The sequence below is a fragment of the Neovison vison genome, chromosome 4, assembly GCF_020171115.1.
Source record: "Neovison vison isolate M4711 chromosome 4, ASM_NN_V1, whole genome shotgun sequence".
In the NCBI taxonomy this organism is placed as follows: Eukaryota; Metazoa; Chordata; class Mammalia; order Carnivora; family Mustelidae; genus Neogale; species Neogale vison.
The window spans coordinates 56,693,851-56,765,939 of record NC_058094.1 but is presented as its reverse complement, the minus strand read 5'-3'; the positions used below and the strand labels follow the sequence as shown (position 1 = coordinate 56,765,939).

The 72,089-nt window shown below is 34.2% G+C and overlaps 1 pseudogene; it reads right to left on the bottom strand.

The window, feature by feature from the left end:
• Positions 1 to 34,615: 34,615 nt before the first annotated feature.
• Positions 34,616 to 57,186, bottom strand: LOC122905329 (annotated as a pseudogene).
• Between the last annotated feature and the right edge of the window lie 14,903 nt (positions 57,187 to 72,089).

Sequence of the window (72,089 nt, the reverse complement as noted above, 5' to 3'; positions counted from 1 at the left end):
TGAAATGCTTTAAATGAGGAAATATTCATGAATTGAAACCTAACAATCTAATTTCTGAAATTTTTATTTCAGAGAAACACTAAAAAAAACAAATATTCTACTCAAAAATGTATTGCAACATTATTTTTCTACTGGTACAAATTTGAAACCAACCAAGATGATGCATGCATATAAACAAAAACTGGAGAAAACCATAAAAAAATTTTTTTTAAAGGTGATCTTACTGTGTGGTTAGATTATAGTTGTTTCTTTGTTCTCTGTTGTGTGTGATATTTTCCAAATTCCTTTCTAAACTTGTATAGCTATATGAGAGAGAAGGAGGGAGAGAGAGCAAACGCATGGGTGCATGCTCCGCATCATTTTTCCTGGAAACCATACTCATTTCCCAAATAAATTCAAGAATGCCATTATTTATACATGTGGTAACTAAAATTCAGTTCTAAAAATAAGACCTGATATTTAAATGTTTATCTTTGTGAAGTTTTATTTTAAAATACCAGGCATCTCTGAAAATAGTGAAGGTTAGAACTGACCAAAATGATTAAGCAAGTTTAAATTTATTCCCATGATAGAATTCAGCAAATATATCCTCAAAGTCATGGAATACACTTGACTCTTTTAAGACTGATTGCATCTTTGTCATGTAGCTCTACAATATAAACATAGAGACCATAATGATATAAAATGTCCAAGCATTCCACAACAAAGTCAATGTTATATAACATTTTTATAAAATCTTAAACTGTCATCACAATATGAATACATATGAAAGTTGAATAGAAAGGTAAAAATTGCTAATAAAATGCAGTTGTGTCCTTTTACCAGCAGATCATTACCATCCATGATAGTAAGCTAATAGTAGCAACTTTCATAAAAATAATAAATTTTATTATCTTTGACTGCTCTTTCAAAATAAACCTTATTAAAATCCTCTGCAATTATTGTTCATGCCACATTGGACCATAGGCTTTTTGGAAACAATTGACAAACTGAGTAATTGAACACAAGATTTTGCATTTTTACTACTTAGTTGAATAATTTTTATCATTCTTTAAATTTAATTGGATATAAACAAATCCAACTCCATATTTCTACTATTGAGGTTTTTATGGAATAATATCATCAGAGTAAAATTAAAAGAAAAATACACAATCTTGTGCTTACTGGGTATTTGCTGTTTATGAATTTAAATGAGACATTGTCTGCAACATTAATTATTTTAATACTGAGAGCTTCTTTATAAAATATATTTTTGTAATATAACATCACTAATGAGTCTCACTGTTTTTCCATCTGTCCAAGTGCAAAGCGGAATTTGCACAGAGACCCTTTCTACACAAAGTGCAAAATTCCCCTTTAGTTTCAGAAGATACACATTGAGGTGAAATTATATCTGGCTTAGTATTAAGAATGAATGACAGAAATCCATAAATTCACAACATTCACACTACTTTCAAAAGATTTTGAAGCACGGTTTGACAATTAGTGCAAAATTAGAAAGGAAAATTGCTCTCAGTTAAGCCTATTTATGACGTCTTTTACACACTCTCAGAACCAACATTTTGAAAATTATTCTAAGACGTCTCTTTTTCTTATCAACTTAATGGATAAATCAGTACATGACCTAAATTATTCAGAACTTGGATATTTACTGATCGCTTTATATACATTATCTTGGTTAGCCTTCTCAACAATCATGTAGATGGTGACTAAGAGCCCAGTTGACACATTAGGAAACTGAGGCTTCGAGGCAATGTATAACATACTGAAGACCACTCTGTTAATAAACGATGTACCAGGACTGGATTCCGGTTATACCTGACTCCAGAACCAAAGCTTTATGCGTCTTTTGCTATGTAGCAGAAGAATATTATGTAGGAGTCTGGACATGGAAAATATCCTAACAAGAGAACAATTCAAAAATTGTATATCAATATTTAAAAGACATGTCATTGTAACCTATGAATAACGAATGGCCTCTCATGAAGGCATGGCATGCATGATGCAAATCAGACCATGAGGTTGAAGGAGTACAAGCCACGAGATGAGACGGTGAAGGACTGAGCTAGACTGCAAGTGGTAGATTATAATGCAACTATTGGTGGCAACTTGGTGTTGTAACAATTTCAATTTATTTTTTTTTAAGATTTTATTTATGTATCCGTCAGAGAGATAGAGTGAGTACAGGCAGGCAGAGAGGCAGGCAGAGGCAGAGGGAGAAGCAGGCTCTCTGCGCAGCAAGAAGCCCGATGCAGAACTCGATCCCAGGATGCCGGGACCATGAATCGAGCCGAAGGCAGCCGCCCAACCAACTGACCCACCCAGGCGCCCCAACAGTTTCAAATTTAATGAAAGGAATTAATGGCATGAAGGACATTAACTACTGGACAAAAAAAGTACTGTAGATTTGCAAACTGAGGGGACAACTTGCAAAGGAAAACCATCACAAGGCACTCAGATGGTTCCAATGGCTATGTTCAGAAACTTGGTATCTGTATTTTCTCATAAGTCACTTTAATATGCTATCTGCTGCTTAAAAAGATTTCCCATACATCAAAAATGACTGATTTTTTTAGTCATTAAATCTTTCTTTCTTTGACATTTTTAAAGAAATGAGAACAAATTGCAAACTTATTTTCTACAAAAGAATCCATAAGTAAAATGCATTTAAATTTAAATAACTAATGTGTTAATTTTTTTTCTATTTCCTATTTTGATTGATACAATATGTTTACCGAAGTGTTCAATTATCTTATAAAACATTTAAGATGTTTTAAAATATTTTATACATTATACATTATATCAATTTACATTTATAAATATGTATATTTCATTTAAATTAAACTTGTTTATTAGCATATCTCAAGTTCCAGTATGCTAAAATTCCTTTCTTTTTTTGGTATTATGATATCCAAACATAAATAGTATGAATCCAGAACAAGTCAGTGCCTAGCTGTTTCAGAGAAATGGCCTTCTCTTATACCTCCTTCTGCCATCAGTTGGTTATCTGTGTATGAGTATAAGGATCAGTTTTCTCACAGCTTTTGCCTACATGGAACAAAGTATGCAGCAGAGGGCGGCACAGAGAAAGTCTGTGCCAGGCTCGATGGACCAAGGTTTGATTCATTTACCTTCCCTACTGACTAGCTTTACACTAAGAAGACCACTTACTCTGTAAGACTCAGTAAGACCACCCTCCCAGAAGGCTATCTCATGGTGGTAGTCATCATCAATGACTCATCAATGACATCAAAGATGATCATCTCATCATTGGAAGAGAAGAAGCAAGAGATTAAAATAAGTGTTGTTTTGAGGTGCCTGGGTGGCTCAGTTGGTTAAGTGCCTGCCTTTGGCTCAGTCATGATTTCGGGATTCTGGGGATCCTGGAATTGAGCCCTGCCTGGGCTCCCTGATCAACGGGAAGTCTGCTTCTCCCTTGCCCTCCCCCTATTTGTGCGCTCTCTCTCCCTGTCTCAAATAAATAAATAAACTCTTAAAAAAAAAGAAAGAAAGAAAAGTGTTGTATTAGGGTGAGGATTACTGGTAGCATATTTTTCTTTTCATCATATTTTCTTTAATGTTATTATTACATTTATTATATTTATGTGTGTGTAATTGAAATGCAATACACACCCACCCCCTACTCCATCACCCTGCTAGACCCCTATGAGCTCCCAGCATCATTTTATTCTGAATGTGTTGTTAACTCTGATACACAGGATCTCTGCAAGCAGGATACCTTATGCTGACGACCAGTTATGCTGTATCGCTCATATTCAAAGAATACCAGCAAGACTTGACTGACTATGAATATCTTTTCTGGCCATTTCAAATTTCTGGCCATTTCAAATTCAAATTCCATGGGAAAATGACACATCAATCAACATATATTTATTACGTTCTCTAAGCAAGACCTAAATAAATCTTGTAGCTCATTAATAGTATCACAGAGAAAAAAAAAAAAAAACAGAAAAAAAACCCCAGAAAAAAATAAAATAAAATAAAATAAAAATAAAAAATAAAATAAAAAAAAATAGTATCACAGGCCATAAAACTAGGTAGCCAACATGAGATAGGGCAAGGCTATGAGGTAATGGGACATAGGATGTTAAGCTTTCATAGGACTCTAAGAATCAGGAATATGAACCCTACCTGAATAAGACAGGCCAGGTGGTCCACTACCAAGTGGAGTCCTGGTTAATGTTGATAACTGTTAGACATTGCTGAGGAAAACAAAGAAAAATAAAATGTTTATGACACTATGTTGGCAATAATAATACATGCTTTACATGGAATTTTGGCTCTAAGCTAAATATACTTCTGCTGGGTACATTATTTTATAAACATTATTTTTATTTTTTGTGACTCTCTGAAGTGGATACTTATCTTCATATTAAAATGAGAACATCAACATGAAGACTTTAACACATTCAAAGCCACACAGCTAATAAATGCTTTTGTCATGTCTTCTCAGAGTCCCACCTACTCCTCTGTACTTATTATTCATTTGCTCAAGACCATACGTTGAAATTTTCATGGTGATTTTCTTTAGGTAATTTTTTTTTTATTCCTTTAGGCAATGTTTAGGCAAGCTTCTCTCTCTACTGGCCCTGGTGCTGTGTATTTCATTACTGACCCCTTACGCTTCCTCATTATTTTTCTGGTATATTTAAGAAGAAACCTCAACTAAGACACATGATCTAGAGTTATATTTAAGTGCACAAAATATCTGGAAAAATTAATACCCCAAAGCAATGTACATGTGGTAGAAACACAGTTGGGTTCCATGATGCACTGTTTTCACATTATGATTCATTCCATAATAACTCACTGTGAATATCTTCATTTATTTATAACAGTTAAGCGTTTTATCCTTCTGATTTAGTTTTGTGTTCTTCCTATCAGAAGCAAAGTGATACTTTTATTCAATATGTGTTTGTGTTTGACATCCTTTAGTTTTCTTGGGTAGAGAACATAGAGATTTTCTGTCATAAAATGAAAATATCCAAAGGATTTCATCATCCATATGACAGCTAGACTTAATAAATCCAACTTACTGAAACTCCATGCACTAAATATATACATTTATTCTTTTATTGCCAGGTTGAGATAATTTATTTTCTAATTCCATTCTTTCCATGTCCCATTTCTCATATCCATGGATTTCTTATGATATTCTTTTTTTCTTTTCTCTTATCTCAAACTAATGGCCTTATTGGGAAAATCCCAACACATATCTTCCCTTTTTGTTTTTCATTTGATCATGTTCCTTTTTTCAAAAATCCCATATAATCTAAAATACTACATTCTTTTCCCATTTGGCTCTCCAGAAGTTTACAAGCCTGAAGGCCTAAGAGGTCCCAGGTAAGATCATGGGAAAAATATTTGCATGTAGAAATTTATGTGATTTACAAATCAGTACAAGATATGACTTCAGTAGTAAGAATTAGCTTACTAATACAGATATCTGGGGAATAGAGTTCCTGTAGTTACTGCCTAGCTGCTTCCCTATGGATTTTATGTAGAGTAAGAATTCTCCGTTGGCCTGTCAAATCAAATCACCTACACAGACTTTTTGGCAGTGAAGGATAGGTGGGCATGGCAATATTAATAACTGGAAGAAAAACATTCTTGGTTCTCATTCAAGATCATAAAGATATGCCGTTAAGCACACTGCCTTCCCTCTCTGTCTCAGCAACACTGTAAAGCAGAGTATGGTTACATAAGAAAAGTATCAGAAAAATTAAAAACCCCAGATTTTTGTAGCATTTAGGACTGAATGATTATTCAAAATATCAAAAATTTCGGTATTTCGCAAACAAGGACACACACCAAATTAAATCTATTTGGTAAAATTGTCTTCTGAGGTAGATATAATCCCTTTGTGATTATTAAAACCATAGCAATGGTAGTGTTTTTCAGAACACAGAATGGAATGAAATAAACACATAATCAGTTGCTTTAAATGGTAATGTTTTCAATTATTAAGCAATTAACAATCATTCATTTACAAAACGGTACCTTTAAGAACCATTTTTTAAGCATCTCCCTTTTTCCTTTTTCTTTGTTTTGAGAAAGAGATGTGCTTTGATAAACTATATAAACATATTATGCATTATTAAACCTTAAAATTATATGCTTGACAGATAGCATATAGTTCTCTCTGGGGCTTTATTGTAGTCTGTGGAACTTATTAGTTATGATTTCATTGCCAGTGGCAAAACACAGAATGTTCTATAAATTAAAACATTTGGCTATGGCTATGGGAAATTCTTCATGATGAACAGGGGTTGAAGGTGGGGGTGGAAACAAACCTAACTGTTTTAATTCAAAAAAGAAAAAAAAAAATTTAGTTTGTACTGAATTTGTGCTACAGGTTTGTTTATTGCAAGGATTGAACATTCTAAACAATGTGGGAATTGCAGTAATTTTAGAACCAGTGTGGATAAATTTACAAGTTAAATCACAATGTTTACCAAAAAATGTATAAAGCAGTACACCTTACTTATACCAGATGCTAGTAATCTAGATAGTGGGCTGTCAGTTAAAAGGAGCAATGACTTGGCTGTTCTCCGTGTTGACTCCACTTTGCCAAATCCTATTATTTATTGATTGATTGATTGATTGATTGATTTATTATTTTTTTAATAGCAGGGGGGCCTGCTCTTCCCTGTCATCCTCAATGTTCACAATCCCCTCATTTCCATTTGATGTTTAATTCATTTATTTCATTGGAATTGACAAATATGCATTCCACCGTTGACCCATATAGATGAAGCCCACGTGATTTTCTGAAGTAAACGAGCTTTGCCCACTATGGTATAGATAGTCGATTTCACGCTCATTTGTGTTATATTGATATACAGTTCGGTTTAGGCACACATTCCTATGACTTTAAATGTGTATACTATTAATGGACCTCACGGCTTTATGCAGGATAAAAATGATCAAGATTAGGTAATTGGATATAAATTATTATCAATGTGTAAATAACAAGGACACGTTCGAATGAACTACTGATACCTAATTAGTTAAACTTGTCTAATAATTATAGAATAATCATGGCTCTCATCAGCAACTGTTATAAACTGTTGAAATTTGATGCAGTAGAGCTTGTATAAATTTGCACTTGGTTAAAATAGCTGCGAACTGCAGCAAACAGTTTTTGGCACTTCTCTGGTCACTGTAATTGCATGCCTTTTGTCCTTCACAAACTGCAACTTTCCCCTTTTTGTGTTTCCCCTCCCTTCCCCTCACCTTCTCCTCTTTTTGTAGTTTGCTCTCCTCCTTCTCTCTTTATTAGAATTTCAAACACCGTATGTATCCATGTTGCTCTGCCACTAAATTCTGAATCTAAAGCACCTGTATCTTTGAACGTGGTTTTCATAAGCTTAGAAATATATATGCACCTACGTTGTTTTTCAAATTCTATATTAAACACACAGAGTGTGTGTTTTAAATTAAATACTTGACAATAGGTTGGCATCAATTAGATTATTCATTTTTTTTTCAGGCCATAAAAAATTGTAAGTACTTGCTGGTCTCTTCCTTTACCATAGAGTTACTTTTCATACAGTTCATATCCTCTGAGATCTCTTTCTGAACCTCAGCCGTAAATATCCCTTCCCTAGCCTGAATTCACCTGCCAGAAACTATTTTAAAATAATCGCTTCTTACCTGTGGGGAAATGTGCACACCTACACATCCACTCCATGTATTCTTAGTCTTTTTATAAATACAGGAGTGGTGAAAATTAAGACAAAAGACATTAATTGGATTTAGTTGGTATGTGGAGCTGCATTGTCTGAAACGTGGGAGTGGGCATGATAAAAATTTTCAATGTGTCATAGCTTGCCGTTTCTAAAGGGCTTGAAAATGTATTTATCTCACTAAACTGGAAAAACGTAGCAGAAGTTGTATCAACTTCTTTCACCAATGCACTGACAGCTTCAAGTAATATTCTTTGCACAAAGCTCTCAGAACATACGTCAATTGTACAAATGGATCATGGATACGGAATCATTTTGTTTACTTTGTCAAAAGTATTTTGGTACTTTTTAAGCATCACTAGATTCCTGAGAAATCTATATTAATAAAAATATTGAAATAATAGAATGGGAAATGAGGAAAAAAGAGTAATTATGTGTGTGGCGGAAGCACAATGTGGATAGACAATAGTTTTATGGTTTCTCCCGATTGATACTTTGAACATTAAATAGTACAGCTCAGAAAACTAAACCTCAGAGACGGTATATGATGTTTTCATTTAACTATTTTTCTATTACCTACCTAGTTATTAAGCTAGTTGCGAATGCCATGCCAAGAAGGATTTCTTGCAAACCATTTAAGCAGTCTTTCATATTGCTAGCAACCTGAGTAGAGATAGGAGGACGGTAGTAGAATGGAATGAATAATTAATTAAAATTGAAGAACTTAGAAAAATACTATCTTTATCATTTACTAACAAGCAGCTCAGTTCTGCTCAGCTTCAGTTTTCTCAGGGACAAAACTAGAATTATTCTATCTATCCCGGAACGTTAGAACTGATAGAGTCACCAAGTGACATACTCTCTATGAGAGGGAACTGAACTCTAGAAAATACTTTTTAATTGGAAATACATTTGAGTCTATGCCAAAAAATAAATTCCCAAACCAAATCCAATTATTTAATCATCATTTTCTACTTGGACATTTCTCTTATTTAGCATGTGGTCATTCATAGGCAAATACTGGACCCAAACTATATACCAAACACAGTAGTCAATACAGGAAATGTAAGTTGAAAAAAAATACAAGTTGGTCTTGTTCATAGTGTATTTTACTTAGCTAGATTGTGCTAAATCCCACTGCTTTAGCTAACTTTTCATAGTCATAGATAATACTTATAGGATCATCAATGCCTTATAATTGGATGAAGAAGTTATAGAATGAGCAGATATTTGAGGTGGAATTCAAACTTGATTCCTGCTTTTTGCTTAAGCCTCACAGGTAATCCTTGACCAAGTTCTACTGGTCTAAGCTCTGAATAAATCAGTCTCCTTTTCCTCCCAAACTCTACCACCTAATCAAGATACTATACAATAACCTCCAAAGTACAATGGTCTATGCTTCATCTTCTGGCCCCTTACACACCATTCAGCACAAAGAAGTCAGAGTAATCTTCCTAACAAACAGATAAGTCAGATTACTGACAGTGACTTCTGGCCCTTCTTCAGTGTCCTGTAGGGCCACAGGTGATCTAGCTGCTACCTTATTTTCCAAATTTATATTATACCATCTGAATTCAGCTTCACCGGCTTCCCTTCTATTGCTTGAACAGATCCCCTTATTTTCTATTTTGACACCTATATACTTGCACTTATCTCTGCATGAGTGTTGTTTTACTAACTCTCTGCATGGCTGACTTCATATCTGAAGTTCTGTACTTAAATTTTTCTGTACTTAAATTTAAATTTAAATTTTCTGTACTTAAATTTTGTCTCCTCAGAAGACCCTTTATTTAGTACATTGCATGTGGTCATTCTTCATTTTTCAGCAAGTATTAATCTAGTGCCTGCCATGGGCTGAAGATTTGTCTTTCCCCCAAATTCATATATTGAAACCCTAATGTGATGATATGTAGAAGTGGGATCTTCGAGAGGGAATTAGGTCATGACAGGGTTATGACCTAATGATGGGGTTAATGGCCTTATAAGTAAAGGAAGAGAGCTAGTTCTTTCTCTCTCTCTCTCTCTTTCTCTCTCTCTCTCTCTCATCTTTCTCTCCTTCTCAGCCATATGAGCATACAGTGAGAAGGTGGCTCTGTCCAAGCTAGGAAGCAGGATGTACTGTCACTATCATCTAATACTTCCCAACCTCCAGAACTGTGAGAAATAACCTTTGTTGTTTAAACTACTCAGTCTATGATATTTTTGTTACAGCCTGAAGTGACCAATACAGTGCCTACGAACCTAGTCCTGGCCAGTTACTCTATATCACATCACTAAGCTCTTTCTTATATAATCTTACATAATTATTACTTGTCTTATTTACATATTTGTTTACTTATTTATCCTGTCAGTTTGCAAAGTTTTAGTCTTCATGAGGGAAGAATTTTATTGGTCTCATTCATAGAAATATCCCTGGGGCTAAACCTCATATCTGGCACATTATAAACACTCAGCATGTACATTGAATGAATGAATGATTTCATAATATTTTTTGATAAATGTTTTGTGTCAGTCATTGATGGTTGCTGAGCACACACTTTTTTTTGCCATCGAGATTAGAAAGAAACAACTATGTGAGATGTATTCACTCAACAAATACTTTTAAAGGCCAAATACATGTAAGGTATTGTCTTATGCTAGATACCAGGATTATAGTTGTGAATAAAACATAACTCAAGCCATAAGGAATTGACATAAAGAAGAAAATAATGTAAAATTATGTAAGTATACACTTAAAATGGATAAGATGTTCAATTTTATGTTGTATGGGTTTTGAACCCCAATTAAAAATAATATATTAAAAATAAATATAGAATCAATTAATTCTACTTGAGATATGTTGTGAAGGAGAAGCTCAGGAGCCCATAAAAATGCACAATAGGAGGAGAGGTTGAGGAGAGTCTAGCTTCTACCTTATTCGTTCATATTGAGAACTAAATGTTGTAAGGGTTGCCTAATTGAAGAGAAGCATGAAAGTTTGAAGCACACGTCAGAACTTGTGTTGTGAAAATGGAAGCTGAGCAAGGCCAGGGTAGTGGTAGCAGAGATGGAAAGGTGAAGAGAAGCCCAAGATGAGTCCAAAGGAGTCATTAGTGATAAGATCCTATGGTGCTGCCATGGAGGTAACCCTAGGTCTTCCTGTGGTTATGCAAAGGCAGAGAATTCATTTATAGCACCAGGAAGATTTTCTGAAGGAAGATTTATCGATGGTGAGCTGGAAAGGGTAAGCAGAGTTGAGCAGTATGAGTAGGACAGTAGGGGAGGAGAGACATGTAAGGCTCTTTGAACTTCTTCAATGCCTAGAGATAATTCTATTACTAATAATGGATCCCTCTGGGGAGTCTAATGTGGACCCCCTGTCTCCCCCTTTCATCATATACTGTTGCATACAGTCTAAATAGTTTTCTTCATTTCACACTCTAATAACACAATTACCTCACAAAGTTTTTTTTAAAAGTGTATTTTGTTTCTTCTTTATTGTCTTTAATCTTTTTTTTTTTCCTCTGAGGGAGCAGAAAGAATGCTGTGTGTTGGTAGTATGTTTTTTGAAGTCAAGGCGTTACTAGAAAGACTTGCATAAAGACATTAAAAAGCTGGAGAACTTCTCTCAACACCACCCCTGTCAATCCTCTGCTCTTCCATATTATTTGTAGAAAAACAAAAATGCCTTTCTTGAAAAACATTTTTGAAGGATGAATAGGAGTTAAATTAGAGGAAAGAATAGGGAAAGGAATGATTGGCAGAAAGAATCACATGAACAAATACTAGGCTTGTTCAGAAAATTACTAGTAGAGATTTTCTTTTTATAGTTGAATGAAAGCTGCAATGAAAGACATGATGGACAGGAAATCATCAAATACGAGTATGTGTATTAATTTTCTAGAACTACTACAACAAAGAACACAGACTAGGTGGCTTAAACAACAGAAATGTATTATCTCACAGTTCTGGAGGCTACAGGTCAAGTCCAAACTCAAAGTACTGCCCAAGCTGGTTTCTTCTGAGGGCTGTGAAGGAAGGTATGTTCTAGGCCTCTTTCCTTGTATTATAGAAGACCACCATTTTCCTGCGGCTCTTCATATTCTTTTCTCTCTGTCGATATTTTTTGTGCCCAAATTTTCCATTTTTATAAGGACACCAGTCATATTAAATTGGACCCAACTTAATTATCTCACTTTATCTTGATTACTTTTGTAAAGAACTCTAGATCCAAATAAGGTTACATTCAGAGGAACTGATGGTTAGTACTTCAGCATACAAATTTGTGGGGAGGGGACACAATTCAATCTGTAATAGTGAGTCAAAGTGCTTTTGTGAAGTGTAGAGAATTGAAAATAAATCAAGCATTAACATTATTAAATATTTCACTGGATGATTGCAGGGACCAAGAGGGATTATACAGGAATACATGATTTCTGGAAGTTATATTCTTAAACACTCATATGACAATTTTTTCAGAGGTACAGAGTGGTGTTGTTCAGAAGATGCCTAATAAGCCATCAGGTAGAAAGGAAACTTTGGAGTTCACATCTAAATTTCAAGCAAAAATAAAAAGAATCATATTAATAAAGGACAGTAGAAAAGGAAAATTCACATGTGAATAGTATGTGAGAGGAGACCAGGATCAGAAGGTTAAAAGATGTGAAGGTATAGGTCTAATGTGGACATTCTTGTAGTAGATTTTAATATGCATCAAAATGATTTATACTGTGCCACTTTTAGACAGAGCCAAATAATGCTCAAAATCACATTTTAATTTTTTTCATGATGGCTGAATTATGGAGTGATAAGTGAAGGTGCAAAATAGCTGAAAAGTCCTATAATGATGTTCAATATTATAGGATAAAAAGTGAAGGCCCTAATCATTGCCATGGAGATATGCTCAAAAATCAAAATATTTGCTAATTTCTCTTGAAAGTATCTTCATACAATGTTAGATCAACAAAGAATTATCATTGATATCTTTTGTGTTACCATATTTTCCCATATAAAATATACATTTCAATATACAGTAAAATGTGGTCAAGTCGTTTATAACTGCCAATTAAAACTCTGTTTCACATTTTTGTTTTGAAGACACATATTGTGTCATCTCACTTCCTTGAGTCTAGGTCATTGCTTCAAATTTCTTCAGCTCTACATCCCTTTCTTTCTATTTTCTGAAACCTACCACAGACTACTACTGTTGTCTACTACAACTCTTGCACATTCCTTAGTTTTCACTCTGCCTCTGCTCTGTTCTAAAACAATTCATCTCACTATTAATTTTTATTATGAGACACTATGTCCATTTTTTTGGTATGCTTATAAAAGTAATTTGTGTTGTTTTTAGAAAGTATGGCATGACCCAAAATTTAAAAAAAAAAAAAAAAAGACTCTTCACTGTGCAGAAAAAAATACAAATTGTAAGCCTTCGTTCATTCAACAAATGTGTGCCCCTTCCCTAGAGGCAACCACTTTTAACTGTTAATCTATTAATATTTCTACATTAAGTTTATATAGAGCTATTTTTAAATTAACAACTTCAGATTTTAACTAATCGGTCTCCTGGTAAGGTAAAGATTTAGCTTATTTTCACCAATGCCTCTTTCTCCTCCCACTCCTTCTGAAACAATTTTTGTACTTTTTCATCTCTCATTTGGGAAACACTGGAATTTAAATAATACACATCTACATAGTCTTTTCACTCTTCAGCCACCAACATTACCCTTCAAGTCTCAACTTTGGAGTGTGAAGATGATAATTTCTCTCTCTCTCTGCTAAAGCAACTACATTTAACTATATTTGCATTTACTTTTACATTTTCAATTATCTGTTTTGTTATGTACTTGCTTAGTCTGTAGGTACATTGGAAGAGCTGAAAATCAATGTCTGCATTATTATAGCTGTTTAACATTTCAAAGCCAAGTAATGCAATTCATCTCCTTTGTTGTAGCATGTTTGTTTATTTTATTCATTTCGTTTTCATTTACTAATCACCTGCTAGTTTTGCATTCTCTCATGATTTCTGACATATTTTAAGGACCTTTCTTTTATCATTCTCTGAGAAATATGGATTGCAAATTTAAGTTGGGTTAACACTGGAAACAAGACCAGGTAGGGCGTTGCTGCCCTGCAACAGCTGAAATATAAAGGGAGCTTAAATGACAATAGTAGCAGTAGGATCATGCTGAAATCCATCATTATTACGAGTAAAATAGCTGGAAGCACATGCTCGCTTACAGTGTATCAGTAGCATCGTTTTGCATAGGAAGTATTGCACAATATCATTGTATTTTTTAATCATGCAAGTCCTAAGATGAGAGATCATAAAACCACTCCAGGTCATAGAGATTTCCCAGGTGACAACACAAATACACACAGGTAAACACACAAATACACACACACACACACACACAAATGCAGTAGTCATTAGTAGTGGTATATCACACTTTTATATTATTTTTAATAGCTGCATTACAATTTTTATTAGTTTTTGGATTAAGTTATAGGGATAAAAAAATCCCTGAATTATAATGAAGTATGTGGTTTTCATAGTATGTATCCTTAATAAACAATATTAATTGGGATATATATGTGTTGGGGGGTTAGTGGTTAGTGGTTAGTGCTTGTAAAGGATGACCTTGACATGGTTTGTGAGGCCTCCAAAGCAATTACTCTAGAAACCGAGATGGGAAAACAATGGCAAAAAACAGATAGAACTGCTTGAATTAGTCCAAATCACAGACATTGCTCAGCAGCATTAGATGACAGTTAACTTTTAATGAGGGATGACATGAGGTAATTAAATCTTGACATACAATTATGAAAGAAAATATCAGGTAACAATTTTGCTATGCAATACAAAGGGAGAAAAGACATTTTCTGAAAACTTGCCTGATGCTCTGTCATCTGAAACTATTCTTTATGAGTGCAGGGTGAAGGTCAAGGAGGTATCTCAACTCCATCAATCCTTTGGACAGTTACAAATGACCTTTCGCTTTCCATAAGACATTCAATATTCTGAATTGGAGGGATACATTTTTCTGTGTTTAGAAAATGGCAAAATTGAAACCTTTCCTATTGCAGGAGGCACACTTTTGTTGACTCTCTTGGACAGCCTGTTCATTCCCAAAGCTTGTTCAGGCTATGGTCTCATTTGCATTAACTATCTAATCTAGAGAAAAGTGTCAATTTTATATTGTGTATCTGAAATTGTTTCACTTGCTGAATAATTTTTGCTCAACCTTTGAAAAAACCCAACGTTGGCCTAATAGAGAATGATAATACCTCTTTTAAAATACTTGAGTGAGTTTTAACTTTGGAGAAGTAGTCCATGAATTTTGCATTTACATTAGAAAGCTAGTAAAGGAGACAGAAACAAGATTTTATTCTTGAATTTTTTTCCTATGGGATGTTCTTAGAAGAAATTATTTTTGAGTAACAATTAAAATACATTAAAAAATTTCAGTTCAGAACCAAGACTCCTCTTGCTCTAATGAATTCAGAATTTTTTAAATACTTACTTTTTCTTAGTTTTCCATATAAAAGGTCACAGTAATCAAGCTGTCATCAACTTAGAAATATATAACTGTATAACTACTGGCTAAAGTTACATTTATAGGTACCTTAAGATAACACAAGACTTATACTATACTTATGAATAAGTTCATTGTGACACATAATTGCAGTTATGAGCATTAAAAATGCATGTGACATCAGTTCAAAGAGAAGGCATTTTATTTTTCACTTATTTACTTAATTGTTCCTTTAATATAGAGGTACTGGTTCTCTTGTATCTGTTAGAGAGTGCTCTAGGCACTGGAAGTTACAGTTAGAGAATGAGGAAAAAGTACCCGGTTCTTGCTATTGTGGAGAGATGAAGAAACATTTGTACTGGCTTCTGCCAATACGTAAATAATATCGTTCCAAATACTGTTAAGTTTTTTGGAGAAAGTAAAGCAGAATAATGGACAGTTAAAATGAAATTAAAGCAGAGGATCACATTTTACACAGTGTGGTCAGAGAATCTTTGAATAAGGTGTATACTCTTGCCCTTGAGGCTATTAGAATTGAGAAATAAATATATGTCACTTAATGAGTAATTGATTGAGGTTTTGGTTACCGATTGCATTCTTCTCAAAGTCATTTCTCCAGCTGAACCATTCAGACTGAATTTTACCTATTCTTATTTATTCTAAAAAAGAAAGGTAGTTTTGATCACTGACTAATCTTAAAGAAGATTATAGAATATATATAACTTGTTACCTTTTTTTTGCAATACAACTGTAAAAAATTAATATTTTTCATGGGATAATTCTCTGAGTTTAATTATGGAAGAGGTTAACATAACAGATGGATATTTCCATTTTCTTAATGCTGTATTTATGTTTTTTGTAAATTGCAAAATTAAGGATTATTTCTGAAAGGCAGGGACAATTTTTGTTAGCCAATAAACAGATACAGAGAACTAAAGACAACCCAAAGAGAATTGACAAAGCAAAAATAAAAATTTTAAAAAGTGATTGATGATGGTTGATATCACAAAAGGTTAAAAATAGTTCTGAAAATAAGTTTACTGTAGGATAAGTTCTGATTAGTTCCACTTAAAGTATGGCTGTTTTCATTTTATTTGACTAAAAGATTTTATAGAAAAAAGGATGCAGTACTGTTAACCCGTCTCGTCTAATAGGAAACACTTAAGATTTCAATGGAAAATTAAATCTAGTTAAGGAAAATAATAAATTTATTTTTAGTAATTTATTTTTGTTTGATAAAATTTTAATAAGCATTATATTCATTATAAATTAATAATATTTTAATAAATGAACTTTATTTTTAATAGATAAAAATAACTAAATTAAACTTTAGTTATAGATGGGGGGCCTGGGTGGCTCAGTTGGTTAAGTTTCTGACTCTTGATTTTGGTTCAGGTTATGATCTCAGGTTTGTGAGACCTGTCTCCCCTTTGGTCTTGGTGCCCCGTGTTGGGCTCCATGCTTCATGCAGAGTCTGCTTGGAATTCCCTCACTCTGCCTCTACCCCTGAGTCTGTCTCTCTCTCTCCCTCCACACCCCATATCTCTCTCTCTAAAAAATAAAAATTTTTAGGAAAAAATAGTTTATCTTTTTTACTTCAGAATTCCGTTTACATAATTGATTTCCTTTCTACAAATAATGGTGTTGATTTTTGCACATTATAAAGCGAGATATAAAATATTCTATTGCCCAGTCAGACTCATGTGAATCATAGATCTTAACAAGTATCAACCTTTTCTGGATAAGTTCAAGGAGAAAATCACAAGGCACAAGAAAAACAGAAGTGGTCTGGAATATCCAGTGCTTCTTCCGAGGTTCTATTCTGCAGCATTAGAATGCACTCCGACCGATATGAACCTGTGATATCTTTAATAATGCATACAGCCACATCATTTACTCAGACAGAGGCATCTTGGTCATGAAATCTCTCCATTTTATACTTAGTTTTACATAGTTTATGTGACATTCTTTAGGGACCCATGCAAATTTATGCCACATGGATTTGTAGATTTCAGATTTGCTTACCATCAACATTCCCAGCCAAACAGGTATGTCCTGGTTTATAGACAAGGATTCACAGATCGGGTCCTCCTCTTAGCAAATTCCAAATTTTCTTTTACCAGGAGATCTTTTACCAAGAGATCATTTGTCTCTTTAGAAGATTTGACTGGGTCAAATTCTTTCTATCCTCAGGGCATCATCTTTACTTCCCCTTCAGTCAGGAAGAAAATATAAAACAGAGCTTCTATTTAACCATTTATTTCCCATAAGCAGACTGCTATACTCATTTCAAATTATTCATTTCAAGTTCATATACTTTGGTAGAGGAACCACATTTAATGGGATAATGAGGAGTATTTCCATGAGCAAGCACCAATGAAAAGGTGACAGAAGCTTTGTTTCTTCCTCTTTCTCATCAAGAGAAAACCCCAGTTTCATCTCCAAGTCATAAGGATCATTGCCAATAAATAATTGTAATGAATTCATTGATATAATTCATAGAAACTATGATTTCATTACTATTCCTATATATCCAGCATGAAATTAATGAAAAGTGATATGAAGAAAATAATTTCATCCAGTTGTTAACATTTCTGTGTAGTTGAATAGCAGCTAAGAGAAAGACTGTGTATTGGTTAAGGATCTATCTCTGCAGTCATACTGTCTGGATTAAATCTAGTTTTGCCCCTTAAACAATGTGATTTTGGAATAGTTATTCAATATCTACTTGCCTTCATTCCTCCAGCTACAAAATGAGGATTATAATTATACTTAGTCATAATATCACTGTAAGAATTTAATAATATACGTAAGGCCTTTAGAAGCAGCTATTGTCAGAAATAGCACAGTAGAGTAGGTAGTTTTCTGAGTCGTGATTGTGCTATAAGACTTGCATTATTCAGGGGTGCCTGGGTGTCTCAGTCAGTTAAGCATCTGACTCTTGGTGTCTGCTCAGGCCAGATCTCATGGTCATAGAATGGAGCCTGGTGTTGGGCTCCTTGCTTGGTGGGGATTCTGCTTGGGATTCTCTCTCCTTCTTCCTCCACCCTTTCTCCTGCTCACATGGGCTCTCTCTCTCTCTCTCTCTCACTAAAATAAATAAATAAATCTTCTGCATTATTCAGTTTCTTTATTTTAACAGACAATTATGGAGATGCAATTATACTCAGTTGACTATTATCACATCATTTGCATGCTGTTGTTTATGCTTCTTAAATTTTTTTTATGTGGCTATTATGCTAAAGTATAGTTCTCATTAACAATAATGGGTTAATGACTCTAATATCATTAATTGAAACATAACACTAATGAAAATACGAATATAAACATCAAACAGTATTGTGAGCTTAAACAAGAGCTGACTCCAATAAAACTATGGATTGTGAATTTTTTTTTAAAGATTTTAATTATTTATTTGATAGAGATCACAAGTAGGCAGAGAGGCAGGCAGAGAGAGGAAGAAGCAGGCTCCCCCCTGAGCAGACAGCCCGATGCAGGGCTCTATCCCAGGGTCCTGGGATCATGACCGGAGCAGTAGGCAGAGGCTTTAACCCACTGAGCCACCCAGGTGCCCCTGGATTGTGAATTTTTGTAATGATTTTACAATAAACATTTAGACTATAATTATTTTTCATAAGCAGTTGAAAGAGCCTGTACAAATAACAAATACAGAATTAGTATCAAAATGCTGCGTTTTAACAAACTAATAATTTGTTTACTCCAGGGTTGAACCCTGGAGTAAACAAATTATTAGTTTGTTAAAACGCAGCATTTTGATACTAATTCTGTATTTGTTATTTGTACAGGCTCTTCACTTATGAAAAATAATTATAGTCTAACATGTTATTGTAAAAATCATTACAAAAATTCACAATCCAGGGGCGCCTGGGTGGCTCAGTTGGTTAAAGCCTCTGCCTTGGGCTCAGGTCATGATCCCAGGGTCCTGGGAAGGAGCCCTGCTTCACATCAGACTCTCTGCTCAGCGGGGAGCTTGCTTCCCCTCTTTTCACGCTGCCTGCCTCTCTGCCTACTTGTGATCTCTGTCTGTCAAATAAATAAATAAAAATCTTTAAAAAAAAGAAGAAGAAGAAGAAGACGAGAACAAAACAATAAAAACATAATTCAAAGTTACATTCTTGGAGCAAAAGAGGATATATAGTAATTCTGAGAAGCTCATACAGCTAGTGTCAAGTGAATGGGAAATATGCCCAGAGAATAAGGTGTACTGGTTACTGGCAAAATCCCTTCGCCAAGTAACATTGCTGTACAGTGTATAACATCAGTGGCACAGAGAGCAGAAGAGAATTGCCTGTGGAGTGGAAGGAGTGGCAGATCCACACAAGGGGTATAACTCCACTGTTATAAAGAGTATGATCCTTTCCCTTAGCAATTTGCCAAAATTTATGGGAGAAAAATGTAAGAAAATGACATTTTGTTCCTTTCCAACTGAAAAGTCCTGGTCTAAGAAGAAGTTGTTGTTGTTTGTTGTTGATGTTTGTGTGTGTGTGTTTAATTTCGGTGTGTTTAGTTTAGGTACTTCTGTTTAACTTTGGAGTCATGATGCTGACCAGGAAAGGCACTTGAATCAGTTCAGTGGAGTGGCAACCACTGAAAACATCTGCCCAATGAAATCTTTAAATTGCCCTCCACACAGAATATTTGGAAGGTACCAAAAAGCTTTTTAGTATGGTTTTAAGGATTAAAGAAATAGCAAAATTATTGTACTAGAAATGGAACAAATTCCAGTCACAACTAAGAAGAGAATATTTTTTTAGCTTCCAGAGAGTTCCAGAGTTTGCTTTTCCATTCTGAAGTACGCATCTTGTGAAAAAATCCTCATGCTAGTTAGTAAAATGGATAAAATACCAACATTTCTTTCTGACACCGATATTATCAGGAAATTCCATTTCTGTATTATATCCAAGTGGCACAGCCCAGTAATAAATAATAAATACAGCATCTATCACTCCAGGGTCAATATATTATATCTTTAATGTTCACAGTTACATTAGCATTTTATTTTTTAAGTTTTATTACATTTTAGCATTTTAAGGAGATAAGCAAGTAACTTGATCAACTCTTCCAAAAAGTTAATTCCATTTTTCAATCTCTGGAGGAAAAAAAATGAACATATAGTGCATATATATATGGTTAATTGCTACTAGCAAATTGCTACACACCAAACCCCTGTAACACACACTTCTATCTCAGTTTCTGTGAGTCTAGAATCCAGGTAAATCTTAGCTGCGTTCTCTTTAAGTTCTCAAAAGGCTACCATCAAAGGGTTAGCCAGGCTGTATTTCCTGTCTGGAGGCTTGACAGGGGAAGAATTTGTTTCTTTTAAGTTTCAATTATTCAGGTTGTTGATGGAATTTATTTTCTTGTATCTGGATGATTGAAGTTCTGGCTAAGTATAACATGAACCAAGATGACTGCTTACAGTCTTTAAAAATAATCTATATTTTTAGAACAGTTTTACGTTTACAGAAAAATTGAGAGGATGATACAGAGATTTCCATCATACCCGTTGCCTCCACACAGGAAGATCCTTCCCCATTATCAACATTCCCCACCAGAGCGGTGCATTTGGAATAATTGATGAACCTACAGTGACACATTATAATCACCCAAAGTCAACAGTTTACATTAGGAGTTCACTTGGTGTAAGTTCCCTGGGTTTGGACAAATGTATAATGACAGGTATCAATCGTTATGTTATACAGAGTATTTTCACTGCTCTGAAAATTCTCTGAGCTCTTTCTGTTCATCTTTCCCCTTTTTGCTCCCAACACCTAACAACCACTGATTTTTTTTTTTTTTTTTTACTGTCTTTATAGTTTTGCCTTTTCCAGAATATCATTAGTTGGAATTATATAATATGCTGCCTTTTTGGATTGACTTCTTTCACTTAGTGATAGGCTCCTTCATGTCTTTTTGCGACTTGATGGCTCGTTTCATTTTAGTGCTAAGATAATATCCCATGTCTGAAATTACCAGTTTATTTAGCCATTCACCTCCTGAAGGATACCTTGGTTGCTTTAAGTTGCGACACTTACAAATAAAGCTGTTATAAACATCTGTGTGTCGGTTTCGTGTGGATGTTAAGTTTTTAACTAGCTTGGGCAAATAACAAGTAGAATGATTGCTGGAGTATATAGTAAGAGTATGTTAAGTTTTGTAAGAAACTGACAAACTGTCTTCCAAAGAAGCTGTATCATTTTGCATTCCCACCAACAATGAATGAGAATTACTGTTGCTCCACATCCTTGGAAACATTTGGTATTGTCGGTGTTCCAGATATTAGCCATTTCAATAGATATAGTGGTATCTGATTGCTTTAATTTGCATTTCCCTGATGATATAGGATATAGAGTATTTTTTCACATGGTAATTTGTGATCCGCATATCTTCTTTGGGGAAGTGCCTGTTAAGGTTTTGCCCATTTACTAATAGGATTGTTTGTTTTCTTACTGTTGAGTTTTTGTGTGTGTGTTTTGGATAACAGTTTTTTATTAACTGTGTCTTGTGAATATTTTTCCCAATCTGTGGCTTCTCTTCTCATTCTCTTGACATTGTTTTTCATAGAACAAAAGTTTTTAATTTTATGATTTATTTTATGTTTTCTAGAAGTTTTTTAATTTTGATGAGGTCGAGCTTATCCATCATTTCCTTCATGAATTATGCATTTGGTATTTGCCGTAGACACAATGATTTTTAGTATTGTATTTAAAAAGACATCACCTTTCCTGAGATCATGTAGGCTCTCTCCTATGTTATCCTCTAGGGGTTTTATAGTTTTGCGTTTTGCATTAGGTTTTTGACCCATTTTAAGTAAATTTTTGTGAAGGGTGTAATATCTGTGCCTATATCCATATTTTTGCATATGGATTTCCAGTTGTTTCAGCACCATTTGTTTAAAAGACTATCTTTACTCCATTGTATTGCCTTTGCTCCTTTGTCAAAGATCAGTTTTCTCTATTTAGGGGATCTATATCTTGGCTCTGTTTTCTGTTCCCTTGAACCATTTGTCTATGTTTTATCAATACCAGGCTGTCTTTATTACTATAGCTTTATAGTAAGTCTTAAAGTCAGGTAGTGTCTGCCCTCCATTCCATCCCCCTCCAATATTTTGCTAGCTATTCTGGATCTTTTGCCTCTCAACATAAACTGTAGAATCTAATCATTGATGTCTACAAAATAACTTGCTGGGATTTTGGTTGAGATTGCACTGAATCTATAGATTAAGTTTGAAAGAACTGGTCTCTTGAAAATATTGAATCTTCCTATCCAAGAACATGGAAAATCTCTCTTTTTTTTAGTTCTTTGATTTCTTTCTCCATAGTTTTATACTTTTCCTCATATAGATCTTTTACATTTTTGGGGGGTTTATATCTAAGTATTTCATTTGGAGGGGTACAAATAAAAAAAGTATTATGTTTTTAATTTCAAATTCCACGTGTTCATCACTTGTTTTTAGGGAAGTTTTAACTTTTGTAATTTTTAAAATTATTTTTTAACATTTTTTATTTAAGTTCAATTAATTAGCATGAAAGGTATTACTGGTTTCAGAGGTACAGGCCTATGATTCATCAGTCTTATGTAATACCCAGTGCTCATTACATCACATACCCTCCTTAATGTCCATCACTCAGTTTCCCCATTCCTCCACCTCCCCAGTTCCAGCAGCCCTCAGTTTGTTTTCCATGTTAAGAGTCTCTTGTGGTTTGTCTCTCTCTCTGGTTTCATCTTGTTTATTTTTTCTTCCCTTCCCCTATGATTTTCTGTTTTGTTTCTTAAATCCCACATATCTGTGAGATCATATGGTAATTGTCTTTCTCTAATTGACTTATTTCACTTAGCATAATTCCTACTAGTTCCATCCATGTTATTTCAAATGGCAAGATTTCCTTTTTTGATAGCTATGTAATATTCCATGGTGTGTGCGTGTTTGTGTGTGCATACCCCATGTCTTCTTTATCCATTAGCCTGTTGATGGATATTTGGGCTCTTTCCATAGTTTGGCTATTGTAGACATTGCTGCTATAAACATTGGGCTGCACATGCCCCTTTGGATCACTACATTTGTATCTTTGGGATAAATACCCAGTAGTGCAATTCCTGGGTCGTAGGGTAACTCTTTTTTCAACTTTTTGAGGACTCACCATATAGTTTTCCAGAGTGGCTGCACCAGTTTGCATTCCCACCAACAGTGTAGGAGGGTTCCCCTTTCTCCAAATCCTCACCAACATCTGTCGTTTGCTGACTTTTTAATTTTAGCCATTCTGACTGGTGTGAGGTTGTGCCTCATTGTGGTTTTGGTATGTATTTCCCTGATGCTGAATGATGTTGAGCATTTAGTACTTATTTTAAAACTCAAAATCACATGTCCTGTCACTCTCGTTCTGAAGAATGTCAACAAATGTCAATATCTTGAGTAGAATGTTTAAAATTTGTAGCATGACATATATGTTACTTTATGACTTATGTTATTCTACCTCTTCAGACTTTATTATTTTTGTGTTCCTCACCCAGTAAGTGATAATGCTTAGCTTTCTTCTTTCTTCCCTTTTTCGCCTTTCTGAGCAGTCAAATGCATTGCTATGGATATGGGATCTACTGTTCTTCTTTGTGCCTTTGTATGTAGTATCCCGAATCCACTGAAATGTTGGTATATTACAAAGCTTCTGGGACAGAATTTCTTAAATAAGTTACTTACATTAGAATACAAATGATATACTCTTCAAAGTATATTATCTTCCCAAGCTATCTCAGCCATCATTGATATGAGGTCTCTGGGTATGTTTAGTTTTTATTCAGGGTGATGCTTACTACCCACAATGTTCTAACCTAAAATTTCAGCACTTTATTCTTTACACAATGTATAGAGTGACTGATGTACATAAGGCTAGATTCAGTAGTAATAATAAAGTATACTAAGCATTTTTTCACTCACTTGCAGAGAATATTTAAGTGCATTTACAAAATATTTGTAATACATGGAAAACAAAAAATTTATATGTTGTCTAATATGTTTAATAATTATAAAAATTAGTGCCATCCTCTTTGTACATTTCATTTGATTCATATGTCACTGAAAAGAATCAGGTCTTACAAAGATGTATAAATTCTGGAAGAATTAAAAACTATTTTGCCAATGGATCTCTAGCTATACCTCATATTACCAAAAATTGTATACTTTTTTATTTTTTATACATTCACCTTTGTATATCAATGCCTGAGAGAATGCCTATTGCATAGTAGGCAATATATAAATGTGAATAACATTCATAAATAAATGAATAATGAATAAGTCAAGTTTTGAAAAACATAATGTCTCAAGCCTCCTTTTGAGGCTTTTATTCTCCACATCATCAAAGTGAATCCAGCTTTTAGTGATATTCAGCAAATCATGTTCTGATTAAATCTTCAGTGATTTAGCTGCTGTTGATTGTAGTCTTTACATTTGAATTAATGCATTCAAATAAACTTGGCCTATTTTTTATAAAGAGGTTTTATATTAGAAGTTGTCAATCGAGTCTTGATGAATAAACTATGGATATCATTCCCTCTATTTGAAGTTTCTTCTGGAATAAATATTTATATCAGACTTGGTTAGATTCAGAGACACCATTAGTGAATAAGTGGGAGTCGTTTTTGTTTAAAACATATCACTGTGTTTTTCGTATATGTCAGATAATGTGCTAATTATTTTGCCTATATTACTTCTTTAAATTCGTACAACATCTGCAAGAAGAAGAAAAAAACCTCTCATGACTGTGGAAAATGAGGCTTGGAGTTGTTAAATAAATAATATGTATATTATTTATATACATGTTAATTATAATATTAATATGATGGATAGCAGACAGGATTTGAACCCAGGGAATCTCTTTTTAGAAGTTATGCTTTAAAGTATTACACTTTGTTTCCTACCTCAGAGACAATACTTTATATTATTTTCCAAAGTAAATATAGACCCTATCATAGTATCTGACACAGATAAGGTGTTCACATAATTTGTTGGAACAAGATGTGCTTTTGGGTAAATTGGAAGGGGTGGTGAACCATGAGAGACTATGGACTCTGAAAAACAATCTGAGGGGTTTGAAGTGGCGGAGGGGTGGGAGGTTGGGGTACCAGGTGGTGGGTATTATAGAGGGCACGGCTTGCATGGAGCACTGGGTGTGGTGAAAAAATAATGAATACTGTTTTTCTGAAAATAAATAAATTGGAAAAAAATATATATATATATAAAAAAAAAGATGCTTAATCTAAGGTGAAGTCTGTTATAATAGCAAATACCAAGAATACAAACTCATTTTTCACGGTAGAAATGATATAGAAATTCTGTACTGAAAGACTTCAGATATTCTTTATAGCAGCTTATAGATGTACAAATTCATTTAATTGAAAGGAAAAATGGAATTGGGTTACTATTATGAAATTTTTAAGTCTAATGCCACCTAGATGGTTTCTGAGATATTCAAATTTAAATATATGAGAAGTATTTTTTAAAATATATACTGACATTATTTGGGAAAGTAATACAGATCTTTCACCCTCTAAGTGGATTTCAAAGGTTGTATGTGTGTGTGTGTGTGTGTGTGTGCGCGTGTGTGTGTCCTCTAAGGTGAGAAATTCTGCTACCAAATGTCAATTTTTCTAGCTTGCTCTTTATCTTTTTCATTAAAAATACTATTGATGTAATTAACATATAATGCTATTAGTTTCAGGTACGCAACATAATGATTCAGCGATTCTTTATTCAGTGCACATCTGGATAAATGTATTTGTAATCCCCTTTGCTATTTCATTCACTCTCATACCCATCTCCCTCTGGCAACCACCAGTTTGTTCTCTGTATTTAATAGTTTGTTTTTTGTTTGTCTCTTTTTTCTTTGTTTGTATGTTAATTTTTCTTAAATTCCAAATATTAGTAAAATCATTATAGTATTTCTTTTTCTCTGACTTATTTCAATTAATATTAGACCCTCTAGCATGTTGTTGCAAATGGCAAGATCTCATTCTTTTTTATGGCTGAACAATATACTATTGTCTATCTATACCACATATTGATCCATTCTTCTATGGATGAACAGGGGTTGCTTCAATATGTTGGCTATTGTAAATAATGTTGCAATAAACATACAGGTGCATATTTTTTGAATTGGTATTTAAAATTTATTTTTAGTGTTAAAATATTTATCATTGCGGGGCACCTGCATGGCTCAGTGGGTTAAAGCCTCTGCCTTCAGCTCAGGTCATGATCCCAGAATCCTGGGATCGAGCCCCATATCAGGCTCTCTGCTCAGCAGGGGGCCTGCTTCCTCCTCTCTCTCTCTCTGCCTGACTGCCTGCCTCTCTGCCTGCCAGCTTGTGATCTCTGTCAAATAAATAAATAAAATCTTTAAAAAAAAAATTTATCATTGCACATTTTACATAATCTACGCCAAATTCATATGATTCAAATTCTACATATCATCTGTAAAATTTGTATCAGTCATTGACCTCATTTAAAGAAAACAAAAGCTCTTAAAGGTAATCTAAACATTTTAATGTTTGTTTTTACTTACTTTATTTAACAAATTCAATATACACATTATAACAATCTGAAATTACACACCTTTTTCTGTCTAAAAATTATCTCTTCTTTTCAATGAAGTCTTCATCTTTATATTCTATCTGTAATGGTCCTAGCATTTTTCCCACAAATATGTGAAGCTCTTACATTCTCTGTTTTTACCTTTTTTCCACAGGTCATTTCAAACTCAGTTATTAAAATTACAGACTTCATTTTGAATGTACTAATTCCCATTTGAAATATGCCTACAAAGGTGTTTGAACTAACATAGACAATTACTTACTCTTCCCCCAATTTTTTCCAGGACGTGGGATGCCAATCTTTAGTCATCATAGACCTTCAAGTACAGCATTCATAAAATTTATTTTTGAATATATAAATATTTATACATTTATAGAATAAGTATATCCTCCTCGTGGTATGCAAGTTTGCTCCAGTTTTGTACATATTTCAAATATTTATCCAGGTAACACCATATATCTTTTTAGATCACACAGTTATTTTATATAAGGGGCTAAAGACACTCAACTTTTATTTATCTATTTATTTATTTTTTTTTTAAAAAGCTTTTATTTATTTATTTGACAGAGAGAGATCACAAGTAGGCAGAGAGGCCGGCAGAGAGAGAGAGGAGGAAGCAGGCTCCCTGCCGAGCAGAGAGCTCAATGTGGGGCTCAATCCCAGGACCTTGGGATCATGACCTGAGCTAAAGTCAGAGGATTTAACCCACTGAGCCACCCAGGTGTCCCTGAAGACACTCAGCTTTTAAATAAAGAGGAAGATATCGGACCTTGCTAATGAAGATATAAATAATTATCTGTCCATAAAAGATAATTCTGCTTAAACACAGTCAGTGTCTATAATTAACCTCAGAAGGCATTCATAAAAATAATTATTTAAAATGAAACTTAAAGCAAGCAGCTACTACTCCCAACTACCTGCATTATAACTTTTTTGGATTTGGATTTAAATTTTCCTTTCTTTGTCCTCATCATGATAGCTTCTACATGAATTTTTTAAAGTTAAGAAATAACTTTTATCTGTCTTAGGTCAACAGTTCCATCAAAAAGTAGCCCAAGAGGTAAAAATTAAACATATCTCTCTGTGTAGAGATATGTGTGTTATTGTAGAGATACGTATAAAAATAATACACGTATCTCTACAATAACACACATATATAGATATTTTTATTAGAAACAAAATACTTAAATCATGTAAAAAGCATAGGAACAAATAAAAAAGAATAAAGTACTGATACATGTTAACATGTGTGAAACTATTAAATGTCATGCTGAAAGAAGTCAGACATGAAAAAACACATATTGTATAAATTCCATTTGTGTGAAATGTCTAGGAAAGTCAAATCCATAAAGAAAGTACAGATTATTGTCTTCCCAATGTTGAGGGTGGTAACGAGATGTGGCTGTAAATGAGCACAAAGTTTCTTTTTAGGGTGACATATATGTTTCTGCAATTAGATTGTGGTATAGTTGTACAATTCTACAAATACATTAAAATTCAGTGAACTGTACATTTCAAGTGGATCAGTTGTGATATATTAATTATATCTCAGTAAAAGGCATAACATCCCCCCCAACAAAAATCAAACAAACAAACAAAAAAAAAAACCTGTAGAACAAAGGCAGTAGCCAAAAAAGACTAGAACTTGAGTATCATTTTCTTTAGCCATAGGCCTTCTCCTTGATTCATGCTTGATCATATTCTCAGCTGGAGATGGTGACATTGAAATTATAGGTGAACACCTTGAAGCTATTGAGTAAAGAAATTGAATCTCAAACGTTTTAAGGTGAAACCCAGTATTTAATACAAAAATTAACTATCTGATATCCGTAGAAAGTACAATTTTTAAATTATTGCACTTTTCTCTTTTTTTAGTGATGAAAAAAGCTTTAAAAATTTCATTGTCTTCAGCATCAATACGATAGTTGTGCTTTCTTATCTGTTGCCTGCAGAAAGCTCAGGATATAAGAGTAAATAGAGGGGCCGATAGTGCGTGATACTGTACAAAGATCGCATTCTACTTCTTAGCTTGTGAAATTCATATCCTAGTTTGTGCAGGGAGGTAAGGTTAGTGTAAACTTAGTGATTTGGTGAACCAATGATGGAATGGACTAGTGAGTGGTCAATGAGGCCTATGAAGTTGTGAAGGTAGTTAAGAGAATGTTTCTGAAACAGACTTCATTTCTCAAACCAGCTGTCCCGTGAATATAGAGAACTGGATCTGATTGTACAATAATTCAATTCTGCAGTGAGAAAATTGTTCACCAAAGTGAGGTGAATTATCTCTTTCTGAAATGCAAAAAGTTTCCAGTGCACTAATGTACTGGAAGTGATTATTTACCAAAACTCATCTGATCCTTTGAAGTTAATCCAATTCACATGGTTAAAATGTGTATAACTAGTGACTGTTTACATTGGGTAATACCATCTTTTCATGTTAAATTTATATTTAAAATATTTGTGTTAGAAGATTTTGGTAGCTGCTGTTTTACAACCACTGAATGTATGCATAGTAAAAAATGAAAAATGTTAATAATTAGGTAAGCTTTATCTCTTAATACTTTCGAAATGAAATTTTACACCAGACTTTAAAAGTTAATAATTGCTTTTCTGGCAGAAATAAAAGAAACAGAAAAGCATAAAAATGAAAAATATCTTCCATGGAAAATATCTGGTTACTTGTTCCTCTATAAAATTTGCTAGTTGGGAGTGTTGATTGTGTTAATGGAGAGAGCAATTTTAAGCTGTAATCAGGATTAAGCCTCCATAAGACTCTTCATTTTTCTTTTCCATTTGATGACAATTTTCTGTAATTAATATCAGTCCTTTTTTACATACACCAATTGCCTTGATATTACAAATAGAACATTGTGTCGTAGCTTTAGGTAAGAAGTAAATTAAGAACAGATGAATTCTTAATAATAGTCTTCTCTCACAAAACGTTCATGATTATAAAATAATATGAGTAAATAATTGTTGAGGATGTGAAAATATACAGGAAAAAAACTCATCTTAAAATGTTTGAGTTTTCTGAAATTCCATTAATTTAAGTTCATCTGGGCCTGTGCATTTGCATGGAAATGCCCAAAAATCTAAAAAATGCATTGCAGTATGGAAGAATTAAGCACTTGTCCATTTACAGATGAATATATATATATGTTTATGTATCCTTAATATTGGAAATAAGATTAAAATAAACACTCAAAATCAATTGAATTTTAATTTTTAAATGGGTTGTTAGTCATGAACATGTAGAATTATCTCTAGTTTATACAAGGACAATGAACTACACAATAGGACATTTTGTGGTTTTTGGGTGTTTTTTTTTTTTTTTTGTTACAGGAAACAAAAAAAATGAAACATATATCAAAATATTGTTAATGGTTTTGTCCTATCAGAATATTTTTTAAATTTTATTTATTTATTTGAGAGAGAGAGTGTGAGAGTGGAGAGGTCAGAGGAAGAGTAGACTCCCTGCCAAACAGGGAGCCTGACGTGGGACTCGATCCCAGGATTCCAGGATCATGACCTGAGCCGAAGGCAGTTGCTCAACCAACTGAGCCACCCAGGCGCCCCCTATCAGAACATATTTAAAAATGTATATTATTCATACTGATTTATTTTTCTGTTACTTATTAAAATTCTCTATTTCTGTGTGTGTGTATATATATATATATATATATATATTCAAAATAAAACTTTGGGGATCTTTCATATTTTGAGAATTTACTTTGACAATTTTTATAGGCACAAAAGAATAGAAATACAAGGAGCACCTGGGTGGCTCAGTGGGTTAAAGCCTCTGCCTTCGGCTCAGGTCATGATCCCAGGTCCTGGGATTGAGCCCCGCATCAGGCTCTCTGCTTAGCAGGGAGTCTGCTTCCTCCTCTCTCTCTCTCTCTGCCTGCCTCTATGCCTACTTGTGATCTCTGTCAAATAAATAAATAAAAATAAAATCTTTAAAAAAATAAAAAGAGAATAGAAATACAAGTTTTAAATTAAACAACCATTTTTTATCTCAAATCAAATAATTAATGATTCTAAAGTCTTTGAATAGGTCTAAATGGTTTTTCATACTGGAAAACATAAATCTAGCCTTTAGTGAATAAATGGAATTAAAGTTATTAACAAATTAACTATAACTAAAATAAAACAAAATAATACAAACAAAAGGATGCATGACATTAATATGAAAACATTATATAATTCTAATTAATATCCAGAATATAAATATTTTGTTTCTCAATTTTCTTTCAGTAAAAGGGGGGTATTAATCTTGATTATTGATCCAGTCAACATCATATTCATTATTAAAAAAATTATAAATTAGGGTAATAACCTTGCAATTCAAACAAGTACCTCTTGGAACTACAGAATGAAGTGATAAAATTCCTAATGGGGGTGGTGGTCTTCCAGAAAATTTAACTTTTCCTATTGTATGTTAATATGAAATAAAGCTATTTCTTTCAGAAGAGAAAAAAAAATCACTTTTAAAAATGAAGGCTTCATTTAAAAACAGAATCTTTCCTCCATACACACAGCAACTTCATTGTTTTCACACTTAAAATTTAATGATCCCTAAACATGGCTTATTATTATGTTCATTAAATAAGAATGATCACCATAGGAACAAAAGTGTGACCAGGTTACTTCATCATGCTCCTAAATAAATGTTACCTTGTATAATAACAAATCTTTAGAAGATGAACATTCAGAAGAAAACAAGTAAATATTTTATTAACCGAAGTTATACAATCCTTTGGATGTGACAATAATGTTTCATTAGTCAAATTTCTTTTTTTTTTAATTTATTTTATGCTGTGACCTGGTCTTGAGCAAAACTTGCTAAGACTATAGTTTAAAATTTTGTTTTACCCACATTGTGAAAACCCTGCCAAGCTTTTTGTTTAAAGTAAAAAGTGATTGTAAGTTTTCGTTTTTTGAATTCCTGAGGGACTACAAAAGGAAAAAAAAAAAAAAAACTAAACCTTTTAAGCTTATAAAGAGTTGAAAGTTATGTAGGATTTATATTTAGAGGACACTCAGTTGAACAGTTTCAGGTTACTGCATGAGCTTAGTAGAATAACAAAATATTGCTACTGCAGAAATAAGTTACTCTGTCACTTGGGACCACCAGGAGAATCTACTTACATTTGAAAGAATATCAAAGAAACAAAACCCAGAGTTGAAGCACAAACTGAACAAAAAATATAAATTGCTTCATGAAAAAGAAATAAATAGATGAGAGGAAATAATTTAACTACCATGTTTTTATAATAAATACATACATGAAATGGAATATTTGTATAAAGTTCACAAAATGTTTTTGTTTTTTCAGTTCAAATAAAGCCTATTTTAAGCAGAGAAACACATAGTATGGAATAAGCTAAATACCGGGGTTGAATTCCAACACCTTTAAAAAAAATTAGGTGGTATTTAGTAAGCTTTTAAAAGCATCAAGTGTACTCATTATTAGATGCAAAGCTTTGTTGAATAAATGTTAAACCTGCTGTATAAATCAAGTATGAATAAAATGTTGTACATTCAGTTATACATTACCCTTTAAAAATAATTTCAAAGCACAACATTTAAATTTTAAGGCTTTACATTTGAAGTTCTGAAGTAGAACCAAAGATCATAAAGGTCACATGTCCAACTTATTAATTTCTCAGTTCTTTTAAAAATCAAAGTGCACTTCCAGTGACCATGGGCTTTATTACTGAGTAAATGCTGTTTCAGTTTTGTGTACTGATACACTCATGTTTCATGAAAGAAATATTTACATTTCCATGTTTATGTATTTATGGAGGAAGATTTCTGAATTGAGACAAACATTTCAAAGGCAATTGGAGTTAATAAAGGTGTTTGAGTGATCATTCATATGAAGCCATGCGTATTTTATCTTAACATTATCACTTCTCTTTTGAGATAACATTTTGACCCTTGCATTCTGTTCTGTAACTACAGTTTCAATAATCATTTTAGAGATTATTTCCAAGTTTAACCAGTTTCCGTATCCCCAATTAGTCCTTTTCCATTCATTAGTTCTTTATTTTCTTATTATGACAATTGAATAAGTGTATTAGTTTGCTAGGAATACTTTAACAAAATACCACAAACTGGGAGTCTAACGGAACGTAAATTATTGCTTTAGAGTTCCAGAGGCAAGGAGTTTGAGATGGAGGTGCTGACCAGGCTGGTTCTTCCTGAGAGCTGTAACACACTGGTTTTGTGTCTCTCTTCCCAACTTCTGGTTATCTGCTGGCGCTCGTATTCTTTGGTTTCTGAATATTCCTCCAATCTCTGCCTTCATCTTCACATGGTATTCTCCTACATGTGTGTTTTACGTCCGAATTTCCCCTTTTCATAAGGACACCAGTCGTATCAGATTAGGGGTCTGCACTAGCTCACTATGACCTCGTCTTAATTAACTATATCTGCGATTTTTCCATTTCCAAATAAGATAATATTCTCAGGTACTGGAGGTTAGGACTTCAACGTATAAATTTCGAGGGTGATGTAATTCATATTCACATCTGATAAGTATACTTTTAATTAAAAAAACTATTGGTGAGGTAGTATGGGTAATACGTCCTTTCTAGTCTTTTCCCAGCTGAGAATGATTTTTAGTTCTTTCATATACAGAAAGCAATTATTCTGGTTATAAAATTTTTGAAACATTCTTTGGACATGAAAACATCAGGAAGATATTCCCATAATGATCTGGTTTTGAAGGCATACTGGTGGTATGCACTTTATGGACATTTTTTTCTTTTCTTGCCCACTATTTGTGGACTTTTTTTTTTTTTATCATAGACATTATTTTTTAAATAAATTACCTGTCAAAGAGTAAACAAATTTAATTTCCAAAACCTGATGGCATTAGTTAGGGTGTTGGTCTTGCTATTAAAACAAATAACCATAAACATTATAAAAGTTTACTGCTCATTTATATTATTTTATTTTATTCATGTAGAAGTTCCCTTGTTAATAAGGCTTTTCTCCATGAAGTCACTGGGGGCCAAGACTTAATTTACCTTGTTGCTAATCACCCTCAATATATAACTTCCATCTTCTGGTCTGAAATGCTTATTCCAGTTTTTGCCATTTTATCCCTATTCCAACAATAGAAAATAGAAATAGAAAGACATGGTTATTGGTGTTAAGGGCAGTGACTAGTAACTTCTGTTCCATAGAATATGGGCATATGTTCTATATTCTATGGAACAGAAGTTAGACACATAGCCACACTTAGCTGCAAGTAATCTTGAGAAATACAGTCTCTATGAGGAGCCATGTGCTCAACTAACATTTTTTTTCTATTAATATAGAAGAAAAAGCATAGATATTAGGAAGAAATAGTAGGCTCTGCTACAGTCTACACTTTACTTCTCTTAAATATCCATTTGCAAACTCTTTTATGCACTGAAAACACTTGCGGCTCCCGCAGGGAGTCAACATTAATGTCCTATCCAGTTACTGTGTCTTACTCGAAGTCTAGAATCTCTGGAAATCTCTGGGAAATATGCATTCCAACCTGTTAGGTCTGAATTTGCTTTATCATGGGCCAGGAACCTCTAAACTAAAAGAAAAATTATCTGTCTCCCTCTCCTGCTTCCCTACCCACCTCCAACACACAAACCCAATATATAATAGAATAAGAGCATTCCAAGAAGAAAAGTTTCAGAGCTATAGCAAAAAGATGCCTAAGAGGCCTCAGATGCTCCATGCATGTGGGGAGGCTGCCCTCGTGCAAAGTGCAATTTCTCTGTTGGGAAGGTGGTGGGTCAATGACAAAGAGTAATGGTTTCCATGTTAACAAAGCAGATATGCATCTTGTTTCTGATGTCTATCCCTGCGAGATCTTCAGGAGGTTATTGAGGGTAACTCTTACCTTTGATCCTGCTCCATCTGCCCCATGCAGATGCTGGCCACCTCCGTCATGTTCCTGTCTGCAATGCAATGGGCAGAATCCTTCTCCTTATGGTAATTTCTCAAGACCTCTTTGACCACATTTTCATATTTTTCCAGGGTGATGTGGACATTGCATACATGTAAAACAGAAATCTCATCTCTTCTTTCTAGCATAGCTATACCTGCTCTTTTTCCTTGGTCGTGTGGATGGGTCAGAAGGATGACATGGTGGGTCAGGAAGTGCTCAGAGTTGATCTTGTAAGCCAGGCAGATAGACCCTTTGCCAAGGTTCCTGTTGCTAAATAAGGCATGGTGGATTCGGAATCCCATATGATTGAGTTCCAGGTCAGGGACTTTGTTAAGGTCCTCCTTAGGAATAGTGGGCTGGTCTCCACTTAGCTGCTTAAACCTCCACTTGAGCCACTGGATCTGGTCTACTGAGAAGTCCTATTGCCCACAAGCTCACTCACCCCCTTAGACTCAGAGCAGACTCAGACTCAACATAGGCAACAACCATGGTGCCCTATGGAAGGGACCATAAGGAATGCATTGCTTGTAGGGCCTGGGATGGCACTGGCTCTGCAGAAGCTGGTCAGACTTGGAGTCCAACATGGTGTGGACACTAGGGCCAGATCTGAGCTCAGGTCAAGTGTTTAGGCAAGAAGAATAAATACGTTATCCAAATCAGAAAGAAAAAATTTAAATTGTCACCATTTGTAGATGGAATGATATTTCATATATGAAGCCCTAATAATTCCACCATAAAACTTATTAACTTTATTATTTTTATTATTTTATTTAATTTGTTTTATTAAACTAATTAAATTATTAAACTAATTAAACTCATTTTATTAAACTGTTAGAACTAATAAATTTAGTAAAGTTGTAGGATGTAAAATCAATACAAAAATATTTTGTGCTTCTGCAGTACTAATAATGAACTATCAGAAAGATAAATTAAAAAAAAAAGTTTGTTTACAACTATATCAAAAAGTGTAAAAGACCTAGGAACAAACTTAACCAAGGAATCAAAAGACCTGTGCACTGAAAATTCTGAGACACTGATGGAAGACATCGAAGAAGATAAAAATCAATGGAAAGATATTCTATGCTTATGGGTTAGAGGAATTAACATTATTAAATTAGTATTAAAATATCTATATGACCCAAAGTGATCTACAGATTCAATGCAACCTGTCTCAAAATTCTAAAGGCACATCTTTTATAGAAATAGAGCAAACAATCTTAAAAATTGTATGGAACCACAAAAAAACCTGTAAAGTCAAAGCAATCTTGAAAAAGAACAAAGCTGAAGGCATCACACTTCCTAATTTCAAACTATAATAAAATGCTATAGTGATCAAAACAGTATGGTACTGGAGTAAAAACAGACATGGAGATCAATGGAAAAGAATAGAAAGCCAAGAGATGAACCCACTTATGCATGGCCAATTAATTTAGAGTAAAGGAGCCAAGAACACACAATGAGGAAAGGAAAGTCTCTTCAACAATTAGTGTTGGGAAAACTGGACAGCCATATGCAAAGCAATGAAATGGAATTGCCATCTTATGCCATAAAAAAATTACCTGTTGATGGATTAAAGACTTGAACATGAGGCCTGAAATCATAAAACTTCTACAAGAAAACATAGATGGTAAGCTCCTTGAAATCATCTTGGCAATGATTTTTTGGTTTTGTTACAAAAGCAAGACAACAAAAGCAAAAATAAACAAGTGAGACTACACCAAACTGAAAAGCCTCTGCATAGCAAAGGAAATCAACAAAATAGAAGGCAATCTAAAGAATGGGAAAATATTTACAAATCATCTATCTGATAAGGGATTAATGTTTAAAATCTATAATGAACCCATATGACTCAATAGCAAAAAATAAAAACCCCAAATAATCTGATTAAAAAGTGGACAGAGATTCTGAATACACAGTTTTCCAAAGAAGACATACAGATGGCTAACAGATACAGGAAAAAGGTTTCCAACTCACTAATTATCAGGGAGATGTAAATCAAAAGCACAATGAGATGCCATCTCACACTTGTTAGGATGGCTATTATCAAAAGGGCAAGAAATAACAAGTGTTAGTGAGAATGTGGAAAATAGGGAACTCTTGTGCATTGTTGGTCAGAATGTAAATTGGTGTAGCCACTTATGGAAAACATGGAGATCCCTCAAAAAATTAGAACTGTCATATGACTCAGCAATTCTGCTGCTGTTTTTTTATCCAAAAGGAATGAAAACGTAATTCAAAAAGATATATGTACCCCATGTTCATTTCAGCATCATTTACAATAACCAAGGTATGGAAGCAACCTAAATGTCTTACTGATGGATGAATGGATAAAAAGAATATGAGATGTGTGTGTGTGTGTGTGTGTGTCTATATATAAATATATAATTAATATTATTCAGTCATAAAAAGAAGGAAATCTTGTCATTTGGGACAACATAGATGACACTTAAGGGCATTATGCTAAGTGAAATAACTAAGACAGAGAAAGACAAATACCATGTGTTTCCCATATATATGTAACCTAAAACAAACAAATTAGAAAAAAATTATAAATATAAAGAATAGATTCGTGATTGCCAGAGGCAGGAGGGGAAGGTGGGCAAAATGAGAGAAGGTGGTCAAAAGGTACAGCTTTCCAGTTATAAAATCAGTAAGTCCTGTGAATGTAATGTACAATATGGTGACTGTAGTTAATAATACTGTACTGTATATTTGAAAGTTACTAAGAGAAATAGATCTTAAAATTTCTCAACATAAGAAAAAAAAAACTTCAATTTCATGTGATGGTGAATTTTAACAAGACTCATTGGGTGATTGTTTCACAATATGTACAAATACCAAATCATTGTGTTGTATATCTGAAACTAATAGGTTTATGTCAAGTATGTTTCAATAAAAAATATTTGGGACTGTGAAATGGGGCAATAAACAAACCCTGAAAACCTCAAGTAGTTTAGTATTTACATACATTTTTTTTTTCTTTCTTAGAAAGTCCAATTTAGGTGGCCTAGGACTTTCCTCTAAACAAACACACAGACTTGTAGATCCAGGTCCATTTAGTCTCATGGGGCTGCCATCTTCAACACAAGGTTTTCGAGGTCACTGTGGAACAAAAATAACAACAGCCCAAAAAACTTTGCATTCATAATACTGAAGAATGGGAACATGTCAGTCTCCTTTTTTACATTGTGGTAAGTCATTATTTCTGCAATGTATTTCAGAAATTAGAGATAAATTATGTGAAAGTAAAGATCCAGATATATGATCACTGTTCAACATAGTTAAATTCCCTATTTCCCTCAGAATATAGAACCTGAATGATCTGACCTAGTGACCCAGTCTCAAAGATAACCCCATGTGTCAGGTTGACTGCATTCATTGACAGTTGTCAGTTGGTAAACTAAGTCAAGATCCCAAATTTATATGACAGGAACTAGATAATACATTTTATGAAGGTGAAGAGATAAACAGCTTATTATCACAAATACCAGATAGAAAATTGTTTGATAATTTTGTATAAGTGATAATACATTTTGAGTAAATATACAAAATAGATTACAAATGGAGTAGAAAAGTATTCCTATCTTGAAACTTAGAAATAATTCATCCTTAAAAGGAAGATCTAAAAAGCACTATTTTGAAATTAGATTTTCACAAATTTTTATTTATAGATACTGTTCTCCCTAAGAATGGAGACCTCTACAGCCTTTTGTTTACAAATCATTTTGTTTCTACCATCCCTTTAATATTTTATGACTGTGTGGTTAAGCTTCATCTCCTGAGAGAAGCAAAACAGTATAAACCCTTAGAGTACTAACTTTGACTGACATGGTCTGTTTCACATCTAGGCTCTATCATGTCCTATCCTGGCAGATTTAGACATGTTCATTAGTCTCTCCATGGATCAGAATGGATTAACTATCCTGCCCCATGAAGTCCATGATCAACTGTTCTCAGACCAGGTGATTGGTACTGAACTACTTCTAGAAGGGTAAGCTGGACATAGGAGATGTTTCTTTTCTTTGTGTGCATGAAAGAATGGATAACCTTATGAAAGGTTCAAGCAAACCCACAGCAATCATAGTCCAGAGGTTGACTTTAGGGGACGCTAGTTTGAAAAATTACAAAAGGGTATTTCTCATATTCCCAATTACAAAAAGAGAATATTACAAGAGGGAATTCCCCATATTCCCAACTGTCTTGGGACCAGGAGAAGTAGGGGACACTCTGCCAGCTTCCTGAGTTCTTCTGAAGATGGCCACCTAGCACTGGCTGGGGACAAGGACTGAACTGTTGGCCACAAGCTATACCTAGGACCTGGGGCCCCAAAGTCAGGAAACTTTCAGGAAGGGATCTGATATCAGATGCTGAGTTTTTAGTTTTAATAAATTTTGCTTTTCATTTTTTTCCCATTTAAGTGACTTTTTCTTCATGATGCTGTATGTGGGGTGGGGGTGGGGACACTCTGGATGAATAGAAAAATGCAGATGGCAAATCAGCAAATTGGGAAGTCTGTTTTTTTTAAATTGTTTTGCCCCAAAGTGAGACCAACCCTACAACTAATTTCTCTTCCTTCTAAATTGATACCGTGTTGATCTTCATGGTGTTACAATAGATCAGCAGCAGTTTATGAAAAGATAATAGAACTTCTCTTTCAGAATATTCATGTACCTTATTTTTAAGATTTTATTTATTTATTTATTTGACAGACAGAGATCACAAGCAGGCAGAGAGGCAGGCAGAGAAAGAGGAGGAAGCAGGCTCCCCGCGGAGCAGAGAACCCCATGCAGGGCTTGACCCCAGGACCTTGGGATCATGACCTGAGCCAAAGGCAGAAGCTTCAACCCACTGAACCACGCAGGAGCCTCTATTCATGTCCTTTTATTTACTAATTGTACATACCATTCTTCTTTCATTACTTTATTAGATGAACTTTAATCTGCTAGGTAATGAATAGCATTCCCTTCCATGAAATTCTGATCAGATACATTGGGAAGAAGATTGACTCTCTCACTGCATATGGATTGGCAATTAGTCACAGTCATTTGAATATTTAAAAAGTGTAAAATAAGTAGGGATTGGATTAACTCTTCTTTATTCATTTGTTTAAAAATCATAGATTTATTGAGCACTTATGCCAAGAACCAGCCTGGACTGAACGACCTGAGTTAGGCGGTGAGAATGAGAAAGAAAGAGACACAAAGAATGGGATCAGGAGGGTTGCAGCTAATGCTAAGGCTACATTTATTTGTTTACAGCAGTTTTACACGATTCAAGCACAATACAATCCGGTGGGAGTCACCTTGATCATTGCTAGATAATTCAATAGAACAATCAATGGGACAACCTACCAGTGAATATCAGTTTCCTCATTTGCATAGTTACACTACATTGCATCAGATCAGAACTTTCTGCAACTAGCTTAAGGGCAAATCTATTTATCTAGGTCTACTCCATGCTCTGTGCTTTTCCTGCTTCAGCAAGTTGTAGTTAAGGCAGTGCTTTAGGGCCGAACTGTGATGGGTAGGGCGGGTCTCTGACCTCACCCTAAGCACCAAAGGACACTGTCAGCTTGCTGTCTGGCACTGACTCGGTGCCTGGCATTTTGGTAGATGATGAACAGAAGTATTTGTTCTCTCAAAGAGTTTGCATTTTATTAGAAAAACCATGATTAAAAAGTTTCAGAATAACGAAGTCAGCATTAAAACAGAAATACTGCACTATAGGGATGGATACGTAAATTCGAGAACACTTCTGACCCGGATAAGTAGAGCTCAGAAAAATAGTACAGGGAGGACACGATACAGTATAAAATTTAAAATGTCAACTTAAAAGTTAGTTTAATTATGTGGGTTTATACTCTCGAATAGGAGAAGTAGAAATAAAATAGGTTTATAAACCAAAAAGATTAAAATATCTCAAAGGGGATAAAAATAGTTTAAAAATTGCTGTTGTGAGAATGCCTGAATCATGGTCCTAAATTTAATTAAACAAGAAAATGTGTTTCATTTGAAGGGCCAATTTGTCCAAATTTATGGCTGACATTTTAGACACTATAGAAAGCTGGTTCATAGTGAAGAAAATGGGCAAACACATTTTTGATGTTGTTCTACAGCTTTTTGGTCTTTTATCAATTTTGTTAAGATATCAGCATTTAGTCTTATTTTTCTCTTTTAATTTTCTTCCTTTTAGTTGTTTTTATTATTTTCTATTTGATTTATTTATAGAATGTTGAATTTGTTAAAAGTTAATATGGTGTTACTGATCTTGTTTTAATATTATAGAGATTCTTGATTATATACATTGACATCATAAATAGTATTGAAAATTTTTTGACATTATTTATTTCCATAAAATTTCTGTCTGTGGCATCTGGGTGGCTCAGTGGGTTAAAGCCTCTGCCTTCGGCTCGGGTCATGATCCCAGGGTCCTGGGATCGAGCCCCGCATCGGGCTCTCTGCTCAGCGGGGAGCTTGCTTCCTCCTCTCTCTCTGCCTGCCTCACTGCCTCCTTGTGATTTCTGTCTGTCAAATAAATAAATAAATCTTAAAAAAATTTCTGTCTTTTATCTCTTTTCATTCCAAGATTCCTAATACATGCATGTTAGACAGTTTCACAATACTAAGCCATATATTAATTGGGGGGGAGGTTGCCTATTTTCCATTTATTTTGCTTCTCTGTGCTTCTGTCCATTATTTTCTAGTCCATTAATATTTTCTTCAACTGTGTCTGATATGTTTTAAAGGCTATCTATAGAATTGACTGTGATGCTCCTTTCAACATCTAAAAATTTGTTGAAATCTCTGTTCACTGACAAAATAGATCCTCTTCTCTTTATGTAAATTTTACTTCAATAAAAAGTCATATTAAAACTTAAGCCCTGTGATATCTCATTTCCTTATGAAAAAAATTTCATTCATCACTGAAATAAATGGCAGTATAAGGCTTTGAAATTCTTTTTTTTTTTTTTAAGATTTTATTTATTTTATTTGACAGAGAGAAATCACAAGTAGATGGAGAGGCAGGCAGTGAGAGAGAGAGAGGGAAGCAGGCTCCCTGCTGAGCAGAGAGCCCAACCGGGACTCAATCCCAGGACCCTGAGATCATGACCTGAGCCAAAGGCAGCAGCTTAACCCACTGAGCCACCCAGGCACCCCAAGGCTTTGAAATTCTATTTTCATAGGTGATTTGGTGAATTTTGTTGTAATAATATAGACAGCTTTTCTGCAATTCATTAGCATGTCTAAACTTTCCATTGTCACTATTTCAATAGTCAGAATTTTTATTTTTAACCTACAAAGTTACATTGGACATTGTTGAATAAAATTTCACATCCTTTGGATTCTGTTTTGGATGTTTGGTACCTGATATGTTAAATGTTCTTAGTAAAGTTTAATGTTATCTGACAGCATAATATTGAAAAGTACTATTTTGTGTATTAAATTGGGAAGTTTAATAATGTAGGCAAGCAACATTTCATATTTTTAAATAATAATTTGAATGGATATGTTTCATTTACTTTTAGGATCTGTACATATACATATATATGTGCATATGCATGCATATATAATGATATCTACATAATGAAGTTATATAATATTAATAGCTAGTGGGATCGATGGGATAACTTTTTTCTTTCTATTTTCTTAGTAAGGAGAATTTGCTATCATGTGACTTATGCAGTATTGCTCTGATCCAATCTAATACTTTCTACCATTTTATTGTAAGTATTTATTTTAACAAGTTTTTAATTTGAATAGTATGTTTGAAAAGCCAAAATATGAAGAAGAGAAAGTTTAGCAAGCATTGATTTAAAACAAAATGTGTTATTTTATATTCCAATTCCCATTCCAATTCTATATAGTGATTGTAAGATAAAATCTAATTAAATTTGAAATCGTATTCTCCTTCATTTATCATATTTGTGTAATTGTTGCAATTATTAGTCTGATGTATTTAGTCTGTATTGCTCCAAAACTTTAGGAATTCCCTCTGAAAGGAGATTCAAAACTGAACATGTTGTTAATTAAAAAATAAATAAATAAAATAAAACAATTCTAAAAATAATTTTTTTGTGCCTCTCTATTTCTTAGATGCTATAGAAAAATAAGTTGCTTCTCTTCCCACTGCAAAGAGCTTACAATATGATTATGGAAATAAGACGGAGAGTGACAATAAAGTCAAAAAACTAATTCCAATAGGATTAGAATCTAATCAGTTTCATTGTGTTTTAATTGTACTTCTATATTGGAAGAGCAAAATAGTAATACCAAGTCATATATTATAAGTATTAAATATGTCTGTGACGAAGTTGTGGGATTTAAACTTAGACCTTGCATTTCAAAAGACAGTGAGGAATTTATAATCTCTGACTATGTAGAAATCATATAAATCATAAAGATAAGACTGGAAGGGGACAGAAAGTGGGAGATAAAATAAATAGTCTAGTTTTCTTATAGTTTATATCAGTACTCATTTTATGATCAAGTATCAAAGTGATGAAAGTATACATACGAGAATGATTTAAAGATTTAAAGATAGACACTAAATAAAAAAAAATAGAGTTGAAATCACCAAGTAGGTATTTTGCTTACTTCTTCTTGATACTTACAAAAAAACCTCTCTTTCCGCAGACCAAGTTTATTGCCAAAGGGATGTCAACAGAAATGACTGCTGTCACTTCCGGGCTGACATACTGAATTCCTGAGGCACGCTCTTCCACGCTCTCATTTCCTGCAGAATGAACCAGGGAGCATTGTGTTGAGAGGTAGGTGCCATGAGACCGAAGCAGCCTGGGATTCTGAGCTGCCTATAGTGAACAGCTGCTTTGGAGAGATGCCCAAACCGTAGGGCACTTTGAACAAGAAATGAACTTTGTTGTGATGAGTCACTGCAAGGTTGTATTCTTTTATACTGCAGTATAATCTAATCTCTTCTGACTGACACAAAATAAGCAACGGTGAGGGCCTAAGTAGATGAAGAGCTCTATTGAGCCTGTCTGAAGATTTAGATAGTTAAGTATATAGAAGGAAGAGTCATAAAGAAAACCACTAGAATATGTATTAACATTCCATATATTCAGGAAAACAACACAAACTTCCATAAAAGTAAACAAGTATTGCTTCTATAGTGAAAGATTAAAAAGAAGCAGTGGGAAAAAATAAAAGACATATTTAACCAAACATATATATCATTTAAATAAATGTATATGGGCTTACTCAAACATTAAAAATAAAAGACCCTCTATTAGAAGAAAAAAAAATCTAATAATGTATTGTATAGAAAATATACACATTACAAAATAACTCAGAAAAGCCAAATATAAAAAAGATATAGTCATTCCAGGAATATGTAAATGAACAAAAACCAAACGATCAGGTTAGTTTTAAATCACAAGGGCTTAAATCTAGGGCAAAAATAATTAAATGAAAAAATAACAAATAATATAATTTATAATGAAGATTATGATGAAGATTAAAGAGAATGTTCATGCACAAAATGATATAGCCATAGAGCCATAGCGTCATCAGAAAACCCAAGAAGAAATATAAACACATTTGTAACAAGATAGTTAAAGTTTTCCTTTTCTTTTATATTTAATTTATAAAACAAAAATAAATATATAAATAATCTAAATAATATTAAAAATAAATAGTATATTTTCAAGTTTTTGTACACTGAAAAATGCCAAGATTTGGCCACATATAATATTATAAAATACTTAAATCAACTTCAAAAAGTCAAACTAATGAAGCCTACATCCTTTGATTCAACTTAAGAAAACACAAATTACATAGGAAGATATGAAAAGTAATAATGTGTAAACTAAAAAGCTATATATATATAGTGTATATATATTTAGCAATTTTATTGAGATGTAAAATCATAGAATTAAACCATTTCAAGCATACAGTTTCAATGCTTTTTAGTAACTTGATTGACTGATGTAATAATCACTATAAATTAGTTTCATAATATTTTTATATCTCCCCCAAAAAGAGTTATGCCCACTTATACTCCATCCTCATTTCCACCCCCATGACCATCTCTAGCTCCAGTACCCACTAATCTACTTTTTATCTCTATAAAATTATCTTTGTTGGACATTTTATATAAATAGGACCATACAATATGTAGTCCTTTGTGTCTAATTTCTTAGACTTAGAATAATGTTTTCTGAAGTTAATCCATAATATAGTAGGGCTTAGAGTTCCTTCCTTTTTATTGCTGATGGTATTCTGTTAATACGGATATACCACATTTTGTCTGTTTATCAATTGATGGGCATTTAGGTTGTTTTCACTTTTTGGCTGTTAGGAATAGCGCTGCTGTGAACACAAGTCTTTGTGTGGACTTATGTTTTCATGTGTCCTAGAGTGCCAGGTCCTATGGTTATTTATTTAACTTTTTGAGAAACTGCCAAACTATTTCCAAAGTGGCCATATTATCTTACATTCTCCCAGAAATGTATGAAATGTTTTCTCTCTCCACATTGTCACCAGTGTTTGCTATTATTAGTCCTAATTCGGAAATCTCATCTAGTTGGTATGAAATGGTATCTTGTAGTTTCATTTACATTTCTTTGCTTAACATCTTGTCATGTACTTATTAGTTCTGATGTGTGTTTTTGTTCAACAGGACCAAGACTTTCATCCTGACATTATCTACCTGGAGATAGCATCAGATGCCACAGGTTAAGGGCTCAGTCCTGTAAATCTTCCCCCTACCCCCACTTCAGAGGTCAAATGCAAGGTCAGGTTGTTACCTGTGCTTCTGACAAACCAGCTGTAGATAGGATGTTCCCAGGATTCCCTCCTCTGGTTCTAATTTGCTAGAGCAGCTCTCAGAACTCAGAGAAACATTTTACTTACTATATTACTGGTTTGTAAAGAGATATAATTTAGGAACATCTAGATGAAAAAGATGCATAGGGCAAATTACAGTAAAAGGGTTGAAAGAGGACTTCTGTTGCTTCCATTTTGATGTCCAACTTTCTAGTTGCGTTCTTCTTTTCAGTTAATCTCTTGGCTTAGGCAGAAGTCCCTGAGGGCAAAGCATACCCGGATGGGAACCAAAACTACCCCCTCAAGCAATAAGGACTGCCCCGAACCAGCAAGTTTTACCCCTAACTGACTCCATGACAGTGATCAAGCTGACCTTTCCTGTCTATCTGCACAGACACATCCATCTGTTCCCCACATTTTCCTTATATAAAACTTGAAGTATAGTCAGCATTTGGAGACAGTCTTTGAGATGGCAGTCTGCTGTTTTCCCAGTGTTGACCTCACTGAAATAAATTCCTTTCTTGTTTCAACACCACTCATTTCTCTACCATTGTATTTCATCAGTGTGAGGACCCAAATCTTGTCTTTTTAGTACACCTGGAACCAGGTGCCATTGCAACCCTGCACCCTGGCAGGGTTCTCTGGGTGCCCCACTTTCTCATATTTCTATGTGTTCAACCTAGACTCTCTGAAAACCCCATTCTATTGGGGTTTTATAGCAGCTTCATTATACAGGCATGGCTGATTAAATCATTGACCCTTGGTTGTTGAACTCAACATCCAGCCCCTCTCTCCCCTCTCTGGAGGTGAGGGTGGGGAACGAGCCTGAAAGTCCAACCCACTAATCACATGGTTGGTTCCCCTGACAACCAGTCTCCATCCTTAGATTACCTAGAGCTTCCAAAAGTCACCTCATTAACATAATAAAAGATACTTTTATTGCTCTCTTCAATTAGGAAATTCCAAGGATTTTAGGAGCTCTGTGCCTGGAACAGGGAGTCAGAACAAATAAGTATTTCTTATTATAAATCACAATATTACATCACCTAATAATGTATCTTTGTTTAAATGTTTGTGAATAATTTTTGCCCATTTTGAGATTTTAAATATATATATAATTATGTTTTATACATTTTAAAATATATCATGTTATATACATATCATATATACAAATAGTATGTATACCAGTTATTTGCATGTGGATGTGTAAGTAACACATGGAAAATAATAAAATCTCCTTTAAACTTACAGAATAAAGTCAAAGCTTTTTAGGAAGAAAACTCATGGTCTAAGATACTCATATTAATGGAGGGAAAAGAGTGAAAACAGATGAGGTAATTATCCAACTCAATAAATTAGAAATTACAAAATTAAGATAAGAAAAGCTGAAAAGCAATACATGTGGACAGAAAATAAATAAGTTATAGTAAATACATTAGTAGACCTAATAAATCGATGATCCATTTTGGGAGAAAAAAACAAGATGATAATATTTATAAATTTTTTGACTAAAAAGGTAAAACTAAAAAGGTAAAAATCGATAGCATGCAAATACATGCATACACACTGATAACAGCAATAATCACAGAAATAAGGATGTTAACTAAATCATGTGAGACTAATTTTCTCCATTCTCCATTTCTCCATTTCTGTGTTTGAAAACCTGGGTGATATGTAACTTTTTTCTTTTTTAGGAAAATATAAACTGCCACCACCAATGACAGAACAGATAGATAATCTGAGCAGATAATCTAAGCCATCAGAGTAACAGATGGATCAAAGAGCTATGCCCCAAAAATGGACCGTTTCCCAGGGTAATTTATTAAAAAAAAGACTAATTTCAAAGCTATTTAAAATTCTCAAGAGCACAGAAAAAAGAAGAGAGCTTCCAACTTTTTTATGAAGGTGACAAACAGAGATAAAACACCCACTCCATCTGCTACATAGCCCCCTGCTAGCCCCCCAAAAACAAACAAACAAATAAAGACAAAGAGAAATCCAGACCAATCTTACCCATGAATATTAATTTAGAAAAACATTAAATGAAATTTAGCAAACATTATTCAGAAACATAGTAATCAAGACTGGGTTTTATTCCACATATGCACCTGTTCTGCTCTCCGCGACCATGACTGCTCTAGTCCCAACATCCACAACATTTTGGCATTTAAATACTATTTATTGATACTTGATGTTTATTCACTGTTAGTCATGAGTGTTTAAAATACCCTAAAGTATCCAGGTAACTCATTGGTATCTTGAATCATTGTCTGTCTTCAGTAAATGACTTCATAGTAAATGGCCGACTCTCTGATTCTTTTGAGAAGTCTCAGGACTGTTCAGTGCTATATTCTCCCTTGCATTTTATATTACAGTTCACCCCAGCTTTGTTTTGTGTTTGTCAGAAGCAATGGACATTTCCCTGGAGGAGAAATAATTGCTATGTCCTTCAGTTCTACACTATTTATTTTTGTATATAATTTATTTAACCAATTAGATATAAAGTGGTAGTTTTGCATTAAGCATAAACTCAAAAAATCAATATAATATTAAATATAACATTTTTTTTTCAAATTTTAAGAGTATAGATTAAAAAAAAAAACACAAACAAACAAACAAACAAAAAAGCAGAAAAACCCAAAACCTCATTCAATGAGTGGTCATCTCCAGAATAGGATATATTAAAACTAGTACATTTAGAGGAGAAAACTGCCAATTTTCATCTCTCTTACCTTAACCCATATCTAACACATATCTCCCTTTCTTTAGGGCTGTTACCTAACCATTTCCTTGAATTTCTTTAAAATCCTACTCTCACATAAGAGTTAAAAAGTAGTTCTGGATAAGCTATACATTCAGATTCCTTTCAGAGGGCAATGGACAGTATCTGATCATCTCATGAATGGAGGTTAATGCATGTCCTGCTCAGGAGAAAAGTACCCCAGCACTGGACCAGTATATCATGGTGTAGTAAGAAGAGTATAATGCATGGCTTTTAGATGCATTTTCTGTTCTTACTGAAAGAAGTGAGACTAGAATCGGTGCTATGGAAGGGCACGAAGGGCTATGGTAGTTCTCTCTGGGCCTTGCCTGGACTAGCAGAAAGAGGTCTAGAGTACATGGAAGCCAAGGTGTTGGGAAAGCAGCTCATTAATGATGTGCTGCCTAGAGAGATGGAAGGACATGGCGGCTTCAGAGCAGTGAAGCTGCAAGTCCAGACTTAGAGGAATTCACATACCTGAAGTCTGGAACAGTCAAACCAGCTTGAGGCCATCTATCACCATAGCAGTTAGTGGCCGCAGAGGCTGTTTGAACCCTAGATTTCCTGGAGAGAGTACAAGACGAGAGTGACTATATCACAGAGCTTCTGACCCTGAGATCCAATAAGTAGATGTTCATAAAGCAAGGATCAAGAGGTTTGGTTCTCCCTGGGCATTTGGCTCTGAGGGTGAACAGGCATTCATTAGAGAGATAAGGCTCAAGTTTGAGAGATAAGTCTTAAGTATTAGCAAGAGCCTCTCTGAGGTCTCCTAACGCAAAAACAGCAGGCCACCCACCACAGTGGAGAGGGCTCAGAGAAGGCACAGCTGCGGCCGTCTTAGAAGGCTGGGACCAAGGAAGAGTATTATTGTCAACGTTATTGATTCCAAGAAAAAATATATACTAGGTGAGATAATGTTAAACACTCATTCTCCCTATTCCTAAATAGATGATTTGCTTGTTTTGATGGATTTGAGCAATATTTCATTTCTAGTGTCTCTAAAGAATTAGTATGCAAATTTTAAAGTTTATATTTTGAAAAACTTGAGAGCTGGAAAGGATTGTAGAGATAATTTATTCTGTTACATACCCACAAAAACCATTTCCAAATGAGAAATGTGACACTCTGGGAGATTTTCTAACTTGCCTACAGTCATGAGTGGTAATGAAAGAATTAATACTCACATTGCTGATTCCTAGCACAAGCTTAGTTTCATTATTATGCAATATAGAATACTTCTGCTAATAAGGAGTTAATTTGCTATATAAAATTTCAAGTTTATTTCTGTTTTTTAAAACCTTAACAACTAATGGTTTGCTAATTTAACCTGGCAAGAGCATACATTCTTTAAAGAAAAAAAGAAAAAGCTGCTTATGGATATAGATCATCAATACTGACAGCTTCTATGTGATTATATAAAATATATATAATGCCACTATATTGCATTGCATATTTAAGGATCTGTCTATGTCTATCTAGATAGATAAATAGAGAGAAAGATGTACAGATACAGATGGATATATGTAGCTTTATATGTAAGCAAATGTGTGTAGGGAATATATGCATACATACATATAAATATACATATGGAGTTAGTATAGAGCTCTTCTTGAACATATAATTTGTGATTATATAATAAGCCTGATTTCTTTGGAGCTGCTCAGCTATAGCTACCTTTACCTACTGGCTAAGCAGTTCCAAACCCATACAGAAAGATAGTGCTTCCAAACCCATACAGAAAGATCATATTACAAGGGGGAACACCTGGGTGGCTCAGTGGGTTAAGCCTATGCCTTCTGCTCAGGTCATGATCTCAGGATCCTGGAATCAAGCCCTGCATTGGGCTCTCTGCTCAGCGGGGAGCCTACTTGCCCCTGCCTCTCTGCCTACTTGTGATCTCTGTCTGTCAAATAAATAAATAAAATATTTTAAAAAAATCAAATTATACTGGAAGTGACATCAAACACTGCTCTATGTAAATCTTTCAAATCTGAAAGTCTCAGGGTATCTTTCTTGTCTACAATGAAAATCTTGTTTCTTACCTGCTTATGGGTGAATCTATTAAATCAACTTTTTAAAGAAATATATGTGTAGACAGGGATAGAAAAGATAGAAAAATCCTTTTCTAGGAACATAAGAAAAGGAATGTCATTTGATTTTGTTTTTAACTCAAAGTTTTTTTGTTTGTTTTTTAAGATTTTATTTATTTATTTGCTACAGAGTGGGAGAGACCATAAGAGAAAGCACAAGCAGGGGGAGCAGTAGAGGGAGAAGAAGTAGGATCCCTGCTGAGCAGGGTGCTTGATGTTGGTCTTGATCCCAGGACCCCAGGATCATGACCTGAGCTGAAGGCAGATGCTTAACCAACTTAGCCACCCAGGGGCCCTCCATTTGATTCTTGATAGGAGGTGAGAATTCTCACACGGGGCAGAGAATTTGCAATTTCTACAGCTGTCAAAGATATAATATGGGATTATATACCATATCCCCCTACTCAGCATGATGGTTGAGAAAATGTCAGTTTTACTGTTCACACTGCTTTTATGACAAAGAATATTTTATTATAATAAAAACAACTTGGAAAATATAAGACTGGTAATTTGTTTCCTTATACATGTTACTAAGGAGTTGAGCAATTGGAATGCTTGCCTCAATTACTTAGCAACCTACTTTTCCTATTAAGCATTTTAAAAAATTTTATTTTATTTTCAGAACACTTAACATGAGATCTTAGCATAGTTTTTTGCTTGTTTGTAAGAGAGAGAGAAAGAGAGAGAGAGAGGGGGGCGGGGAGGAAAGGGCAGAGGGAAAAGGAGAGACTTCTTTTTCCACACCCAGCATGGAGCCTGAGGTAGGGTTCAGTCTCTAACTCTGAGATAATGACTTGAGCCAAAATCAAGAGTTGGACACTTAACTGAGTCACCCAGGCATCCCAGCATAATGTTCCTTTGATGTATTAATTCATTTATTTTTATATTTTAATTTTTTTATTTAATTCTCTATCTTCTTGGGCTTTGGAACAATACAGTGGTTGGTGTGTAATGTATAAAGTAAAACTGAATATGTGTTGAGTAAAAATATATAATTACTAAAGTACATTACTTAATGAATATGAAATTAACCAAGAAATTGAGGCAAGAAACAAGGAATAGAAAACAAGGCAACAATAGAAACAAGGCAACTTTTAAACTTATTTTCTTTTTAGAAATCACTTTTTTCTAGGCCTTGTTTATGGTCAGAAATCTGAGGTTAGATCACAATAAAACTGCTTTCTGTGGTTCTTAATCCTACAACTTCACCAAATGTCCTAATGGAAAAATATAATAATAATATAACCAAAGAATATCTTAAAATAATAATTTTAAGAGACCTCCAGTTTGGGCTGAAATAAAATAGCCTCTCCTCTAGTCTTCCTCCTCATTACTTAAAAACTTGAACATAATACAACGAGTCAGCATAGGAAGACTGAGATATATAAAGAAAGAGATGGACTAAGGACCATGGAATTGAAGAATGAAAATATAACAAATTCCCTTGGTTTCTTTTTGTTCGTTTGTTTTGCCTTGCTATATGGCCAGTATGAAGAACCAGGACTTGCAAACTGGAACCACCAAAAGATGCAGACAAAGAATATCTAAGAAAAGTCTGCTCCATCTAGCCAAAGGAGAAGAAAATGGGTAGCCAGGTAGATTAGTAAACAATATCTGCTTTGTTCCATTTAAATAACAATGGAAAAACTCTTCCCACTGCCTCCTGGTATCAGGAGGATTAAACACAGAGCCAAAGTTCCACCCCACCCCTTGGCAGCAACAGATACTGCTCTGATTACCCTACCAGATTGTTCTTATTTGAACCAGGCAAAGAGCTGAACTTTCATCAACAAGGCAGCAAGAAGATAGTATAAGGCAGGGCAAGTTGATGCCAATCAGTATCCTGCTTCTTCATTTTTTCGTGTCAGTGAGGCCCAGGGAGGCATGGACCTCCATCCCCACTGCCCTCTCCACCATGTCAGTGATGAGACAACATGAGGTGGTATGAGGTAGTGCTAGTGGGCACTCTGCTTCCCTTAGTGGGGATCACAAGGGAGCTGAGTTTCTATACCCATTCAGCAGCAAGAAGGTAGTGCAATGTCATGCTCTATTTTTTCAGGAATAGGGTCAATGGGACCCAGTAAGAAGATGAACATCCATATATGGTTTCATTACTCCTGGACCTTTGTGGTACAGCTAAAAACAGGCTGACAGTTGGCTGAAAAAGAAGGTTAAATAGGCCCAGGATCTTACAACATATCCTATATACCTAGAACAGAATCAAAAATCAAAAATCATCCCGTGAACCAAAACAATTTCAGCTTGAATGAGAAAAGACAATCAGTAGATGCCAGTACTGATAATCCAACTCAGATACTGGAGTTATTTGGCAAAGTTTTGAAAGTAGCAATCATAAATTTGCTTCAGGGAGCAATGATGAACTCTTGTATAATGAATGAAAAAAATAGAAAAATCTCAGCAAAAAATGGAATGTATTAAAAAAAAAGTGAAACTATGGAACTTGTAGAAAGGTAATTATTATTATTATTATTTTTGTAAACATGAAATAAAATATACTGGACCAGATTGGAGATGACAGAGGAAAGAATCATGAACTTAATGATAGGACAATAGAAATTGCCTAAACTGGGTGTCTGAGTCAGTTGAGCATCTGCCTCTTGATTTCAAGTAAGGTTGTGATCTCAGAGTCCTGGTATTGAGCCCTCCATCAGTCTCCATGATCACAGGGAATCTGCTTGAGGATTCTCTCTCTCCCTCTGCGCCTCCCCCACTCACACATACACACTTGCTCTCTCTCCCAAATAAATAAATAGACTTTAAAAAAAAATAAAGAAAAGAAATTACTTAGTCTGAACAGTAAACATGCAAAGAGCTTTGGTGACCAATAGACCAATATCAAAAGATCTAGCATCCATGTTGCCAGAATTCCAGAGGAGAGGGAAAAAAGAGCATGAAGCTGAAAAATTACTCAAAGAACCAATGGCTGAAATTTTTCAAAATTTGGTTAAGTGCCTAAATGATTTAGATTCAAGATGTTGAGTAAAATCCAAACAGAATGAACCCAAAGGAATCCATAGTAAGTAAGTAAACTTCTGGAAACCAAAAGCAAAGAAAAATAATGAATGCAGTTAGAAAGAAATGGCATATCCTAGATATCTAGAGGAATCTAGGATTGCCCAGAGGAAAACAAAGGTTTGAGTAACAACAGATTTCTGATCTGGAACTCTGGAGTCAGATGGAAGTACGCATCATTTTTCAAGTGCTCAAAGAAAAGAACTATCAGTTCTGAAGTCTATATTCAGCAAAAATATCTTCAGTAATGAATTCACTCTCAGATGCAGAAAAACTATAAGAATTTGTCCCCAGGCTACCTACCCTTAAAGAATGGTTAAAGAAATTCTCCAGAAAGAAAAGAAAATAGTAATTTTCACTTTTTACCTGTATGTCATCGCTGAATCACTTACAGATTTATCAGTCTAACACGGTCCTAATGTTCATTCATGGGAGTTCATTATGCATTTATTCAGTCATTCACTTATCTACCATATATCAGGCACAGGTTTATAAGACCTTGCCAGACACTAAGGTAAGTACATGGAACACATTGCTGAATATGATAAAGTGCCCACACACAATTTGGTGAGAAAAGTTCACATTAGACAAGTAAGGAGACAAATGTATGTGTATTTACAATTATTTTAAATCCTGAAATTTATATGGATCCTGAAATGTGAAAATGTATAGGACTCATGAGGATATATGTCAAAGGAGCCTTCCCTCTTCTAGTGGATCAGGTGCAGAGGGCTTTTTGAGAACACGTGATATCGAAGATGATATTGAGAAAGAAAGGACATAACGGGATCAGAGGTGGGGGGAGCAAGGAAGGGTGGAGGAAGAGCTTTCAAGGTCAAGGGACAGCATGCACCTGACCCTGGCAAGGGAAGGAAGGAATTTAGGGCTTTCTAAGAACTGAACAAAAACTAGCAAAACTGGAATTCAGTGTGTAATAGGGAAAAGTGAAACTTTGGGGACTGGCAGAGCCTGAAAGCCATGTGGCCCATTTTAAGTACTGAACTTTATGTATGAACAGCATGCAGCTTTGAGTGTTTTAAATGGGAGGGTATTATTATCAAACTGCTGGCTCTTCTTAATGCTTCCTACAGCCACTTCTTTGTCTCAGTAAACACAGTTGGGTAACATGGTGATTCTTGTTCATAGGGATTCCCAGTGAAAGCAGTTACCACAAGTTTCTTCTTTTGGCAACTGCTGGCACCAAATGTTTCTAGTGACTTTTTAGTGACTTACACCTTTGTCATCAACTTTCTGACCATTTTCTGGAGAATAATTCAATTGCTCATTGCTTTCTCAGCACCTTATGAATAGAACTTCTTCTAGGATTCTAACTTTTTTTTTAAGTTAAATGAAATTAATGGAATTACATTTAGAATAGCACCTGTTACAGAAATGCAGAACAGGCATCAATTTAAGTTAGTATTTACAGCTTACACAAAATGTCTCCCAAACCTACTGAAACTGTCCCATGGAAGCAAGACTGAGTAACACCACTTATGGGTTAGATTTCAGTGTTTCCACCAGCCGTATGCCCATAGATACATCTGTCCTGAGAGAAAGAGCAGGAATCTGTATATTTTCCCAGCTCAAGCTGATTGTTGTATGCTAGCCTTCTTAAGGGCTTTTCATGAAAATTCTTCTAGTAGTTTGTGGATTTATTTAATATGTCCAAACTTAATTTCTATGTACACCGTCTGGCCCCATTCTTCCTCTGTCATCTGTAGAAGGCTCATGGACACATACGTAAACTGATCCCTATGGAGAGCTCTGAGTATATCATGTAGTTCCTTATGCCAGAGGGGCCAACTCCACCCTACAGAAACCAACAGAAGCCAAATGAATCAACCTGTACAACAACAAAATGTCTATTTTGTTTATTTATTGATAGTGTGTTCTCAGAACCTCTCATAGGGAAAGTAGGTCAGGCAGATCACTCAAGTGTAACTTACTAGCCGCGATCAAGAAGGAGCCGCTAGAGATGCCTGGGTGGCTCCGTTGGTCCTTCGGAGCAGGTCATGAGCCCAGGGTCCCGGAATCAAGCTCCACATAGAGCTCACTGCTCAATAGGGAGCCTACTTCTCCCTCTCCCTCAGCCTGCTGCTTCCCCTGCTTATGCTTTCTCTGTCAAACAAATAAATAAAATCTTTAAAAAAAAAATCAGCTAGGTATTGACACCTTTGTGTGTGTGTGTTGTGTATGTGTGGATATTCTGCCCTTTTCCTATCTTAACCTCGTTCTTATTGACCTACGTTCTTTTCTTCGCAGGACTCCATCACAACTGTACTCACATACTTACATAGAATCAATTGCTGTCTCTCTCCCTTCTAAATACTGTACTAATACTATACTGTCCTCTATGTTACTACATCTGGCTTGAGAAACAAGTTCTGACCTGATAGTTTTATTGGCCTTTATCTATCCCTTAACATCTCACTGCTAGATTAAATCAGTGTGGTGTTAACATCTACTTACCAGTGTTAAACCTCCAAGTAACCAGAGAGTAAGTTCTAGAACTTTCCATTTGAAAATAAGTACAAAATAATCACGGCACTTCTACTCTATCAAAAGTAATTTTTTATTAAATTATGATTATTTCTTGGTAATCTGACAAGTTTTTTTTTTTTTAAAGATTTTATTTATTTATTTGACAGCGAGAGATCACAAGTAGGCAGAGGCAGGCAGAGTGAGAGGAAGGGAAGCAGGCTCCCCGCTGAGCAGAGAGCCCGATGCGGGACTCGATCCCAGGACCCTGAGATCATGACCTGTGCTGAAGGCAGCGGCTTAACCCACTGAGCCACCCAGGCACCCTGACAAGTTTTTTTTTTAATGTATTTATTCGACAGTCAGAGATCACAAGTAGGCAGAGAGGCAAGCAGAGAGAGTGGGGGAGACAGGCTCCCCGCTGAGCAGTTAGCCCGATGTGGGACTCGATCCCAGGACCCTAAGATCATGACCTGAGCTGAAGGCAGAGGCTTAACCCACTGAGCCACCCAGGTGCTCCCTGACAAGTTTGTTTCTTTAAAAAAGTCTATAGACCTCCCTTAATGGACTTGTTGTTTCATAGTAAGGAAACATTTAAACACATGATTCAGGAAAATAATGAGATTTTAATATACAGTAATGTTTATACGTGGTGGCTCTATAATAATTTTACTAATTCCTTAAATTGAAATATACTTTTAAGGTAAAAAAATAATGACTCAGTATAAAATAATAATTGTTCTTTCCTTAAGTTTCTACTGTGTCAGAAATATACCAAATATATTATTTCTTTTCATCTTAACAGCATCTCTGGGAGAGAGATGTTGCATGCTCATTTTAAAGTGAGCAAACTGAGACTCAGAGAGGTTTAGTAGTTTAAGTTTATGTACTTAATAAGTGGTGCAGCTTTGATGGAAACCTAAGCTGTCTTGGAAACCCTGTTCTGAGTTCTTGTTCAATATGCTGAGATGTTGGTTTTTGGCATATATAACACTTTGACTATTTTATATTGCAATTAAGAAAAAAACCACTAACACAGAAATTCCATTGAGTATTAGCACTGTTTAAGAGTCTCATGCTCTACCGACTGAGCTAGCCGGGCAGCTATTAGCACTGTTTAAGATTATAGTCACACAACCTGAATTTTATTTGAAAACATACAAAGAATAACACATTTTAAACTTCTAAACATACCTGGATATGAATTTTTCCATTTTGCTTTTAAAAGGCTTATATGTTCTTTGGCATAGATATGATCAATCATCATGTTTGCTCCTCAGAATTAAGTAGTCATTTATTCCCATAATATTCATTATATGTTTAAGAAATAACATAGATTATAGCTGTAACTATCCTTTTTAACTTTCTCATTTTCTAGATTTTGGAAACTATGAGTAATTTATAATTTGATTTTTTACTATATGAATTCCAAATTAGTGAATCAAGTTTTGCAATACAGTCTCTTTATGGATATTGTTCTCCCAAAACAGGAATTTGGTGTGTATTTAATGTGTAATTATCCCTATTATTATAGCTGCTGAAGACATCAGTTCAATCCAACATGCAGTTTAAGCAACCCTTATATGCTAGAGCAGAGCAAGGACAACTGAATAAAAACAAATAATATAGTCCCTGGCCTCAATCAAGTAATGGCTTAATTCTGGCTACATTGTGTAGACTAACAACTACAGACGGGTTCTTTTGAATCTCAACAATCAATAATGATCAGCTAAGCTCCTGATGATAGGACTGGTTAAAATTCTCATTTTCTGATTTCATTACATACTAAGCAACAGCAGGTTTCAACTAGGACCCTTTGTGAAATGAGATTCAGAGGAAACCCTACTTTGTCAGTACTTAATGACACTTGGTACTCACGGCCTACCATCTAATATTTCTTGATTTTAACTTATATTTGTTGATGTTTTCTGCCTACAGTCTAACATCCCAAGATTCCATCCTATAATCTTTTTGCTAACTGCCTACAGTCAGTTTTCCTGAATTTGCTTTATGGCACACAGGACTGACGGCTTGCAGTGTAGGATTCCCAGTTCTTCGGATCCCCTTGAATTATTCTCTGCTATTATGCGTATTTTCATCTCTACCTAGGGACTGATCAACAACCTAGTCGCAATGTGGGCAAACTAAATATTAATGGTGAATAATGTTGCCAAGTTTCAATCATGACTGCATTTGTGGTTCTGAGAAAATCCCCCACAGATTTGCAACTTAACTGTTTTGAAGCAGGTTTTGAAGATGGAAGACCAGGCACTTAACTAAGCTCACTAAAAAAAAAAAAAATATATATATATATATATATATATTTGCTTGTTAGAGAGAAAGAACAAGCAGGGTGAGGGGCAGAAGGAAAGGGAGAATGAGAAGCAGACTCCCTTTTGAGCAGAGAGCCTGATGTAGGGCTCAATCTCCAGACCCTGAGATCATGACCTGAGTTGAAGGTAAACACTTAACTGACTGAGCCACCCAGGCAGCCCACACAATTTTTTATTTAAAACCCTTATTAACAGGGTGCCTGGGTGACTCAGTTCATTAAGGGTGACTCTTGATTTCAGCTCAGGTCATGATGTCACAGTCATGGCATCCCACTGTGTTGGACTTCATGCTCATCAGGGAATCTGCTTGAGATTATCTCCCTCTGCCCCTCTCCCCCACTTGTCCCTGTGTCTCTCTCTCTAAAATAAATAAATAAATCTTTTTAAAAAAGTCAGTTTATTAACTCATTGTGTATCATAAAGCTCAAATTTCTCAAAAATAATAGCATGGTATAGTAGAAAGAGCAAAGAATGCAAAGAATTTGGAAATGCTTTACATTTGTAATAAGGATGGAAATGAGAACATTTATATTAAATTTTTTTGGAAAATGCAATAAAAATTTTAAAGTAATTAAGTACCTGGTAATTAATTATAAAAATAAATCAAATTGACTAAGCATATCGGAATAAATCTTAGGAGAAATACTGTGATTACATAAAACAGGCATGTAGAAGTCCTGCTTTTAGACTTGTTACAAAAATATTATAGCTTCTTGATTCCTTAAGATGTCTCAACAGTATTTGTGAAACTACCCCGGGGCTGAGATAATTGGCTCCACTTTGCTATTCCTCAGTTTCTCCATTTACATTAACTGTACTACCAGAGTGACATGCTTGTTTATTTTTTTTCTAAGTAGGTCTATAATAATATTTAGAGAATATAATGGACAGAATATATCTGGTACCATGAACATTAATTTCTCATTTTAACTATGATCTTAATATAATGCAAACATTGATGGAAGTTTAAGAATATGTGTGGATCACAGAGGAACAAAAAGCAGCAATAAGTAATATATTTGACTGATACGTAGGGGAGAAAGCTGTTCTTGCAATTGAAATTCTAGAAAAGAGCTTGAAGTCATTGCATTTGGATGTAATAGCTACCCGACAGAAACACAAAGTGGAACTTGCTCAGCTAGAACAGCAGATAACACAGCTTGAAAGCGACTTTGCAGCCGCCAGGAAACTTTGTATTTAGAAGATCAGCTACACCCTTGAGATTGTGAGAACAGGGAAATAGATATCTGTTCAGCAATCACATTGCTATTGATAAAGAGAGAGAACTGGAAACATACTGCTTTGTACATTTTTTTTCTGAATTATTGAGAAATATCTATTTTAAAATAACTTTTTACCTTGAGTTTTGTGAATCCATATTTTTTTCATTGTTTGTCTCTAAGTCCAATGCACACCTTAAGTGTTGGTGACAGAAATGCCAGCAAGTTTTATTTAGATAGAAATTAAAACTAAATAAGACTGGTATTTACTAACTTAGGCCTGTAGATGGCCGGAAGATAAAGCTGCCAAAATTGTAAATGTAAATCCTTCCATATTCACTTTGTGTTTCAGAGGAAATGCAAAGGACACATTTTTCCCAGTGAGAAAAATGACACGTGTTTGACAGGTGAAATTAACACCATCTATCCAATTCAATTCAATAGGTGCTTATTATAGCAAATGGCATATAAGACTGTGTTAAATGCTGGCAACATGTAGATGGATAAGTATCTACATGGAGCTCATATCCTGGTGGGAGTTCACAGAGTGGACCACTGTGATTCACAGGTTTCTACTATGTGGTTCACTGGAAAGTATAGTCCTTTTACAAAACATATAATTTGTAGCATTCATTAAGTTTTCATTTTTAAAATATTCAGATGAAAGTCAACTACTTGAAATCGAATCAAGAAGTATGTATTCTCTATGTCCCAGAATTTTCCATCTCCTAATTGTTTCAACATATATTTCTAAAACATGAGCAGTGGATTCTTTTTTTTTTTTTTTAAGTTAAAAATGCTTCCTTTATTACATAAAGCCAATGCTGCTACTTCTAAGTTCCACTGTGTGCATCTCCATATTTTTCAAAATGTTATGCCTGTGATGTTAAAGACAATCACTTCCAAGCATCGTGAGGTGGTGGCTTCCCATGGGTGTCACCCATTATCCCTGCTCCCCATTCCACATACAATCAACAAACTGCTCTAGGAAATTAGGAAATTCTCCCAGGCCCCAGCGTACATGAACACTTAGTGTTCTTCCACACCTTACTTTACCAGAAGCAACAAAATTCTGAAGGAGACACAGTTAAAGATGTGACAGGTGTCCCATCTTGTCAATAACTTTTTAAACTCATATTATTTTATAAAATAGAGCTTTCTTTTTGAATCCAGATATTTGTAGAACCTGCTCAGAATGGAGGAATGAAAGAATTAGCCACTGAGAGTTCGAGGACCTTTAAGTTTTCCATAGGAAAACCAACAAACAAAACAATGTAAGTTTTAGGTTTGTAAGAACTTTTGACGTACTTCATTATCTAGAATTATTTAAAGACATCAACAATAATAATACTGAGTCCTTTTTTTCCGCCTTTTTTTTTTTCCTTTTTGAGTCCAGTTTAATAATTCACTGGGGAAAAGCCATTTAAAATTGAGTGGGCCTAAATCCATACCTTCTATTAATAATGACAGAAGTGATAGAATGTTGAATTATATATCTATAAGAAGATATCACATGCCCATTTGCTAAGTTTTGGACACCTGAGAAAATATGTTAATATAAATAATTGTTGTGTTCAAATTATATCCAAACATATCTGCAGGTTTTAAGCTGTCTAAAGTAATTCTACATTCTCAATGAAGAATGTTTAACATTTGAACCAAAAACAGTTCGGCACGAATAATTAAAGGCTTAAGTTAAATACATAGACAGTCATTTAAATTTAGATCTGCAATAACATTTACTATTATTCTCTAAGGCTTTGACTGCTTGACAGAAACAAAGTACTCTGGGATTAATTTCAAGAAATGGTGCCAACTGTGCCGCAATTTGCCGTAATTAAGACATGAAAGAACACTAAATATTCAGATTAAAAGAAGCATGATGGAGCATGATAGAGAGTCAAGGTGTGGCAGGAAGCCAATAAAAAAATGCAGCTAGGAATACCATATTGATGGATACAAAATCAGCACCAGTAAAGTTTAGTGCATTTTGCTTTAAAGAAGCACATTTGTTTATCATTTTGTTCTTTGATTATATTTAAAGTCTTTTCCTGCTCAGATTTAAAGCTGAGACGTGGTGTGTTAAAAAGATAATAGAATTGAAAAAGAAAGTGACAAACATTGTGTTCTTATAAAGCTAATTAGTTTAAGTGGTGTGGAGAAGTCATTAGGAAGCTATCATAATTATCTTTATAGTGAAGGGATTTCCCTGTGTCACATTAGTTTGCTTTAGAGCTAAATGAAAGAGCTACATAGGTGTTAACTCAAAGAGATCAAATACACTTTTTGTATTCATTAAATTTTTCTTCATATTTTAAAGAGAAAGAATTCATTTTGATCCAACTAGTCTCCTTTTTAATTCCCTAAGAATTATGGGAAATATTTTCTTCAGCTTTTGAACCTTTACGTATTGATTAACACTGCGTTTAAGCTAATGGTGACTCTTCCTTCCAACTGACTTTTTTTTTTTTTAAAGAGAGTCCCTTTAAGGTTTTGATCCTAAAAGAGATGTGGATACTTGACCCAGTTGCTAATGAGGGGCTGTATAATCTCCAGTATCCTATAGCTCAAAATAGCAGGATGCAATATAAAAAGTACATCATAAGAGGCACTATTGGAATGCTTTTTGTCTTCACAGGCAATACGCAAAAGATAGGACTTTCTAAGAAAGTCAGAAGCTGGTCTCCTGCAGGCACAGGAAGCCATCAAAGTCAAAGTGGGTAAGGTGATGAGCCTCGACAGTGTGGTCAGGAGACTGAAAGCAAGCATCCAGGATATACCGGGAGGAAAGCATCGAAAAGAGCAATCTCTGTCATTAGATCAGGTCTGCGACAGCCAGATGGGGACCTGCAGAATCTGCATAGAGCAGGGCTTTGTGAGAGAGTTCAGTGTCCCCCAAATTGTGAGCTTCACCAGAATGTAATCTGTTCTAGCCTGATCAAAGAGAATTTCACATCACAGGTATGTGATTAGAAGCTCCAAATAGGAAATGTGGATCATTTTGGGCTTTGAGGTCGATGCTGCAAAGAGTCAGCATCTTCAAGAGAACCATAAAAACAAAACTGAGTTGTTTCTACACACAGAGATCTTTGCAGAAAATGTGTAATGTCTTTTGGATACAGAGTGTATACCTTAGCTCTTTTCCTGATGTTGCAAATCTTCATTTGGGGGAGAAAATGGCTTGGTATAAAGGGCTTAATATACAGTGCTCATGAACAATTCAAGTTGATCCTTGGTCTACAATTTACCATTCTAGTAAAAAGAGGAAAAAAAAAAGTAGTTGCAGAGACATCAAAGTATTTTACATCCATTGGTATTTATATAACTTAGATAAGATATAAATACAAGAATTTATTTCATAGCATAAATAATCAATATTGCTTATAATCTGTGATATATAATATTCGTACAACATTGAATCTCTCTGAAGTCCACATGTTCGTTAAGGTTTTTTTTGTTGTTCCATATAAACAAATAGTATGAAGCTGTGAGCATTATCATTATTACTTTTGAGCTTGTTTCTCTAAAGTTTGTAGTGTAATACTTTTATGGATAGAATATTAATGAATTTACTGGGTACATAATAGACAGCGTTTGTCAACCCCTTAATTTTTCCTTCCACTATTCACAACATTGCCAGATACGTGTTTCTGGATAAAACCCCCTAGAGGTCTCCTGCAAATTCTTTTTCAATACAACCAGATCATTGCAGATAATTGTATTACACAGTGTATCGATCCAAAATCGTTGTGCACCGGAAACATCTGAAAAAACATGATTATAGCTTTCTGTTTATTGTTCGTACATCATATAAGCAGGCTTTTGTGTGAATCACCTGTAAAAAAGGCAAGGTGGAAACATCAGAGAAATTACCTCTTTACAAGAATCTATTGATCACTTTAAATCAAAGAAGTATGTTTGACATAAGATTACCTGCCAGTTTGAACATTAGGTACACTATGTTATAGCCTGGGGCAGCTGTAAGTCTGACAAAGGGATTGTAAATAAAGCATGCCGCTGCGAGCGCCTCTGGCTTGGGATCAACTCGGGCTCCAGTCCAAGGCATAGGTAAACTTAAAATAATTTACCCCCTTTAACCAGCACGTAATGAATTAGAGTAGACTCTTAGGAGAACTGTGAGGCATAAATCTCTTAGTCATTTCAAAATCGGCAAACTTCATAGAAAATTCACATCATGCATAGTTGACAAAAGGTCTTTTTTGTGTATGTGCCACAAGGTGACTCAAGTGGTCTTGAAGTCAATCTATTGGTACAAGTAGATTCTTCAAAAAAGAAACTTCCTCAAGTGTTCTTATATCTACAGCCATTTGTATGTGGCCTGATCACTCGAAGTCCTTTTAACTTCAAGACCATTAACCTCTCAATTTCAATGTCTGAAAATTCTCCTCAAAACTCATCTAAAAGTTTTGGTATGGTTTCCTTTTTTCATAAGAAATGCATATTTTAAAGCTGAAAAAGCAGAGAAAAGGAAATACTTCACTCAAATTAGTTTTGCAACTGTATCAACAATGCTAAAAACATATCACTACAAAAATATCAATTGTTTTTATTTGAGTACATTTTTTATTGGTTAAGAACAGGGAAAGCTTGAATGCCCTTACATATTTTTTAAGCTTGATGGATTTTTTTTTTTAATTTTGAAAGCAAACTCATTGTAAGTCCTTTATTGGATTCCCCCCCCACTTAACATGTGTTGAAATTATTAAACATTTAACTCATTTGTTCAGAGAGATTTCGATGTTATTTGGAATTTAATAAAGATGAGCTCTGGGTGATGCATTCTTCCTTGTTAAATATTTAGCTGTTTGCGTTAGCTCTGTGGTTTCCTGAGGCACAAATTTAAACTGTTAATATATAGCAGGTTTAAGCTATAAAAATAGTAGATGCTGTAATTTCTTCTGGGGCAAAACTGGTCATTTTGAACACTTGCAAGAAGACGAAGTGAACATGCATGCACATATTTATTAAAATATAAACAGTTGCTCAAAATCTATAAAGAGAAACTGAGAAGCAGATATTCTTAGATCTAATTTATAAGGGAGACATCATTCAACTTCAAAGATGAATGATAAATACAGAATATTTATATAGAGTCTCTTCTTTATGAGGTTGCCTGTAAAAGATACCTCTGATGTAAGACTGTAATACCTTGGTTTCTAACTTTATTGAAGCTTAGTATAAACACCATTTTTTGGACATAAAATGAGAATCACTAAAAGGGAAGATGCTCTTTTTTTTTTTTTTTATAAAAATATAGCCTTCTCCATTTCTGTTTATATTAATTTGGGGATCTTAAAAATATTTCTTTTTTTCTTCATTTTGGATTGCAAGATTGAAATGACTGATTTCTATAAAATATCACGATCTTTAGTACAATAGATTTTATATCCAGTGAGATTTAAAAAGATCCAAAACTGCCCTATATAACATAATGCATATGAATATATATCCAAACATGTTTAAAGAAATAAAATTTTTAAAGACCACATTTACATTTGATGGCATGTATTTGAGGCAAATAGGGAAAAAAAAAGATAAATACTTTTATAAAGGGGAAATATTTGAACACAATGTACAGATATATATCTCTAGGAATACGGTCAACAAAGAACAAAGGAAAATGTCTTTGTCTTAAATCACTTATTTTTTGAGAGCTTGAAGCGTACTGCCCAAGTCTGCTTTGGTCTAATGAAAGAGTGCCATCTATTGGATGACCTTGGAAAAGTGCTTAAATTTCATAAATACTATACATGAAAATAAATCAGTGAAGAGCCATCATTTTGGCATAATTCATAACATATCAGTCTTTGTCTACGTGAATAGTATAAATATACCTGAGGCCTATGTTAAAGAAAGAAAAAATACTTCGTATTAATGTTATTCTGTTATAGTACACTTACGTAGCAACAGAAATCTCACAATTAAAGGCAGCAAATTGTTGTCTGATTAAGGCACCTAATTTTTGAATTCAAACGTTTTATAAACTTGAGATGACAGCCATGTCATACATCTTATATTCCTTCATACATACCTTTGTTTACTCATGCTTTAAATAAAGGAATCTGAAAATTGAATGCACAAGCTTGTATTTTGACAAGGGGGATCTGTTTAAATCTTCCTCAAAGTTGCATTGCATAAAATTTAAACCAAAAACAAAAGAAAAAAAAACACACATTAGCTTGGTTTTTTAAAAGGCAATGTTCTTGTTTTATCTTTCAGCCCAAGAACTTGCCAGTCAAGATGAAAAACTTCTTCTAATGGAATCCAGCTTGAAAGCTACTCAAGAGCAGCTAACTGAGCAAATAGCAGAAACAGTTCGCCAAGAACAGAACAGTAGAAAACCCCAGGCAGAGCTGAAGACAGTGACAGAAGGGATTATTGCTTCTGAAGAAGAAAAAAATGATTACAAGTGAGTTGCTTTTTAGTATTTCAGAAAGTTTTACTTTACATACTAAAATCAAGTCAATCCTTTGACTTTCGTTGCTGAATATTTAACTCTCTCTGTCTTGCAAAAGGTTCTGTGTAAATTGCTAGCTTGTTCAATAAATTGTTGGTTCCAAAATATATAAACTTTAAATTTGCATCATTTCCTAACTGAAATGGCACATGCTGAACATTATAACTGTCCTATTGTGATTCTAAATAATGATGTGGCCATCAACTTTCTTGTTAACTATCAAGAAATGTTCAAGGTAAGAGGGAAGGAAGAAGGAAGGAAAAAGAATACACTGTATTTCTGTAGCACCTATCTGCCAATGGCATTCTCATCTTTCTCCTTTTGGAGTCCAAAGGTTACATATGGCTCTTGTTGCCTTTCTTTTTTGTTAAAGTAGCAGCTCTAAGCAAGACACTATTAAATTGAGAGACCTTTAGAGGAAAATTTTTTGGTCAGATCATTGAGGCATGTAATGAACTATGAAGAAAAGTAACAATGATCTCTGCTGTTTTTGAAACATTCATGAGAATTGTTTCAGTGAAACACCTTCCAGTTGTTAATTTCTGCTTTCATCATCTAAATCTTTATGTAATTATTATGCTTACTACTATGTTTTCAAATTTTATCATTTACTTTTCAAACAAATGTTAGTTCTTTTTTGAATGTTCTGATAATTAGGTCTTCTATCCTTTGTGCCTTTTGCTTGATTTTCTTAGTGTCTCCTTAAAAATAATTTTTTAAAAGTAGCATAGCCCAGATGAACGCCTCTCTCCCTCTCTTCCTCTCTCCCATCCCCCTTTCTCTCTTTCTCTCTGTTTGTCAAGAATTACACTTTACTCACTGAACACTGGTTAAATTGAGTAATCACAGTTAGATAAAGCACACATACCTAAACTTTTTTTTTTCTTCTCCTGTCACTCACACCTTTGAACGCAATCCTGAGGCCAGAACTAAAAAGGCATTTGATATTAATTCATCTTTGGAGGCCAGATTCTAAACTTTCATTACTTATTGCATATCTTGATACATCTATCAATAGGATTTGAAAATATTGCATATGACGAACACTGAAATTTTTTTGATTGATAGTTTATAAAGCTAACTAATAATGCTAAAATATAAAAGTAAAATTGTTGGAATTTATTCATGAGGAATTTATTTCTGTGTTTTAATCCTATGGTTTAATATCAGAAGGCACTAAAAATAATTTTACAATGTAGGATGACATTTTATAGGCTTCTAAATAAAACTAAACACTCAGATAAATCCTGTTTGCTGTTAATGTACCTTCAGTCAGCTGCCAGAACTCAGACAACAAAAAAGCCACATTTAACAAATATTGAAGGGTAGAAATTGGTACCAAGAATTAAAAGCATATTGGGCAAAGTTTCCTTGGGAATGGGTGCAGTAATGTACTATTGTTGTAAATATTACGGTCTTTTAAAAAGCTGAATTGTACTAAGGGAATATACTTAAGATATATTTAGATAACAAATATATAAAAATGTTTGTGAACACTAATATAAAGCTAATGATAGTGGTCCATGTGAACTTAATAATATTAAAATAATGCCAACATTTTTTTCTACAGTTAAATACCACATAAAGGCACATTGTTTAGTGCGCTTGCAAAAAATACCATTTTTGATCTGAAAATCGGCATGCAAAGATCTGCTTCCAATCTTTGATTTTTATAAGTAAATACACCAGACAGTGATTCGTTCAGTTAAATAACAATGAAAGGCTAAACTTAAGTTCTATATATTTGATCTATATTTATCTTATTTGACTATAAAGCTGGATCATAGAATAAAGTACAGTATTTTCTCCCAATGTGAAATTGCTGGTGGAGTGAAAAATATCATCTAAGAGAGTAGTTAAAATTTTAACTATTTTTTTTGCCTATCTGCAATATTTTTAATAATTAAATATCTTAGACATAAAAAAGCTATAAATATTATTATGACATGTTACAAGAATATGTTACTGAATTTAAAGAAACTGATACATGATCATAATCAAACCAATGATTGTTTCTTAAGAGAAGTAAGTTCCCCTTTAAAAAAATATATAGCCTCAATATACATTGTCACAGGGTATGCCTACATCTTAGATATGTGTCTAAACATGAAAAAAAGACTATTTAAATGTAAAATGAAATCAAAGCCTTTTTAGCGTAGTCAAAATAAAAAGTCCTAATTTCGTTTTTTTTTTTTTTTTATTGTTTTCTCCACTCAATCGACAGGTGGCACGAATTGGTCAGATTTACCAATTGATTTGGTATTGGGCAGTGTCAGGCAGCATGGGATTCACCAGTAAGAAGAAAGAAAACCACATCAGATATCATATGGCATGAGAACATTATAGTGAGTTCTCTTACCCAGTCATTCCTTTTTTTGGAAAAGTCTGGATTTTGACTGAATGATGCAGGGTGAAATGCATAGAAAGTTAAGGTCAATGGCTTGAGTAGTTTCTAGACTTTATAATTGTTGTTGAATTTTGCTATAGGGAGCAGAGGATCTCACTAGAGCAAAACATACTGGGAACTTTTTTTTTTCCTTCAAAAAGACAAACTTAATTCTGAAATCATGATTTTTGAATCTCATAAAAATAGAAAAAAATTAAAACCTGAAACAATTATTGAAATGTGCTGATATAAGTTATAAAAACAATAACTAGGATGTATATTTTAAGAGACCTGTTACAATTTGAAATGTATGTCAGGTTTCTACGTTCATCTTTCTAATAGCGATAATACATCCAAGTGACTTTCTGATAAGTAATTATCTCAAAATGATTTCCTCCATCCATTTACTTCGGAATAGTCATTCAGGACTCACCAGGTCCCAATACCACCAAGATCTATTACTAAGTTAAGTCATTTCTTAACTAAATGTGAAACAGTTAAAAAAGTAGTATAACATTTGGCAATCAAAGGGAAGAGTGTTTTTAACTTTAAAATATGCCTTGTAAGTTCTCAGTTTCATCGCTGGGTGTTTTATTTTAAAGAACGTATAGGATTTAGATTTTATTTTTCTCCTCTCTTTTTGAACCAAATGTGAAGAACACACACCATATACTCAGTATAAGCCTGTTACACTTGAAAGATTTGTTCTGAATGTCCAGTGGGAACCTGGAAATCGTAATAATTTGTAGTATCGATTGAGTGAAGCTATGCAGCTGAGGCCTCCGGTGAATAGACAGGAATAGACATTTTATTGATTAACTTTTACAGTCATATTTTCAAGACTCCGCTGCAACATAATTTTCACTTCCCAGCTTTGTGTTGCTGCATCATGAAACTTGGATTCTTCTCTCTTAACATTTACCCACTTGAGGAAAAAAGTATGGACATGTCTTGCCAGGGTTGTGATCTACAGAGATGCAAAAGTTTCCGGAAAATAATTTCTCTTAAGTGCTTTTCTGCTGCCAACAGTAGAAAGGAGCTAGTTGGTTATCAGAGTTTTGGGGAAAATCATTATAGCAACTATTGGGTAATTAACCTTCTTTCCTCATTCTTTTCATGTTTAGGCATCCTAATTTTCCTGCCCTAACTTCATGCATATAAGTATTAAAATGGATTATCTTGTGATGGCATTTTTATTTTATTATTATCACTTTCTATCTTTTTTAATGTGAGTAGCAGAAGAAAAATAATTTTACCAATAGTCTATAATTTAGTCTGAAATGAAAATTATTAAATACTAAATCATTTTGGCCAGCAATTTCAAAGTATCAAAATGTGGACATATACCTATTGGACATATGTGATATTCCCTAGCTCTGTGAGAGTTTTTAAAAATCATTTAAGTAAAGAAATGTATTTGCACAGGTGAACATGGGGCAGATATTCTGTATATCATCATATGTTTATTTACTTCAGGTTCTTCACTGCTTGAATTTTTGGTCATTGGAGCAAACTGCAGCTTTTATACTTTACATAGGTGAAAAAATATTTCAGTGTAATTTTATGTAAGAGATGGTGACAGAGATATTTAGATATTAGATTGGATTTGGAAAAAGGCATTCTTGAAAAGAAGTTTGCATCAATTCCTTTTTTAGCTCACACCTGCGTTTCTTTTATTTATGATGTTGAAAAATCATGTTAGAATAAGTTGATCCAAAGATAAAATTCAAGAGGTTCATATGACTACCTCAGCCCAGAAGATACAAAATGTTACTAAATTAGACCCAAAATTTAGCAAGTTCTAATAGTTGTGTGTGGTGCTCGCTTCGGCAGCACATATACTAATAGTTGTGTGTGATAATTCATATTCTGTGACACTAATGCCTTATATAGTTAATTTTAAGAGTTTATTTTTATTTAATATTATTAATAATTACTATGGAATTGTGGTTCTAAACTTCGTAGATTTGATTTTAAAAAGTATGCAAAGCACATTAAGCTTCCAATTAATGCACTTTTAGTCCAAAATTAAAAGTTGTGTAACCAGTAGTGAGAGATGAAACTGATGCTTTTCTTATTACACTGAATATTAAATATTTAAATGATATTCAACAAGTTTATAGGGTTTTTTTTTTCCTATTGATTTCAAAGATTATTGAGAATTAGCTTTGGTATTTCTTCTATGATGCTTTAATATCTTCTGTAGCAAGTTTTATAAATATGTTTATGTGCAATATATATGTAAAATCAGTGCTTCTTGAAGTTCCATGGTTACACAATTATTATAGCACATTAACATGTTTTAAGATTTTTAAATTACTTGCATGTAAATAACTATGTTTTTCTTCTAATGGAGTAGGTCTTTATTTATAATGAAAAGGTGTTTGAATAAAATAGCTAGGGATTAATTCTTTCCTTCTTCACACTAAAAGAATGAATAAAATAATATATAAAGAATACACATTATTTTTATAACACACGTGACTCTTAGAAGACTCTTACCTGCGTAATCAAGCATGTGTTTTAAACTTCTTTACCAAAATAAGGAATGCAATTAAGACAGATCAAGTAATAAACATAAAATACAAAAAAGTCTGAATTGAGATTGATTTCAACATAATCCTGTAGAGGAATCCCCACTTATTGATCATTTTAAAGCCCATGCATAGCACTTAGAAAGATAAAGTAAGCAAGGTCAGATAATCAAAGCATTTAAATAGTAAAAACAGCAACTGCCACTGTAGACTGCTAAAATAAATCCATAATACAAATTGCTTTAGCAAAAAGTGGATGAGCAGCTGATCTTCCTATTGAACTCTGATGCCGTTCAGTGACCACACTGGGAAAAGGATTGGGAGAAATGCCTTAAAGATCAATATTGAGTGAGATGTAGCAGGGATTCATTTTGAACATGAAAGCATTACAGGTGTGAGAGTATAGACATCTTTAGGACATGTCATCAAGTGGAGATTGTTTAATACAGTTAAAAAATGCCATCTATGTCTGATAGTGCCAAACAACGGTCATAGAAATGCTTTCTTAGCTGTTTCAAGAAATTGTTTGAATGGAGTTTAAAACCGTTTCTCGGGTTTGAAAGTATAGAAAGCTGACTCTATGCTAAAATAGCAAGGCAACTACTCACCAAAGTAAGTTGCTGTCTCTCTGTAAATATATTCTATGTATGTCACTAATCCGTATTTGGAATATCAAATAATTATGGGATTGTAGTCTGCGTCCTGTGTGGAGGTATGGGAAAATTAATTATAGAAAGGGTGCAGAAGAGACATTTTTGGAGTTGTAGAGGAGTGGAGTATTCTTGTTGTGAGTCCGTTTTTGGAACTTGTTGCAATTTGAGGAGTCCTCTTTTTAATGAGTGTTTGAGCTCCACTGGCTAATTATCTTCTTGGCTCTAGTGAACTCCAATAGGAGTTTTCAGTGTAAGATGCATGGCCAACAGAATTAGGTTTAACATGTTTAATTACTTTTCCTGTAAAATTTGAGTTTAACTTCTACTTAGTGAGACATCTTCATGGCTATAATGAATTTTTGTGGCAACCTGAATATGATTTAGCATAAGTACATGCAGTTTTACTGTATTTTGGAATAAAGTGGTTCTTCATTCAAAATGGACAATAATGTGATTTATTTACTCACACCTTTTCTCAGGTTCCCATAGGTGTCATCTTGATGTCTTTATGTTTTCATAGCTTCTAAACCCATCTGCATCTTTGGTGCATGAATAGTGTTGTCTTG